This window comes from Zea mays, chromosome 7 (genome assembly GCF_902167145.1).
Source record: "Zea mays cultivar B73 chromosome 7, Zm-B73-REFERENCE-NAM-5.0, whole genome shotgun sequence".
Lineage (NCBI taxonomy): Eukaryota > Viridiplantae > Streptophyta > Magnoliopsida > Poales > Poaceae > Zea > Zea mays.
This window is the reverse complement of record NC_050102.1, coordinates 40934779-41006867: the sequence shown is the minus strand read 5'-3', so window position 1 is coordinate 41006867 and position 72089 is coordinate 40934779.

The following is a 72089-nucleotide window of genomic DNA, read 5'->3' as shown; positions in this document are numbered from 1 at the left end:
CCTTCGGTACTGTTGCCTTTACTAGAGGGCTCAAAACCTCTGGCATCTTTGTTATTTCTTCAGTTTCTGGCTTTTCAGCCTTATCAACCTTTGTTTCAACTACCTTGACTGTAGGCACCTTCGGCATTATAGCCGGCTCTTTAGTCCGCTGCACGGGAGGAACAACTTCTTTTGTTTTGGAGGCTGAGGAGGTCCCTTCGCCAAATTCAGGTATCACGGCCGGTTCGATGTATCGCAGCCAGTGAGTTAGGACTTTCAACTTTTTCCCTTCGGCACAGGTTCATCTGGGGTGGCCAAAGTAGCAGCTTTCCTCTTTTTTCCTTGTCCCCGAAGCGGGTAGCAGTAGTCGGGGTAAACGAAGCCAATAGCATCAAAAACTTTGTTCAATCTCTTTTTTCCCCGACCTCCGAAGGCTGCGGATAGTGCATTATCTTCTGCCTTGGAATATGCTCCAAGCAGTTCATCACTTGCAGCTTCGATGCATTTCAGCCAGTCATCGTTTGGTTCATCGAACTTATCTCCATACCTGAATGTATACTTCAGCCGGACTAGATCACCTTCGCTAGACTTGGTGATGGTTTCCTTCGGCATTTCCCAGCTTTCTACAAGCGGCCATACTCTGAACGCTATATGCTCTTGAATTAAATCTCTTGTACCAATGAAGAAGCAGATAGTACCGAAGGCCTTCTGACATGCTTCGGCGGTGTCATCAATTTTGACCTTCGGCTTTCGGAGGCCGAAGCGGGACATATGGGGCGCATGATAACTTCCTTAATGTCTTCCCTTGCTGTCAAATCGTTCTTCACATAAAACCATTCCTCCATCCAAGCTCCGGGCCATCTCTTCTGAAATGTTGGCACTAGGTGGCTTGCGTTGGGACGGGCGATAAATCCATAACAACCGAAGTTGTTGTGGTACTGTTCTTTACCCATGGCCTTCGTCTCATATAGAAGCTCGTGCATGCTGCAGAAGCACTTCACGCTTGGCTCTAGCCCTTGGCTCCTTACTACCCAGACGAAGACTCCCATCCTCAATATGGCTTCGGGGGTCATCTGGTGAAGGAAGATTTGGTAGGTTTTCAGCACTTCAACTACAAACCTGCTCAGTGGGAACCGAAGTCCAGCTTTGAAGAAGCTTCGGTATATCACAACTTCATTTTCTTCAGGGGCAGGGACGTTGTTGTCTCCGCCAGCCCTTACAATAGACATATCCCGAAAGTATCTTCATCTCATGTTCTCAAGATGACTTTGTTTGATGGTCGATTTACCGAAAATCGAATGACTTGGTCTCCAGGGCTGATCCTCAGAATCTTCGCCCACACTTTCCGCATCATAACTATCACTGTCACCAGTATCTTCAGACAGGCCCTCTAGTATTTCCTTAGTAATCTTCTCTATATTTGTTTTTGCCATTGACTCGATAAATCCAGCAATGTAAGGATTCACAGCCTTCTTCTCCTCAAAAAGCTTCTCCTCTTCAGCCAGCTTCGTCTCAACAACAACCTTCTTGTCTTGAGACATTTCTCCTTCAGAAATGACGAAAATTTGTCTTTTTAACCGAAGCTCAGAGAGTTTGAGAAACTAGCAAACGTTAGTGAGCAAGAGCTATGAAATTGAGAAAATAAAGCAAGTGGCACAAGCAGCGTATCAAATGTGGTTGGTGTGAGTTCTTATTTATACGCTCAGCACGCTCAAAATTGGAGGGCCCCGTCCGTCATTGACTGTTGCTATTCTAGCAAAGGGAAGGTGTTTTTTCGGACCTTCGGCTTAAGGCCTTCGTCCATGTCGCAGTCTGAATTCGTTATTATAACAAATTAATACTGCGAGGGGTTACTGTTGGTGGCCTTCATCTTCCGAAGGTTCTCAAAAACATGACTAACAATGTTTCCCAAAGTATAATATATGTGAAGGAACCTTTGCACATGGGATGAAGTTGTATACAATGTGGAAAGCAAGGTCAGAACGAAGGTTGAACCATTGCCGAAGCCGTGCGCAAGGAAGCTTTGGCTCAATAGAAGAAAAAGGAACCGACTTAAGGAGGAAAAGACTATTTAGTCCTCGATAGATTGTTCTTAAGTCAATAATAAATATTAAGGGCATGAATGTAATTTTACACAGTCTGCGTCCTGTGCCTATAAATAGATGAACAGTACCCCCATACTGTTCACGCTGACTTGTACTCGCTTGCGCGTCACGCTTGTACTTTTTACCTTCTATCAAGCTGAAGGTACATATGTAATTCAATATTGTCTCTATTTCTCCATGTTAACATAATAAGGATGAATTAATAATGTTATATGATCGTTCATGTTGTCTCTTATGTTTCGTATACTTCTTCTTTTATTAACATATGCTACGATGATGAAAGTATGTCCTTCATGACCTTCGTCTGAAGATCATTATATCCTAAGGGAGATAATGCTTCGAAGGACGAAGGGCATTAACATTTAACATTCTGTGTTGCCTTGTTCTTAATTCATAGCATTTGAGAACAAGTCCCCAACAACAAGCAAGAATAGGAAGAACACAATCAAAACTATATTGATCATGAGGTGGGGTTTCACAAACCGATGAACGGCGACATTGTTCGATGATAGATATGATCTAACCAAAACCCAAACCCCAATGTGGCAGTGGTTGTTGTAAAAATAGAGGTTAGGGGCATGCATAACCCCTGGAGGTACCCCTAATGGGCTCCAACACGATATACGACCCAACAACTCAACAGACGGTGTCGCAGCACCAAAATAGAATCTGAACACTAACTTGTTTCGACAATTCCCATTGACTCTGAATGAATTTTAAGGTGGGAACAATTGAGTTGGTTAGATAAACTTCTTATCTTTCTAACCAAATCAAGTCTGTCGCAATCGGAGTTCGTATGCGTCCTGGGCGTCTATTTTAGTGCAGCCAAGTCGGATTTGATCTCCTTTCTATTATGTACGCCCTTGCTACTCCTCCTTGACACCTTGGCCTTTCCCAAGGCCTTGGTGGTCCTCTCCAAAGTTCCTAATCATTAAAACATCCATGGCACCAAGCGTAAGCTCTAAAACACAATTGACTAGGTTAGAATGAACCTAGAGATTCAGCTATCGTCACGTGCTCGTGTTGTCGGCCCATGCATTGTTTGTATGGGAGCGATGTCCTCATCTTCCTTCCCTACTTGAATTGAATTCATCCTCGACTTAGAAGGTGGGCAAGGGGGTGGCCGAGCAACCCAAGGGGGTGGCCCCAAAACTGGCGTCACTGATTTCTAATAGATTTTGGACATCATCTTGTTATGATGATTCTGATTAGTTCCAACTGTATATTGACGTGGGACTAGTTGGGTTGGAAAGATTATCTTCTTATCTTTCTATTGGTATCTAGAACGTCAAAAACGGAGTCCGTATATGGTCTGGGCGTCCGTTTTCATGAGACCCACTCCTGTAGTCTGAACCAGATCTGCGAATAAACTTATCTTCGACTCCCCTTGAGCTTGAGACTCTATCATTGATTGAGCCTTGACCATATAGTAACGTCCATGTACTCATGATTATTCCCTTCTTAGTTTTGAGTCGTCCTCGACTCAAAGTAGTTGGTGCCTGCATAAGGAGTTGTTGTAGGTCTAGACATCATCCAACCTTGCGCCCCTTCTTGAAGTTGACCCTGTTGTTGCAAAACATACAAAGAAGGACAAGTGGAACTGGACATAATATGGTTAGCTTTAACACAACCCGCTAGTTGATCATATTGTTTCATGACAAAAGGAGAATTCATATTTGAACAAATATACTCGATGTACCATTTATTCCCCTTTCCAATTATATCTTCCAATAAAATGATATGTATGTTTAGATGTCCATGGAAAATCAGCGATAAAAAGAAGTTTCTCCTCTAAATTATTTAGATTACATAGAACATCAAATTCAATATGAGCCAAAGAATTTAAAGAAGATAACAATTTCAGCTCATCATGCACACTAGTTATGAGATTGAATGTTCTAATTTCTTGCATAAGTTGTGGCACAGAAACAATAGAAGCATGATCATACAACTCTTCTTTACCACAAGGAATATGTTGATGATTAGGAGAAAAAATTAACACATCAAGAGAAGTCTCACCATGAGCATTACCTTTACTATCACCAGTAAAATAAATACTTGATGAATTATGAAATGATGGGTCTGAACTTCCTCATGTTGCTATGAGCACCTCATTTTCTTTAACATCATCCTCTTGCTTTTGTATATGATCCTACAAAAGGTTAGTCACAGCAAGAGGAATAACAATAGTATGATCCACTAGATGCACCTCATTAGATGAAGTTAATTTAGGATGTGTATTAATAAAAGTTTCTCGCATAAGAATTTTCAGATATTTCCAAGTTTATGGTTTATCAGATGGAGTTAAGGGCTCCCACCAAGATAAAGCATAATGGTTCAAAACATTAGTTGCCTTTTTTTATCTTTTTCCATTCATACAAAGTTTTTTTAAAAGACAATCTATCTTAGTTTCCCACCCAACATATTTTTTAGCATATATACCATCATAAGATGGAAAAGCAAAAATAGAATCACATGCAGAAGAAGTTATAGGCTGTGGTAGACGAGTCTCTATCGTGTCCATCTATTCAACAAGTTCTGAAACTCTCTTTAACCTTTTAGTGTTCATGTTGACTGTATCACACATAGCTCTCATCATGTCACGGAGCTCTAGATAGGATGTTTCTATCATTGTTAGTATAAAACATAAACAAAGGCAACAAGCAAAAGGTGTGAACCCTACAACTACTCTCAAGGGTGGTGATGGAACACAAGTTGTGAAGCGTCTTACTCCGCTCTTACAAGGTTCTTACCATCATTGCAGGTGGAAAATGGTAGCCAGTGTGACAGCCCAAAGAGTGTGGGTGTGATTGCAAAGGAGTACATGTTCTGCTCGAGAGAAAGGTGAAGCTTTGAGAAGGCTCACTAAATATATATATTTGTGGCAAACAAGTCAGTAACAGATAGCAATGATGAATAAGTGTTCCAAGTATTCGTCCTCGTTGCTGGCCTAGAAAATCTATTAGAACAATTATACCAATGCACAAGAAAGGAGGTAACAAGGATTTAGGTACAACAAAGAAACAAGTTGGGAGCAAAACGATCACAAAGGTGCATAGATCAATGGTGTTCATAGACTAGTTTAAGCAAATAAGTCACGCATCTAAAGCACAAGGGACACAATGGATGTGACCACTTCTGTATTTTCTTTTATATTTTTCTTTTGTTTTGTGCGGCTCTTTTCTTGCACTTTCCTTTTATGTTCTTTTTTTCCCACAGAAGTGTCGCAAAAACAAGAAACAACACAAGAGTATCAAAAACAATTCTCGTCTGTCTGCTGCAGATTTTCTACTATAACTTCAATAGGTTGTTTCTCAAATTTAGAGACCTCAAACGCAAAAAATCACAACACAAAAGTTGTAGGTCTTCTTTTTATCTTTCTTTTAGATACATGGATCACCTATTTTGGATAAATAAAGTGGAGATAGTGACCCTGAAATACAGACTGGTCCGAAATTTCAGGATTACAAATAGATTTATTTCCAAAAACAGATAACTATTGGATAATGATCTTTACTAGAAAACTAGTAAATAAAAAAGTTGTAGATAATTTTCTAAGATTTCTAGAAAATACAAGAATACAAAATTTTGAGTTTGTATGTGAGATTTATGCTCTGTTGGGGGCCTTATCTTCCGAAGATCCTCAAAAACATAATTCAACAATGTCTTCCAAGTATGGCTTATGGATAGGTGCATTCGGATTCATGATAATAGCGTACATGATGAGAAGAGCATGATCGTGACAAAGGTTGTCGTTGCTCCGAAGCTACGCGCAAGGGAGCTTCGACTCATTCGCAGGAAAAGGAACCGACTTAAAGGAGAAAAAGGCTATTTAGTCCTCATAGATTTGTATATTTGTCAATAATAAATGTGACTCAGGTTGTCGTTGCTTGCTTTTGCGTCACGCTTGTACTTTTTTGCCTTCCATCAAGCCGAAGGTACTTTTGTAATCCAATATTGTTTCTGCCTTTCCATGATTATATAATTAGAATGAATTAATAATGTTATATAATTGCTTGTGTTGTTTCCTATATGCCATATGCTTCTCCTTTTATTTAACATATACTACGATGATGAAGGTATGTCCTTCATGACCTTCGTCTGAAGATCATTATATCCTAAGGGAAATAATTCTTCGAAGGACGAAGGACATTAACATTTAACATCTTGTGTTGCCTTGTTCTTAATTCATAGTATTTGAGAACAAGTCCCCAACATGCTCAAAATACAGAACTGGACATAAATTAATCTGATAATGACGAGATGATGAGATAAAATATGATGGGAGAATGGGTTCAATTTATGTATAGGGTCGGTTTTGTGGATGAGATCGGTTTATCAAGATTGAGTTTATGGATGGCAGTGGATGGTAATGACCAAACTGACCCAAAACAAATCTAAACTAATAACCAAATTAGGGTTTTTGTCAAGCCAAGTGAAGGATGAATGTTTTTGGTTTATGGACAGGGTTGGTTTTGTGGATGGTATCTATTATCAAGATTGAGTTTGTTGGACGACAACGGATGATAATGACCAAATTGACCCAAAACAAATCTAAACCAACAACAAGACCCTGACCTAGGACACGGACCCAAAATTACGGACTCCAAAACTGAATTGTGCAAAAGGCTAAGGCATTGGTTTTAGGTTGGGATAAATAGATCATAATTGTTTGGCATTTTGTGCGTTCTAGGACGAACAAAATGAATCGAAACCTCACGGGTAACCTGAGCTCTGATACCACTTGATAAAGGGCAATGCCCGATCTTCCATGAAGTACGATAACTTGATTGGGTGGAGATCACCACGTTGATGATGAAGGAAACAGTGATGCCTAAGAGGGGGTGAATTAGGACTTCTAGGGCTAGTTTGGAACTTCAAAACCCGTAGGGGATTGGAGGGGCTAGCCCCTCCATTCCCCTCCGGATTTGAGGCTCCCAAACTAGCCCCTAAAATCTCTCTAAACTAGGCCATAAATAAATCCCTAGAGCAAAACCTATGCAATTGAATAATCTAAAATGTGCAAACTAGGTTTTGTCTAAGTGTTGTTATCTCTACCACAAAGGCTAAGTTTCAATCTAAATAATCTAAACAAAAAGACAAGATTGAAACTTAAATACTTAATGTAAATGCGGAAGGTAAAGAGCAAGGTACAGATGCAAACTCTCGTCGATGACACCGATATTTTTACCGAGGTATTGGGAACCACGCAAGGTCCCGACTAATCCTAGTTGGTGCCCCTACGCAAAGGGAAGCCCACGCGAGGGCCAAGCACCTCGGTCGAGTAACTCCATAGAGAGCCATTGGCCTTCTCCACGCGCAAGTGGTGCTCCGCTTTCGACTCCTCTCGGACGCTCCCCGCCGTCTCCACTGTCGAGCTTCCGGCCGAAACACCGCGGGGCATGTTCCCTTCGGTAAACGGTGGCGACCTGACACAAACACGATTGTCACTGTCTCACAAGACTCTCGCTCCACTCGTTACACTTTCTACGGATCGCAGAAGAGCCGAGGGGTTGTGTGGTTTTTCTAAACTCGCTCAACTAACTGGGATTCTCCTAGAGCAAGTGCTAATGCGGTCTAAGTAACCTAAGCACTTCACAAAGCACCTACGCTAATCACCGAGTGATTCTATTAAGCACTTGGGTGTTTGAGCACTTGGAAATGTCTACAATATGCCTTGGTATGTTGCTTGGGCTCCCATCCCTTCAAATGGCCGGTTGGGGGTATTTATAGCCTTCCACCCCCCCAATTATAGTTGTTGGACAGAAAGTTGTTGTTTCTGTTGACGGGCGCACCGGACAGTCCAATGCACACCGGACATGCACTGTTCACTGTCCGGTGCCCTGGCCATGTCAGCCGACCGTTGGGGTCTGCAGCAGTCGACCGTTGGATCCGACCGTTGCCAGACCATCTCGTGCACACTTGACAGTCCGGTGCTACAGCCCAAGAGTGCCTAGCTGCTGGCCTCTCTGCATAGACTGCCTGATGTCGCACTAGACAGTCTGATGCACACCGGACATGTTACTGTTCAGTCCGGTGTGCCACCAGTGGGCTGGCTGACTACCCACTTCATGGATTTCTTTGTTGTTTCTTTTGGGCTTCTTTTCCTCTTGAGTCTTGGACTTATACACATCTTTTATGTCTTCTTTTGTGGTGTTGCATCCTTAGTGTCTCAGTCCAATCCTCTTCACATCATGTTGGAAAGATAACAATGCCAATCACCTTTGGCTACGTGCACAACACTAGAACCGAGCAAGTTGTGTTTGACATTGTAGACATGGATTATCCTTACAATGCAATCATTGGAAGAGGGACATTGAATGCTTTTGAAGCAATACTGCATCCAGCGTACTTGTGCATGAAGATACCATTAGAACAGGGCCCAATTGTTGTACATGGAAGCCAAGAGGATGCTAGAAAAGCTGAAGGAAATTGGATAGATTCCAGAGCCATTCACAACATAGACAAAGCTGAAGCTCACCAGCAGCACAAATACATAAGAGATAAAGCAGTTTTGGTGGACCAGCCAAAGTCCATGCTTCTGTGTGAAGACATAGCCGAACAAAAAGTGTTGTTTGGATCCCAATTATCTGAGGAACAAGAAAAGGCTTTATCAACGTTCTTATTCAACAACAGAGATGTCTTTGCCTGGCCAGCCAATGATATGTGTAGTGTCAACAGAGATGTCATCAAATATTCTCTCAATGTAGATCCAACCATCAGACTAAGGAAGCAAAAGCTTTGGAAGATGTCAGATGCCAAATCTGAAGGAGCAAGAAATGACGTTAAAAGACTCCTAAGTGCTGGAGTAATCAAAGAGGTGACATATCCAGAATGGTTAGTCAATATTGTAATGGTAAAAAAGGCCAATGGAAAGTGGAGAATGTGTATTGATTTCATAGATCTCAACAAGGCATGCCCGAAGGATGAGTTTCCTTTACCTAGGATAGACTCCCTTATAGACGCGACAGCTGCTTCAGAGCTCATGAGCCTACTAGACTGCTACTCAGGCTACCATCAAATTTGGATGAAAAAGGAAGATGAGCCCAAGACAAGCTTCATAACCCCTAGTGGAAATTATTGCTATCTTCGGATACCTAAGGGGCTCAAGAATGTCAGAGGAAGGAATGTCTTGACATATGTTGGTGATATCATAGTTAGGAGTACGAAGCAAGAAAATCATATTGCTGATCTACAGGAAACATTTGCCAACTTCAGAAAAGCTAGTGTTGGGGGCCTTCGGCTTCCAAAGGTCCTCAAAAACAGGATTTAACAGTGTTTCTGGAGTATAATGTGTGAACAGGTATCTTCGGACTCGAGTCGATATCACAGTAGGAGAAGCCCAAAGTAATACGAAGGTTGATACAACGCCGAAGATGTGAAAAGGCTATTCAGACCTCGGTGGATTACTATAGAATTACTACCAAATGTAAAGGGCATGAATGTAATTTTATATGGGCTGTGTCCCGTGCCTATAAATAGGTGAACAGTACCCCCGTACTGTTCACGCTGACTTGGCATTTGCTTTTGCGTCACGCTTGTACTTTCGCCTTTCTTTCAAGCCGAAGGTACATTTGTAATTTGATGTCATTTCTACTTTTATATGATAATAATATAGAAATGAGTTGATAATAATACATAATAGTTTACGCTATCTTTTGTGTCTCATATGATTCTTTCTTCATTATTATATGTTGGATTTATGAAGGTATGTCCTTCATAACCTTCGTCCGAAAGTCATTATATCCTAAGGGAAATAATGCTTCGAAGGACGAAGGGCTTTAACGTTTAACATTTCATGTGTTGCCTTGTTCTTAATTCATAGCATTTGAGAACAAGTTCCCAACATTGGCGCCCACCTCCGGTGAACTCACTTCCACTCTTTGAGTTTTTGATCACCTTCGGCGATCATAAACCTTCGCTATGGCGCTGAAGAAAGCTTCAGCAACTGGGGGTGCAGCTCTGCAACCGCTGGACCCCAATCAGGAGACTGTCTCCCTTCGGGAGGCCCGAAGCCAGAAAAGTGTAATACCTAATTTGTAATTTGTTAGACATAATATAAATAGAGAAACAATTTCTCCTTATGTGAGTTTTTGACCTTTAGACATCATCACATGTGAGCACCATATTCAAAAAAACAAATAATTAATAAAAAGTTATACCACTAAAATATGCATCATGCTGGGTTTTTATTTTGTGTGCATTTTGTGATAATATAAAACTAAGGTAAAAATAAATATGATAATACCCAAATTAGAATTTAAACCCTAAAGGAAATTCTAGAATTGAAACAAAAAGAGAAAAGATATAAAAATAATATATATAAATATATCTCCAAAGCAGTACTGTTTTTGGCGCAATATCATCTGGGGATAAATTGGTCACAAGTTTAAATTTAAACTAGAATTCAAACTTGAATTGGAAAGGGGAGAAAAGGAAGTGGAAAAAAAATAATAAAAAGAAAAAGGCAAACCCAGCTTGGGCCGCGCTTTCCCTCCTTTCGGCCCATACTCCCGCTATCACACCGAGCGCGCCAGCCCAGCTCCCTCACGTACACACGATCTTTGGCCGTGTGGGCCCGCCCTGTCATTCACGGGCGCGGTCTTGTTCCTCGCGTGGTCTTCTTTCTCTCGCAAATCCCGCTCCGTGAGTATCTCTCTGTGTTGACTGACCCAGCTGGCCGATGGCTGTTTGCGCACCCCGATCTGTCTCCCCTCGCGTAGGAACGGACGCTGTCATGTGGGGCCCAAGCGTCGGGCTTCTCTTCTCCACGGTCAAGGATATGGCCGCTGCTCGTAACAACCCTGCGAGCTTAGCGTAACTGCCTCCTGCTGATCTCCTCGCTGTGGAACCCGCGCCCCCTTGGACTCAATCCTCTCGAAACTACCCTTCCGACTTTGGCGCATCTCTTGGGTATAAGTCCGGGGCCGTTTCCCCGTCAGCCGCCAAGCGCCATGAACCCTCACCGTTGTAGCACCCCTCTCTGCTCGCCGTCGATTTACCACCCGCGGGGCAAGTCCCAGGCGCTGGCACCTTGGAAGCAGGCCTTTATGCCTCGCCAGTGCGCGTGGAAGTCTCGACGTCCTCCAATTCGAGATATATGGCAACATAGCCGCGGTGATTTCTTACCGATGCTCAGCGCGCCGCGGATCCACCCTCTACCATGGACGGGACTCTCTGCGCCACAATAGTCGGTGAGGATTGCTCCTTTCGTTTCGCCCTGTTTTTCCCTCTGTGTTGCACCTATCGTGGATCAGGTGGGAGCATTAGGATTCGATTTGGCTGAACGCCGGCGGGGGCATTGCCATGAACGCGGCGGCGCATCCGTACTCGAGGTTAGGCAAGGGGCGGCGCTGTCGCCTGTACACCTGGTGGGGGAAAACCGGATCTAGACCGCTTGATCCGGAATGAGCGGTGAGGATTAGACCATCTTACCTGTTCGTCGGGGTTTGATCGCGTGCGTCGATCTCTGATCGGACGCTGATCGGACGCGCGGGGTTAGATCCCACCACTTTGTATCTACCGCGTTGATCTCCAATCCAACGGACGAGGTAGTGTACCGGTTCGCAGGGTAGTGGATTTAATCCGTACCGCTAGATCTTGATCGGACGATTGTAGACGCGCAATACCCCTTCACCTTGGAAATTATACTAAAGAGCCCCTACCGAATTGTAAATTAAACCCGCAGTCCTGCGCTGTGGGCACTGAGTCACGGGAATTCTTGCGCAGAGGTCCTTGTCTTAACTGTTATTTGAGGAGCAGTTCAGGGAAATGGGAAATCAGAGAAAATAAGTTATAAAATGAATTTCTTACATAAAAACAATTCCAAAATCTTGTTAAATCCATAGAAAATTCATATTAAGTCCAAATGAGCCCGTTCCAATTTCTATAATTCTATAATATTATTGTTTATGACACAGTACCTCTGATTTTACATGAAAGCCACTTTAAAATCTATTTTCTAATCTAATCTTGTACAAAACACATAAAATCATTAGAAATTCATAACCTCTCCGTTTTAACTCCGATTTGATCCGTTCAAGTTGCGTTAGTCTCGTAGCAGCGCGTAGATTATTTTTACGCAGTATGTTCTTATGTTTGGTGTGATGTTAATTTTGCCTATATCATGTTTGTCTGTATTGCTACGTTTAGCGGTGAGGACACGTGTCATCTGAAAAGCAAAGTTGGTTCCTGGAATCTCAAGTGCCAGGCAAGTTGTGTCCTTGATCACTTACTTTTTCCCAGCCATGTTCTTATTAATTATAATGATCTGCATAGGATAATTTTGATGGGACCCATTAGGTTACCCTAGTTTTGGCTATCTTTATACCTTGTTTACCACTGAAATATTTCTTTGGGTAGTACCTGCTATTGCTTTATGTGGATTTGGGTATGAAGATACTTTATTCATAATTACTCTTTTATCCTCTTTTATTATTAATGTTCATGTTAAGATCATTATGTTAATGGGAACATGGAGCGACCACCCGGGAAAACAGTGCTACCACAAGGGTATAATGGGACGCCCTTGGCTGATTAACTAGGAAAGCTAGTGGAGGTCTTCCTTACCCGAAAGGGGCAAGGGCAGTAGGGGAGTGGTCAGTGTAGGGAGGTCCTTGGTTGATTTTGCTGCGATGGCGGTCAGGCAAGAACCCTGCATTGGAGCTTCCTATAAACTGTAGCGGGATTTCTGAAGCTAGTGGAACTTTATAAAGGCCTCGTAGTGTTACCCTGCCTCGCCTCCTCGGTAGAGGTGTATGGGATTGGCCATCTCTTGGCAGATGGGTAACATGACTTGTGGGTAAAGATGTGCAACCTCTGCAGAGTGTAAAATTGGTATACTAGCCGTGCTCACGGTCATGAGCGGCTCGGACCCTCACATGATTAATTTATGGAACTTAAATTCAATTTGACACTTGCATCGCATTTGGGATTATTTTACTATTACCTTTCTTTATTATTATTAAGGTTTGGTATTTACTTACACTTAGTAACTGCTAATAAAATTTTGACCAACTTATAAAAGCAATGCTCAGCCTTAGCCCTTACTTTGTTGATCAGCCTTACACTTTGCATGAATTCCCACCTTTGGTGAGTTCATGTCACATTATTCCCCACGACTTGTTGAGCTATGAACGTATGTGAGCTCACTCTTGCTGTCTCACACCCCCCCCCACAGGAGAAGAACAGGTGGTCGAAGAGGAGCCGCCTAACACCGAGGCATTCGACTTGATCTAGGTGGCGTCTCCCAGTCAGCTTTCTGGCGCCAAGGATAGATTTTAGATCCTGCGATATTTATCTCTTATTTTGTAAGACTTCCGCTATGTAATAAAGTACTCTGATTATATTATGACATTTATCTCTATACACTCTGTTATTATATATGTTGTCTTCTTTGGCGCATGTATGAGATGCACCCGGCTTTGTTCCTTAAAACCGGGTGTGACAGAAGTGGTATCAGAGGAAATGTTGACTGTAGGACGAAACCTAGATAGAAATGGACAAAACTCTTCCCTACTTACCTTCTTCTGATTCATTTTATACTTACCTTACTCTGATTCTCTCTATACTTATCTTGATCCTGTCTCACCTTCTACTGTTCTACTCTAGTGATTCTTACCTTCTCTACTCTAAGATAAGATGGATTTCACACTTTGGAATCCCTACCCCCATGACATTTTTAAGAGATAGGAGGCCTAAGACCAAACCAAAACTATTTTCTATATTTAAAAATGTTGTTTGATTGTTCTGATGATAAATGTCTGATTTGTTTCTTTGATTGATTGAAATAGTATAGACGGACATCTTAGCATGTTCCACCATAAGGTAATGAATTAGCTATGGTAGGTAAAACATTAATCTGCTTAGCTAATATATCCCCCAAAGTAACATGTCTCGTAATTACATGCCTTGTCTACAATTCTTCCTTTCTTACCCTGTGTTTCTAACCCAGATGGGCTACCCCTATAGTGTTAGAAGAGAACACTATAGATGTGATCCTTGGTATGTCGTGGTTAAGAAAGGTAAAGGCAGTTTATACACCGTGTTAGACGAACCATAGAACTCACCAGTTCCAAAGGAGAAAGATTTGAAGTTGGAATTGCAGTAACTACCACCACCAAACTAGCGGCATTCTTAGTCGATGGGAAGTTTTTTTTGGTGACAACATCCATGTGGTTAAGGATTTTCCGGATGTCTTTCCAGAGGAGTTACTAGGGATGCCACCGGATACAGAAGTTGAGTTTGTCATAGATCTCTTACCTGGAACTGCTCCTATTTCTAAATGGACATATATGATGTATGTAGAAGAGTTAAAAGAACTCAAGAAGCACTTAATGGAGTTGCAAGAGGCTGGGTACATTCGTTCGAGTCTTCACCTTGGAGAGCACCAGTTTTGTTTGTACAGAAGAAAGATGGATTGCAAGGGATGTGCGTGGATTAAGGGTCCCTTAATGATGTCACTGTGAAGAACAAGTTTCTGTTACCCCGCATTAAGGATTTATTTAATCGGATGAGAGGTGCAAGTGTATTCTCGAAGATTGATATCCGATTGGGTTACCATCAAATGAAGATTAGGCCATTAGATATTCCTAAGACGGATTTCTCGACCCGATGGGGTTTATATGAGTTCACCGTTATGTCATTTGGACTAACCAATGCACCAGCCTATTTTATGGATCTAAAGAATAAAGTGTTAATGATCTGGACAGATTCGTCATGGTTCTCATCGACGATATTCTTATTTATTCCAAGAGTGATAGTGATCATGAGGAACATTTGATATTGGTGCTACAGAAGCTACGATATAATCAACTCTACGCCAAGTACAGTAAATGCGAGTCCTGGATTGACGAGGTGTCATTCCTTGAATATATCATTTCTAATGGAGGGATACTAGTGGATCCTGCTAAAGTCAAGGAGATAGTGGTGTGGAGCATACCCACTATAGTACTGAGGTCCGGAGTTTCTTGGAACTTGTAGGATTCTGTCAAAGATTTATTGAAGGACTTTCTAAGATTGCTAAGCCTATGACCTCACTTCTGGAGAAGGGAAGAGAGTTTAAGTTGGACGAGAAGTGCCAAGATAGCTTTGATCAATTAAAGATGAGATTAATGTCATCACCAGTGTTGGTTATGCTAGATCTATATAAGGGATTTGACATTTATTGTGATGCATGTGGCCAAGGATTGGGATGTGTGCTTATGCAAGAAGGTCATGTGATCGCCTATGCATCTCGTCAGTTGCGGAAACATGAATTGAACTACCCCACTCGTGACTTGGAGCTGGCTGCCGTTGTGCATGCACTTAAGATTTGGAGACACTACATTATGGGAACTAAGTGCCAAGTATACACGGATCATAAGAGCTTGAAGTACATATTCACTCAGAAGGATCTCAACCTTAGGCAACGCCGTTGGTTGGAGCTCATTAAGAATTATGATTTGGAGATTCACTATCACCCAGGCAAGGCGAATTTGGTTGCAGATGCCCCTGGCTTTTCCAGAATTAGATGGCCAGTCTGAAGATGTCACCGTTCGAGACTCTGTATGACAGGAAATGCAGGACTCCTCTATTTTTGGACCAGACTAGAGGAAGACAGTTCTTTGGACCTGAACTTATTCAAGAGGCGGAAGAACAAGTCCGTATCATTCGAGATAATTTGAGGGTAGCTCAACTAGGCAAAAGAGCTATGCTGATAATAGAAGGAGACCACTGGAATTTGAGGAAAGAGATTATGTTTACCTCAAGGTGTCACCACTTCGTGGAATGAGGAGACTCAAAGTTAAGGGCAAATTGTCCCCTCGCTATATTGTACCATTCGGAGTTTTTAGGCGAGTTGGAGAGATGGCCTATCAACTCGAGCTACCTGATAATCTATCTGATGTGCATAATGTATTCCATGTGTCTCAACGTAAGAAGTGTCTCCGTGTCCCTGAGGAACAGTTACCAATGGAGGAGCTCAGTGTTCAGGGTGATTTGACTTACACTGAGTATCCGATCAAGATTCTTGACACTTTGAGTCGAGTTACAAGAAATAAGGTTATAAAGATGCGCAAAGTACGATGGAGCCATCATGGAGAAGATGAAGCTACTTGGGAGAGAGAAGAAGAGCTTCGCATAGATTTCCCCATCTTTTCCCTAAACCTTCTTAAATCTCGAGGGCGAGATTCTTTTTAAGGGGGGTAGGATTTGTAATACCTAATTTGTAATTTGTTAGACATAATATAAATAGAGAAACAATTTCTCCTTATGTGAGTTTTTGACCTTTAGACATCATCACTTGTGAGCACCATATTCAAAAAACAAATAATTAATAAAAAGTTATACCACTAAAATATGCATCATGCTGGGTTTTATTTTGTGTGCATTTTGTGATAATATAAAACTAAGGTAAAAATAAATATGATAATACCCAAATTAGAATTTAAACCCTAAAGGAAATTCTAGAATTGAAACAAAAAGAGAAAAGATATAAAAATAATATATATAAATATATCTCCAAAGCAGTACTGTTTTTGGCGCAATATCATCTGGGGATAAATTGGTCACAAGTTTAAATTTAAACTAGAATTCAAACTTGAATTGGAAAGGGGAGAAAAGGAAGTGGAAAAAAATAATAAAAAGAAAAAGGCAAACCCAGCTTGGGTCGCGCTTTCCCTCCTTTCGGCCCATACTCCCGCTATCACACCGAGCGCGCCAGCCCAGCTCCCTCACGTACACACGATCTTTGGCCGTGTGGGCCCGCCCTGTCATTCACGGGCGCGGTCTTGTTCCTCGCGTGGTCTTCTTTCTCTCGCAAATCCCGCTCCGTGAGTATCTCTCTGTGTTGACTGGCCCAGCTGGCCGATGGCTGTTTGCGCACCCCGATCTGTCTCCCCTCGCGTAGGAACGGACGCTGTCATGTGGGGCCCAAGCGTCGGGCTTCTCTTCTCCACGGTCAAGGATATGGCCGCTGCTCGTAACAACCCTGCGAGCTTAGCGTAACTGCCTCCTGCCGATCTCCTCGCTGTGGAACCCGCGCCCCCTTGGACTCAATCCTCTCGGAACTACCCTTCCGACTTTGGCGCATCTCTTGGGTATAAGTCCGGGGCCGTTTCCCCGTCAGCCGCCAAGCGCCATGAACCCTCACCGTTGTAGCACCCCTCTCTGCTCGCCGTCGATTTACCACCCGCGGGGCAAGTCCCAGGCGCTGGCACCTTGGAAGCAGGCCTTTATGCCTCGCCAGTGCGCGTGGAAGTCTCGACGTCCTCCAATTCGAGATATATGGCAACATAGCCGCGGTGATTTCTTACCGATGCTCAGCGCGCCGCGGATCCACCCTCTACCATGGACGGGACTCTCTGCGCCACAATAGTCGGTGAGGATTGCTCCTTTCGTTTCGCCCTGTTTTTCCCTTTGTGTTGCACCTATCGTGGATCGGGTGGGAGCATTAGGATTCGATTTGGCTGAACGCCGGCGGGGGCATTGCCATGAACGCGGCGGCGCATCCGTACTCGAGGTTAGGCAAGGGGCGGCGCTGTCGCCTGTACACCTGGTGGGGGAAAACCGGATCTAGACCGCTTGATCCGGAATGAGCGGTGAGGATTAGACCATCTTACCTGTTCGTCGGGGTTTGATCGCGTGCGTCGATCTCTGATCGGACGCGCGGGGTTAGATCCCACCACTTTGTATCTACCGCGTTGATCTCCAATCCAACGAACGAGGTAGTGTACCGGTTCGCAGGGTAGTGGATTTAATCCGTACCGCTAGATCTTGATCGGACGACTGTAGACGCGCGATACCCCTTCACCTTGGAAATTATACTAAAGAGCCCCTACCGAATTGTAAATTAAACCCGCAGTCCTGCGCTGTGGGCACTGAGTCACGGGAATTCTTGCGCAGAGGTCCTTGTCTTAACTGTTATTTGAGGAGCAGTTCAGGGAAATGGGAAATCAGAGAAAATAAGTTATAAAATGAATTTCTTACATAAAAACAATTCCAAAATCTTGTTAAATCCATAGAAAATTCATATTAAGTCCAAATGAGCCCGTTCCAATTTCTATAATTCTATAATATTATTGTTTATGACACAGTACCTCTGATTTTACATGAAAGCCACTTTAAAATCTATTTTCTAATCTAATCTTGTACAAAACACATAAAATCATTAGAAATTCATAACCTCTCCGTTTTAACTCCGATTTGATCCGTTCAAGTTGCGTTAGTCTCGTAGCAGCGCGTAGATTATTTTTACGCAGTATGTTCTTATGTTTGGTGTGATGTTAATTTTGCCTATATCATGTTTGTCTGTATTGCTACGTTTAGCGGTGAGGACACGTGTCATCTGAAAAGCAAAGTTGGTTCCTGGAATCTCAAGTGCCAGGCAAGTTGTGTCCTTGATCACTTACTTTTTCCCAGCCATGTTCTTATTAATTATAATGATCTGCATAGGATAATTTTGATGGGACCCATTAGGTTACCCTAGTTTTGGCTATCTTTATACCTTGTTTACCACTGAAATATTTCTTTGGGTAGTACCTGCTATTGCTTTATGTGGATTTGGGTATGAAGATACTTTATTCATAATTACTCTTTTATCCTCTTTTATTATTAATGTTCATGTTAAGATCATTATGTTAATGGGAACATGGAGCGACCACCCGGGAAAACAGTGCTACCACAAGGGTATAATGGGACGCCCTTGGCTGATTAACTAGGAAAGCTAGTGGAGGTCTTCCTTACCCGAAAGGGGCAAGGGCAGTAGGGGAGTGGTCAGTGTAGGGAGGTCCTTGGTTGATTTTGCTGCGATGGCGGTCAGGCAAGAACCCTGCATTGGAGCTTCCTATAAACTGTAGCGGGATTTCTGAAGCTAGTGGAACTTTATAAAGGCCTCATAGTGTTACCCTGCCTCGCCTCCTCGGTAGAGGTGTATGGGATTGGCCATCTCTTGGCAGATGGGTAACATGACTTGTGGGTAAAGATGTGCAACCTCTGCAGAGTGTAAAACTGGTATACTAGCCGTGCTCACGGTCATGAGCGGCTCGGACCCTCACATGATTAATTTATGGAACTTAAATTCAATTTGACACTTGCATCGCATTTGGGATTATTTTACTATTACCTTTCTTTATTATTATTAAGGTTTGGTATTTACTTACACTTAGTAACTGCTAATAAAATTTTGACCAACTTATAAAAGCAATGCTCAGCCTCAGCCCTTACTTTGTTGATCAGCCTTACACTTTGCATGAATTCCCACCTTTGGTGAGTTCATGTCACATTATTCCCCACGACTTGTTGAGCTATGAACGTATGTGAGCTCACTCTTGCTGTCTCACACCCCCCCCACAGGAGAAGAACAGGTGGTCAAAGAGGAGCCGCCTAACACCGAGGCATTCGACTTGATCTAGGTGGCGTCTCCCAGTCAGCTTTCTGGCGCCAAGGATAGATTTTAGATCCTGCGATATTTATCTCTTATTTTGTAAGACTTCCGCTATGTAATAAAGTACTCTGATTATATTATGACATTTATCTCTATACACTCTGTTATTATATATGTTGTCTTCTTTGGCGCATGTATGAGATGCACCCGGCTTTGTTCCTTAAAACCGGGTGTGACAAAAAGGAAGGCTGTCAGCCCGACACCGCCAGAGGATGAGATAGACCAAGAAATCAGAGACATGGAGATGCTTCATCAATAGGTGCAGAGGAAGAAGGAAAAGATGGCCAGGCTAGCTGAACTGCAAAGGCAGATAGACGAAGCCTCTGAAGAAGTTCGTCATCTTACTCAGGATGAGCAACACCGAAGGCCTCAGCACCAAGACCTTCATCAGGAGGGTTTCCTCAACGAAGATGACTGGTATGACAATTTCCATCATGGGAATTTTGTTTTTGATGATGCTTCTCCTCTGTCCGCTGAGCTGCAGGCTACACCTTGGCCCCCGTCCTACAAGCTGCCTCAGCTTCCCATATTCGACGGCCACTCAGACCCGAAGCAGTTTTTGATGAGCTACGAAGCAACAGTATCTTCGTATGGTGGCAATGCTGCAGTCATGGCCAAATCTTTTGTTATGGCTGTCAGGAGTGTTGCTCAAACCTGGTATTCCTCCCTTCGACCAGGAACGATCACTTCATGGCAAAAGCTGAAGGACTTGTTGTTAACCAGCTTCCAAGGGTTTCAGACGAAGCCGGTCACTGCTCAAACTCTATTCCAGTGCACCCAGGATCACGAAGAATACCTTCAGGCGTATGTCCGGAGGTTCTTGCGTTTGAGGGCACAGGCACCAACAGTGCCCAACGAAATTGTCATTGAGGCCATGATCAAGGGGCTTCGGCCAGGACCTTCAGCTCAGTACTTCGCTAGGAAGCCTCCTCAAACTTTGGAGAAGCTGCTCCAGAAGATGGACGAGTATATTCGGGCCGATAATGATTTTCGTCAAAGAAGGGAGGAGGCTTTCAGGTTTTCTGAAATGACTAGGGGCTTCGGAGGAAGATTCTATCCGAGGCACGTTAGGTCAATTCATAACTCTACTCAAAATGATGATAGGGGGAGCCAGCAGCAAAGGCCACAGTGCTCCTCACAGGCTTCGGGGCAACAGCAAGGCTCCTTCCGACCACCAGCTCCAAGAGGCAGAGGCACCAGGGGCTTTGGCGGAAGATTTGGAGATCAACCAAGAAGAATTTTTTGCTTGTTCTGTGGTGAGAACAAGGGCCATACCACCAGGATGTGCCATGTTACCATCCAGAAGCAAAAGGAAATAGCCGAAGCTGCAGCACAACAGGCTCAGCCGAAGCAGGTCATGCACACTGCTTCATATCATTCGCCTTACATCCCAGAATATGTAGGCAACCACCCTGCAGTTTCTGTTGCTTCGGCGAGTCAACCTCAAGCTTCCTGGCAACAGCCTCCGCCTCCACCACCGCTGCAACAAGGCCAACAGCCAGAAGGGAGCCAATATGCTCCACACCAAAGGGACTTCAGAGAACAGTCCGAAGCTCGCACAGTCAACAGCACTGTGCCAGAGTCGAAGCACATCTATTGACAAATATCCTACCTTGATAGCAGTCTTTTTCATTCAGTTTTATTTTCTGTGTAATAAAGGACATTTTTTAAATTTCATGTAATAGTTTCGTTGTTTGCCACAAGGAAAATATATTTTTTTCTCCACAGGCTTAAGTTGTTGAAGCTTAAAGATTTGCGATAACAAGGAGGACCTTCGAATTATCAAAAAATGCTTCGAAGCAACAAAAAGTCGTTCTAAGGAACACAGAGTAAGTTTGCTGAAGTCACAAAAAGCCGTTCCAAAGGGAGCGCAGTGTAAGTTTTCTGCTCCAAAGTCGTTCCAAAGGGAATGCAGAGCTTACAGCGAAAAGTCAACGCTGATACCGCCTAAGTAAAAGGCGAAGCGCGAAAAGTCAACGCGAATACCGCTGAAAGTAAAAGGCGAAGAAGCTCCTAAGGGAGGCTTACAGCGAAAAATAAACGCTGATTCCGCTGAAGTAAAAGGCGAAGAAGCTCCTATGGGAGGCTTATAGCAAAAAGTCAACGCTGATTCAAAAAGATTATGTGTTTTATCGCAGGGATGTGCGTGTATCTTCGGAATAAACACCATCTTACATAGCATAACATCATCGCATCATTTCGCATAGCATAAGCATCATACATCATGCTGCATATGGCACAAGAGGGGGACACAATATCGATCTTCAGAAGAATGTTTTGAAAAAGGGGAAAATCATGCTAAGTCGTAAGGAGATACACTATTGATCTTCGGAAGTGTAGCTTCGGAAAATATCTTCACGAAGCTTGGATATTATTCATCAGAACACTACGGATATTGTTGTGATAAATAAAAATTCTTCTTCACGAAGCATGAAAAGAAGGGAAGGTGTTTTTTCGTCAAAGACTCAAAAACGGTACGTATGTAAAATTTCATGCATCGTAAAGAATTGAACAATAAAAACAGGTATATTATATTCAGGGTTACAAGATGTTACACATGTTACATTTCAGAAGTTTTTACAATAGTACTTAATCTTCTCTCAGAACAACTTCCGCAGCCTCGTTCAGGAGCCGATTAACAACTTCATCCATGATAGCTTCAGCCATCTTTTTAATTTCGTCGTCTCCTTTCGGGTGAGGGCCCGGAGACGCTTTAGTAGGATCTGAAGGAGGACAGGATACGACTACATTGCTATTACAAATTGCGAACGAAGTTTAAAACCAAAAATTACAACACAATAAAAACCATTAGTTAATACCTATTTGCCCTTCGGGCTCTGCGCTCTTCTCAGCATCCTCAGCTACTTCTCTAGCATCGTGAATGCCCTTTTCGCTTTTTTGGATAATTTCTCGGGCCATTTCTCGACCACCATTATCCCAGACATCGGTGAAAATTTTTCCACCAACCATGCTAGCTTCGGCTGAAGGATCTCTCACATCTTCGAAGGACAAGGTAGCTTCGGATTGTGCTAAAATCTTTACATGCTCGCAACCCTTTTTCTCCAAAATGGTGGCAATCCCCCTGGCACCCGAGAAAGCACATATGTCTCCGCGGCTATTTAAAATTTCCTCGAAGGCCTCAGCTTCGTGATTAATCCATTCGATGGGACCTTCGGGGTTGCCTCTTGTAAAGTTTTCTTCGCTCGAGAATGCGCCGACGCTGGCGAAGCTAGCTTTCAACTTCTTAACACACTCCATAGATTTGTTATAGCATCTTTTCTTGGATGAATGAAGCTCTTCAACAGTTCCCTCTAAATGATTTGCCCATTGGTCGCTAAGTTCTCGCTTCGTTTCTTCAAGTATGCGTTCCTCTTTGGCTCTGGCCAGTTGTTTTCGAAGATCTTCAATTTCACGCTTCTGAGCCTCAGCTTGACCTTTAAAAGTAGTTTCGTCTTCTTTTATTCTATTTATCAATGAATGTAATATTTTATCTTTTTCGAGACCTTCGTTCCTCAGTTCAATTACTTCGGAACGAAGGTTGCTCAGGGCTATAGCGCACCCTTCGTCTTCGGCATCTTTTTGGGCCCTGAGGGCATTGCTAAGTATAAGGCCCTGCAAAGAAAAACGTGTGTGCGTCAATAGATTTAAGCAAACGAAAAATTTTGGTCTCAAGAAAAAATACAAAGATCTCATTTTTTGCACCTTTAAGCTATTGTATGCCAGGCTGTCGGCCAGTTCGTTTTTCGACAGCACCGAGAGCCCGTCTTCTAGTGTTGGGAATCCGAAGCTCTTGCTCATCTCCCGATAGACAGAAATCTCCTTGCTGTCAGGGAGACAATACAAAAAGTCTTCTTCTCCACTGCCGTTGAATATTAACGCCCCCTTTGGATACTTCAGTTTTTGGGCGTAAAGCTGGGCCTCTTGCTTTTCTTTTTCTGATAATTTTTTCCCCGAAGCATGTCGAACAATATAATCAAGGACTCTGGGGGATGCTTCGGGGGCAACAGCACTGATTTCTTCAACAAGAATTGGCCCCGTCATTTTTTCTTCCTCGGTTTCCAAGGATTTTACCTTCGTGGGCTCTGAGGGCCCAGCTTCAGCTTCAGTTTCTTGCTCTGGAGCCTTGGTATCAAAAATCTCAGTTTTCGCTTCGGAAGTTTCAACAGTCTTCTTCGGAGTTGTGCTTGAGGACTTAATTGTTTCTAGAACATCTAGCACGTTGACCATTCTTTTTCTTTTCGGAGTCACCGCTGGCCCCTTTTGGATTTTTGTTGTATCAACATTTGCTGAAGGACTTAAAACTTCTGATATTTTTGATCCCTCAGCTGATCCTTTTGCTTCTTCCATTTTTTCTGTCGATGGCGCTTCGGCCATCTCTTTGGTTTCTGATAACAAAATCTTTGGTTCTTCCAATTCTGTTCTTGTTGGCGCTTCGGCCATTTCTGCGATTTCTGGCAGCAAGGTTGACTGTTCAGCCTCGGTGGCCGAAGAGGTCTCTCCGGTGAACTCAGGCACCGAGGCTGGTTCAATATAGCGTGGCCGATGTGTGAGGACCTTTATCCTTTTTCTTTTTGGTGCTGGCTCACTAGGAGCAGCTGCAGCTTCTTCTTTCGCAGAGGTCGTGCCTTTTCTTTTCTGCCCTCGAATGGGATAACGATAGTCAGGTTAGACGAACCCGATTGCGTCAAACACTCGGTTCAGTCTTTTCTTTTTCCGGCCTCCGAAGGCTGCTGACAATGCAGTATCTTCGGCCTTCGAGTAAGCCCCAAGTAGTTCATCACTTAAATTTTCAATGCTTTTTAGCCAGTCATCATCTGGCTCAATGAATTTATCTCCGAACTTGAAAGTATACTTCAGCCTGATAAGTCCACCTTCGTCAGCCTCCTTTATGGTCTCTTGCGGCATTTCCCATTTTTCCGCGAGCGGCCATACTCTGAAGGCAATATGCTCTTGGACCAAATCTCTCGTTCCAATAAAAGAACAGATAACTCCGAAGGCTCTCTGGCATTCTTCGGCAGCTTCATTCATCTCAACCTTCGGCCTTCGCAGGCCAAAACTTTGCCAAATAGGGCGCATAATTATACCTTTAATATCTTCTCGTGCTTTCAGGTCATTCTTCACATAAAACCATTCTGTCATCCAGTTGTCGGGCCATCTCTTCCGAAAGGTTGGCACGGGACAGCTTGACCCAGACCGAGAAACGAAACTGTAGCAGCCAAAATTATTGTGATACCGTTCCTTACCCCAGGGTTTTGTATCGTATGATAATTCGTGTATTGTTGGGGACTTGTTCTCAAATGCTAAGCATTTAGAACAAGGCAACACAAAAAATGTTAAGTGTTAAGGCCCTTCGTCCTCCATAACGATATATCCCTTCGGGATATAAAGCATCTCGGACGAAGGTTACGAAGGACATACCTTCGTAAGCATAACAATGAAGAATGAAGCATTCACATAAATCATAGAATATGAAATAAACATTTAAATATTGTCATAGAATTATCTCTACTTGTACCATTGAATATAAATGACTTTGAATTACAAATGTACCTTCGGTCCTGCGGAAGGCAAAAGTACAAGCGTGATGCGAAAGCAAATGACCAGTTAGCATGAACAGTACGGGGGTACTGTTCACCTATTTATAGGCACGGGGTACAACCCATACAAAATTACATACATGCCCTTTACATTTGGTGATAATTCTATAGCATTCTATCGAGGTCTAAATGGCCTTTTCATCTTTAAGTCGGTTCCCCTTTCTGCGAACATGCCGAAGCTTTCCTGCTTCACAGCTTCGGCACTGTGTCAACCTTCGTATCTTTTGAGCTTCTCCCTTTCTGATTCAAGTCCGAAGATACCTGTTCACACATTATACTCCAGAAACATTGTTAAATCATGTTTTTGAGGACCTTCGGAAGCCGAAGGCCCCCAACAGTAGCCCCTCGCAATATTAATTTGTTTGAAATAATAAATTCAGATTGCGATATGAACGAAGGCTTTATGCCGAAGGTCCGAAAAAACACCTTCCCTTTGCTAGAATAGCAACATTCAATGACAAGTGGGGTCTTTCAACTTTCAACGCATCAATCGTATAAATACGGCCATACCGCAAACTTATTTTGCACGCTTTCTGGCCAACCACTCCTGCTCACTCATTTTTTAGCTCTTGTGCACTGTGATCTGCTAAGTTTCTAGCTTTGAAGCTTCGGCTTTTAGAAACAGTTTTTTAGTGCTTCCGAAGATGTCTGAAGCTGCTAAGAAGGCTGCTGCTGAGATGAAGCTGAATCTTGATGAAGAGAAGAACCTAGGGTTTCTTATAGCGATGTCGAAGTCTAACACAGAAAAGATTACCAAGGAAATTCTGGAGGGGCTGTCTGAAGATACTGGTGACAGTGAAAGTTATGATATGGACAGCGGTGGCGAAGACTCCGAAGATCGCCCCTGGCGACCAAGCCATTCAGTTTATGGTAAGTCAACTATCAAAGAGAATCATCTTGTTAATATGAGAGGAAGGTATTTCCGGGATCTGTCTATTGTGAGGGCGGACGAAGGGGAAAAAACTTGTCCACACCCTGAAGAAAATGAAGTTGTGGTGTACCGAAGCTTTTTGAAAGCTGGATTGCGATTCCCCTTGAGCAGCTTCGTCGTGGAGGTGTTGAAAATCTTCGAAGTCTATCTTCATCAACTTACTCCCGAGGCAATTATAAGGCTAAATATCTTCGTGTGGGCCGCGAGGAGTCAAGGTCTGAAGCCTGACGCAAGAAGCTTTTGTAATGTTCATGAATTATTATATGAAACAAAGCCTTGGGGCAAAGAACAGTACCATAACAACTTTGGCTGCTACAGCTTCGTTTCTCGGTCCGGGGCAAGCTGTCCCGTACCAACCTTTCGGAAGAGATGGCCCGGGGATTGGATGACAGAGTGGTTTTATGTGAAGAATGACTTATCAGCACGAGAAGACATCAAAGGTGTAATTATGCGTCCTATTTGGCAAAGCTTCGGCCTTCGGAGGCCGAAGGTTGAAATGAACGAAGCCGCCGAAGAGTGCCAAAGAGCCTTCGGCGTTGTCTGCTCTTTTATAGGAACAAGGGACTTAGTACAAGAACATATCGCCTTCAGGGTGTGGCCGCTTGCTGAGGAATGGGAAATGCCACAAGAAACCATAAAAGAGGCCGACGAAGGTGAGCTTGTGAGACTGAAGTACACGTTCAAATTTGGAGATAAATTTATTGAGCCAGATGATGAGTGGTTGAAAAGCATTGACAATTTAAGTGATGAGCTACTCGGGACCTACTCGAAGGCTGAAGATAATGCAATGTCAGCAGCCTTCGGAGGCCGAAAAAAGAAGAGACTGAATCGGGTATTTGATGCCATTGGGTTTGTCTACCCTGATTACTGCTATCCCATTCGAAGGCAGAAAAGAAAGAACACAATCTCTGCAAAAGAAGAAGCTGCAGCTGCTCCTAGCGAGCCAGAACCCAAAAGGAAAAAGATAAAGGTTCTTACGCATCGGCCTCGTTATATTGAACCAGCTTCGGTGCCGGAGTTTACCGGGAAGACTTCTTCAGCTATCGAAGCTGAAAAACTAATCGAGCCGGCCTTGTTGCCAGAGATCGCAGAAACGGCCGAAGTGCCACCAAAGATAGAATCAGAACAATCAAACATTTTGTTGTCAGAAACAAAAGAGGAAACCGAAGCGCCGCTCACAGAAAAAATTGAGGAGGTAAGAGAAGCAACTGAGGGCTCCAAAACATCAGAAGTTTTGAGTCCTGCAGCAATCATTGGGACAGCAAAAAACCAGAAGGGGCCATCAGTGACCCCAAAAAGGAAAAGAATGGTAAATGTACTAGACGTCTTGGAGACAATTAAGTCTTCAAGCACAATTCCAAAAAAGAGTGTTGAAGTTGCTGAAGCTTCTACTGAAGCTTCGGCTCAACAAGCTGAAGCTGAAGCTGGGCCTTCAGAGCCCTTCAAAGAACATCCTTTTGAAACCGAAGCAGTAAAAATTCCGGAACCAATATTAGTTGAAGAAACGGACACCGTCATCCCCGAAGCACCTGCCGGCATGCATGATTACATCATACGACATGCTTCGGGGAAAAAGCTATCTGAGGAAGAAACTCATGAGGCCAACCATTATGCAAAGGAGCTGAAATATCCGAAGGGGGCAGTAATATTCAATGGGACAAATGAAGATGACTTCTTATACTGCCTGCCTGATAACAAAGAGCTATCTGTCTGCCGAGAGATGGCGAGAAGCGTAGGCTTTCCGAAGCTTGAAGCTGGGTTAAGTGCCATGACAAAAGAGGATCTCGCGGACAGCCTCGCGTACAACAGCCTGAAGGTACGGGAATTAAATACTTGAGAAAAAACCCCCTATCTTTTTTTTTTTTTTACGCAACTCATTCCTTTTTTCTTATATGAATTCTTTTTCATATAGGGCCTGATCCTAAGCAACGCGTTAAGAGCGCAAAAGAGCGCCGAAGATGAAAGTTATGAAATTGCGTTTAATAATTTACGCTCCGAAGTTATCAAACTGAGAAACGAAGCTTTGGAAAAAGATAAAATTTTACTTACACTGGTAGATAAAGTGAAAAAAGACGAAGCTGCTTCAAAGGCCCAGGCCGAAGCTCAAAAACGCGAGATTAAAGATCTTCAGAAACAGCTGGCTAGAGCTAAAGAGGAGCGCGCGCTTGAGGAAACGAAACGAGAACTTAGTGATTTTATGGTCAACAAATTGGAATCAAAAGTTAAGGAGCTTCGCACATCTCAGGGGAAATGCTATGTCAAATCTGTAGAATGTGTGAACAAAATTAAATCCAGCTTCGCCAGCGTAGGCGCCTTTTCCAGCGAAGAGAGTTTCTCTCGAGGCAATCCCGAAGGTCCGCTGGAATGGATTAGCCACGAAGCAGAGGCTTTCGAAGAGATTCTGAACAGTCGTGGCGACATATGTGCTTTTTCGGGCGCCAGAGGAATTGCTTCCGTCTTAGAGAAGAAAGGTTGCGAGCATGTAAAATTTTTAGCTCAATCCGAAGCTACCTTATCTACCGAAGACATCAAGGACCCCTCGGCCGAAGCGAGCGTGGTTGGTGGCAAATTTTTTACTGATATCTGGAACGACGGCGGCCGAGGAATGGCGCGAGAGATCATTGAAAGAAGCGAAAAAGGCATTCACGATGCTAAAAGAGTAGCAGACGCTGCTGAAAGGAGTAGGGAGCCCGAAGGGCAGTTAGGTACCAACTAGTCGTTCTTGTTGCGTTGTAATTTTCATTTTAAACTTTGCTCACGATTTGTAAAAGTACTGAAGAAGTGTTCTCTTCGCTCAGAAACTGTTGGACGATCTGCCGACCCCCACACAAAAGGGGATGAAGAAATTAATCAGATGGCCGAAACTATCATGGACAAGGTTGTTGACCAACTTCTGAATGAAGCCGCCGAAGCAGTATTGAGGGAAGATTAGATGCTATTTGAAAAAACATTTAAAGTGTAATCTATGCATCACTTTGTACATTTGAATGTAATATACAAGTCTTCTTTTCATTATTGAATTCTTTACGATGCATGAAACTTTAAATACATACCACTTTTGAGCCTTCGGCGAAAAAACACCTTCCCTTCTTTTCATGCGTCGTGAAGAAGATAGCCTTCGTCAAAATTATTCTGATGAATGACATCGATGCCTCGTGAAAACATTTTCCGAAGCTATTTTCCGAAGCTATGCAACTTTGATATTGATCTGATAAAGTTCGCCCATGTTTCGTGAAAATATCCCCCGAAACTGTATTCCGAAGCTATACAATTTCAATGTCACTTTTTCAAAGCATCCCTTCGAAGGTTGAGAGTGTCCCCTTCTCTTGCCAAATGCGATATGATGTATGATGCTTATGCTATGCAAAATGATGTGATGATGCTATGTTATGCATGTGACATTTGTTCCGAAGATACACATAAAATATATTCGTAAGCTCTGCATTCCCTTAGGAACGTCTTTGGAGCTTCTTCGTCTTTTACTTAGACGGCATCAGCGTTGACTTTTCGCTGTAAGCCTCCCTTAGGAGCTTCTTCGTCTTTTACTTAGACGGTATCAGCGTTGACTTTTCGCTGTAGGCTCTGCATTCCTTTAGGAACGACTTCTGAGCAGAAAACTTACGCTGCGCTCCCTTTGGAACGACTTTTTGTGACTTTATAAACTTACTCTGCGTTCCTTAGAACGACTTTTTGTTACTCCGAAGGATTTTTAGTCCGAAGATCCTTCTTGGTAACAGAAGAAATTTTAGGCTTCAGCAACTTAGGCCTGTGAATCAAATAAATTTTTCTCGTGGAAACACCGAAATTATTACATGGAAACTATCAATGTTTTTTGCTTCACAGAAAACAAAACTGAATAGAAAAGACTGCTATCAAAGGTAGGATATGTCAATAAATGTGCTTGGACTCTGGCACAGTGCTGTTGACTGTGCGAGCTTCGGACTGTTCTCTGAAGTCCCTCTGCTGTGGAGCGTATTGACTCCCTTCTGGCTGTTGACCTTGCTGCAATGGAGGTGGAGGCGGAAGCTGCTGCCAGGAAGCTTGAGGTTGACTTGCCGAAGCTACAGAAGCCGCAGGGTGGTTGTCTATGTATTGTGGGACATAAGGCGGATGAAATGAAGCAGTATGCATAACCTGCTTCGACTGAGCTTGTTGAGATGCAGCTTCGGCTAGTTCCTTTTGCTTCTGGATTGTAACATGGCACGTCCTAGTGGTGTGGCCCTTGCCCTCTCCACAGAATAGGCAAAACAGTCTCCTTGGCTGATCTCCGAATCTTCCGCCGAAGCCCCTGGCGCCTCTGCCTCTTGGAGCTGGTGGCCGAAAGGAAGTTTGTTGTTGCCCCGAAGCCTGTGAAGAGCACTGCGGCCTGTTTTGCTGACTCCCCTTATCATCATTCTGAGTGCTGTGAATGGAACGGACATGCCTCGGGTAGTATCTCCCTCCGAAGCCCCTGGTCATCTCAGAAAATCTGAAGGCCTCCTCCCTTCTCTGGCGAAAGTCATTGTCGGCACGAATGTACTCATCCATCTTTTGGAGCAATTTCTCCAAGGTCTGAGGAGGCTTCCGAGCAAAGTATTGAGCTGCAGGTCCAGGACGAAGCCCCTTGATCATGGCTTCGATAACGATTTCATTGGGCACCGTTGGTGCCTGCGCCCTCAATCGTAAGAACCTTCGGACATACGCCTGAAGGTATTCTTCGTGATCCTGAATACACTGGAAGAGGGCTTGAGCTGTAACCGGCTTCGTTTGAAATCCTTGAAAGCTGGTCAGTAACATATCCTTCAGCTTCTGCCATGAAGTGATTGTTCCTGGCCGAAGGGAGGAATACCAGGTCTGAGCAACATTCCTGACGGCCATGACGAAAGACTTCGCCATGACTGCAGCGTTGCCCCCGTACGAAGACACTGTTGCTTCGTAGCTCATCAAGAATTGCTTCGGGTCGGAGTGGCCGTCAAACATGGGGAGCTGGGGTGGCTTATAGGATGGAGGCCAAGGAGTAGCCTGCAGCTCAGCAGACAGAGGAGAAGCATCATCAAAAACAAAATTTCCCTGATGGAAATTATCATACCAGTCGTCTTCGTTGACGAAGCCCTCCTGATGAAGGTCTTTCTGATGAGGCCTTCTGTTCTGCTCATCGTGAGTGAGATGGCGAACTTCCTCAGAAGCTTCGTCAATTTGCCTTTGCAACTCAGCTAGGCGGGCCATCTTCTCCTTCTTCCTCTGCACTTGTTGATGTAGCATCTCCATTTCTCTGATTTCTTGGTCTAGCTCTTCTTCCTCAAGCGTCGGGCTAGCAGCTTTTCTCTTCTGGCTTCTGGCCTCCCGAAGGGAGACGGTCTCCTGGTTGTGGTCCAGCGGTTGTAGTGCTGCAGCCCCAGCCGCTGAAGCTTTCTTCGGCGCCATAGCGAAGGTCTATAGCTTCCGAAGGTGTTCACGAAGACTCGAAGTGGAAGTGAGTTCACCGGAGGTGGGCGCCAATGTTGGGGACTTGTTCTCAAATGCTAAGCATTTAGAACAAGGCAACACAAAAAATGTTAAGTGTTAAGGCCCTTCGTCCTCCATAACGATATATCCCTTCGGGATATAAAGCATCTCGGACGAAGGTTACGAAGGACATACCTTCGTAAGCATAACAATGAAGAATGAAGCATTCACATAAATCATAGAATATGAAATAAACATTTAAATATTGTCATAGAATTATCTCTACTTGTACCATTGAATATAAATGACTTTGAATTACAAATGTACCTTCGGTCCTGCGGAAGGCAAAAGTACAAGCGTGATGCGAAAGCAAATGACCAGTTAGCATGAACAGTACGGGGGTACTGTTCACCTATTTATAGGCACGGGGTACAACCCATACAAAATTACATACATGCCCTTTACATTTGGTGATAATTCTATAGCATTCTATCGAGGTCTAAATGGCCTTTTCATCTTTAAGTCGGTTCCCCTTTCTGCGAACATGCCGAAGCTTTCCTGCTTCACAGCTTCGGCACTGTGTCAACCTTCGTATCTTTTGAGCTTCTCCCTTTCTGATTCAAGTCCGAAGATACCTGTTCACACATTATACTCCAGAAACATTGTTAAATCATGTTTTTGAGGACCTTCGGAAGCCGAAGGCCCCCAACATGTATGTTGCAGAAACTTTTCGCATCAGGTTCTAGACCTTGGCTTCTCACGGCCCACACGAAGATATTCAGCCTTATAATTGCTTCGGGGGTAAGTTGATGAAGATAGACTTCAAACATTTTCAGCACTTCTACGACAAAGCTGCTCAGGGGAAATCGTAGTCCAGCTTTCAAAAAGCTTCGGAACACTACGACTTCATTTTCCTCAGGGGTCGGGCAAGTTTTCTCTCCTTCGTCGACCCTCACAATGGATAAATCCTGGAAGTATCTTCCCCTCATGTTGACAAGATGATTTTCTTTGATACCTGATTTGCCAAAAACTGAATGGCTTGGTCGCCAGGGGCGATCTTCGGAGTCTTCACCACCACTATCCACATCATAACTGTCGCTGTCATCAGTATCTTCAGACAAACCTTCTAAAATCTCTTTGGTGATTTTTTCTGTGTTGGTCTTCGACAATGCTATAAGAAACCCCAGGTTCTTCTCTTCAGAGAGACTCAGCTTCATCTCGGGAGCAGCCTTCTTATCTTCGGACATCTTCGGAAACACTAAAAAACTGTTTTCAACGCCGAAGCTTAAAAACTTAAAAAGCTAAGCAAATCTTGGTGCGCAAGAGCTAAAAATTGAGTGAGCGAGAGCAGATGGCAAGAGAGCGTGCCAAATGAGCTCGCGGTATGCTCTTATTTATACGCCCAGTGCGTTAAAAATTGAAAGACCCCGCCTGTCAGTGAATGTTGCTATTCTAGCAAAGGGAAGGTGTTTTTTCGGACCTTCGGCTTAAAGCCTTCGTCCATGTCGCAATCTAAATTTATTATTTTAACAAATTAATATTGCGAGGGGCTACTGTTGGGGGCCTTCGGCTTCCAAAGGTCCTCAAAAACAGGATTTAACAGTGTTTCTGGAGTATAATGTGTGAACAGGTATCTTCGGACTCGAGTCGATATCACAGTAGGAGAAGCCCAAAGTAATACGAAGGTTGATACAACGCCGAAGATGTGAGCGGGAAAGCTTCGGCGTGGTAGCAGAAAAAGAAACCGACTTAAAGATGAAAAGGCTATTCAGACCTCGGTGGATTACTATAGAATTACTACCAAATGTAAAGGGCATGAATGTAATTTTATATGGGCTGTGTCCCGTGCCTATAAATAGGTGAACAGTACCCCCATACTGTTCACGCTGACTTGGCATTTGCTTTTGCGTCACGCTTGTACTTTCGCCTTTCTTTCAAGCCGAAGGTACATTTGTAATTTGATGTCATTTCTACTTTTATATGATAATAATATAGAAATGAGTTGATAATAATACATAATAGTTTACGCTATCTTTTGTGTCTCATATGATTCTTTCTTCATTATTATATGTTGGATTTATGAAGGTATGTCCTTCATAACCTTCATCCGAAAGTCATTATATCCTAAGGGAAATAATGCTTCGAAGGACGAAGGGCTTTAACGTTTAACATTTCTTGTGTTGCCTTGTTCTTAATTCATAGCATTTGAGAACAAGTTCCCAACAGCTGGCCTTAAGCTAAAAAGGGAAAATTCCTTGGTTGCCTAGTATCAACAAAGGGGATCGAAGCTAACCCAAGCAATATAGAAGCCATACTTCAGATGGAGCCACCTAAGTCAAGAAAAGGTGCCCAGAGATTGACGAGCAGGCTGGCATCATTGAATAGATTTATCTCAAGATCAGCAGAGAGGAATCTATCGTTCTTTGAAGTACTAAAGTCAGCCGAATTCTTTGAATGGGTACCAATTCAGCAAAAGGCCTTTGAATATTTGAAGCAATATCTTATACAGTTAATAACCTTAACTCCACCTTCATCAGGAGCTACACTGTTATTGTATGTAGCTGCCTCTCATGCTGCAGTCAGTGCAACACTGGTACAAGAAAAGAAGGACAAGTAGACAAAGAGACAAGTCCCAGTCTACTTCGGCTCCAAAGTATTGAGTCCGTCAAAAAGAAATTACACAGAGTTGGAGAAGGTACTATATACCGTATTGATAGCCTCTAGGAATCTTCAGCATTATTTTCAGTCTTACCATATAATAGTACATTCGTCCCAACCCTTAAAGGATATTGTCGGCGTTTCGTCCTCGGGGGGTCCCTGGACCGACGAGTAAATTGTCGCTGCGTGTCCCAGCCCAGATGGGTCGGCGCGAGACGAAACACAAAGGGGGGAAGAACAGCAAAGGGGAAGCCGCGGCCTTCGTGTTGTCCTGCGCCCAGGGCAGATGCGCTTGCAGTTGGGGGTTACAAGCGTTCGTGTGGGAGAGAGAGAGAGAGACTGTCCGCCAGCCCGTTCTCCCACGCGACCACCTTCTCGTACAAGAGCCCTGGACCTTCCTTTTATAGACGTAAGGAGAGGGCCCAGGTGTACAATGGGGGGTGTAGCAATGTGCTAACGTGTCTAGCTGAGAGGAGCCAGAGCCCTAAGTACATGCCGACGTGGCTGTTGGAGAGGTGTTGGCGCCCTGTTCATGTGATGTCGTGGCCGTCGGAGGAGCGCTTCAGCCCTGTGGAAGGACAGCTGTCGGCGATGTCGGATCCTTGCTGACGTCTCCTTGCTTCCGTCAGGGGCTGAGAGCCGCCGTCGTCAAGGAGCACGCGGGGTGCCATCATTACTTGTTTACCGGGGCGAGCCAGATGGGACGCCGGTCTTGTTCCCCGTAGCCTGAGCTAGCTAGGGGTAGGGTAATGATGCCCCCCCTGTGACGTGGTCGGTCCGAGCCCGGGGTCGGGCGAGGCGGTGACTCCTCCGAGGTCGAGGCTGAGTCCGAACCCTGGGGTCGGGCGAGGCGAAGTCCATCGTCCGAGGTCGAGGTAGAGTCCGAGCCCTGGGGTCGGGCGAGGCGAAGTCCGTCGTCCGAGGTCGAGGTAGAGTCCGAGCCCTGGGGTCGGTCGAGGCGGAGTCCGTCATTCGAGGTCGAGTTAGAGTTCGAGCCCTGGGGTCGGGCAAGGCGGAGTCTGTTGTCCGGCGTCGAGGTTGAGTCCGAGCCCTAGGGTCGGGCGAGGCAGAGTCCGTCGTCCGGCGTCGAGGTTGAGTCCGAGCCCTGGGGCCAGGCGAGGCGGAGCTTCCTATGTCGCCCGAGGCTGGACTTAGCTGCTGTCAGCCTCACTCTATCGAGTGGCACAGCAGTCGGAGCAAGGCAGGCGGCGCTGTTTTCCTGTCAGGTAGGTCAGTGGAGCGGCGAAGTGACTGCGGTCACTTCGGCCCTGTCGACTGAGGAGCGCGCATCAGGATAAGGTGTCAGTCGATCCTTGCATTAAATGCTCCTGCGATACGGTCGGTTAGCGTGGCGATCTGGCCAAGGTTGCTTCTCCGTGAAGCCTGGGCCTCGGGCGAGCCGAAGGTGCGTCCGTTGCTTGAGGGGACCCTCGGGCGAGACGTGAATCCTCCTGGGTCGGCTGCCTTTTCCCGAGGCTGGGCTCGGGCGAGGCGAGATCGTGTCCCTTGAGTGGACTGAGCCTTGACCTTAATCGTGCCCATCAGGCCTTTGCAGCTTTGTGCTGATGGGGGTTACCAGCTGAGATTAGAAGTCTTGGGGGTATCCCTAATTATGGTCCCCGACAGTAGCCCCCAAGCCTCAAAGGGAGTGTTGGTACTCGCTTAGAGGCTTTGTCGCACTTTTTTGCTAGGGGACCGGCCTTTCTCGGTTGTGTTTCGTTCCGGTGGGTGCGCGCGAGCGCACCCGCCGGGTGTAGCCCCTGAGGCCTCAGAGGAGTGGTTTGACTCCTTCGAGGTCTTAGCGCGTTTCGTGATGCTTCGACCTGTCTGGTTGTTCCCTCATGCGAACTGGCCGTAGCCCGGGTGCATAGTCAGGTTCCAAGTTCTCGGGATGGTATGTTGACGCTGTCAGCGGTTTGGCCGGAGCCGGTTTTGCGAGAGCAACCCCTGAGCCTCCGCACAGAGCGAGAGGACAGTCAAGGACTGACTCGGCTTTTTTCATACGCCTCTGCGTCGCCTTTCCGCAAGGAGGAGCTCGAGGGGGGGAAAGCGCCATGTTGCCCTCGGAGGGCGCCAAACATGGTGTCTCCAATGAGTTGCTAACGGGTGATCCGAGTGGACGCCCGTGCCCCGTTCGATAAGGGTCGGCTAGTGGCCCAGAGGCGCGCTCCAAAAGTACCTGCAGGTGATTTGCCGGACCCGGTCCCGTTTGGTAAGGTCCGAGGGCTCGATGCCTCCATATGATGGGATTCTGTTACAGAATCGCTCCTGCTGGTCTCGGAAATGTCCTAGGGTACCTCGGGAGCGTAGCCCGAGCCTCGGCCATGTATCAGACGTACCCAGAGTCATCCCTCGCTCTGCGTGCTCTGAGGCGGCTGTCGAACCCTTTGGGGGCCATCCTACGAACCCCTGATCAGTAGTGGGCGCGGAGCCCGAGTGGCTTGAGGCGGCTGTCGAACCCATCCGAGGGGCCAGCCTTCGAACCTCTGAGCAGTGGTAGGCGCGGAGCCCGAGTGCTCTGAGGCGGCTGTCGAACCCTTCCGAGGGGCCAGCCTTCGAACCTCTGATCAGTAGGAGGGCTCGGAGCCCGAGTGCTCTAAGGCGGCTGTCGAACCCTTCCGAGGGGCCAGCTTTCGAACCTCTGATCAGTAGGAGGGCTCGGGGCCCGCTTCCTTCACGGAGAAGGATCCCTTTTGGAGTATCCCCTTTCCCGGTCCCTGTAGCAAGAGAGAGAAAGAGGAAGAGGAAAAGGATACGAAATCGAACGACGTGGCGCACCTTTTTTGACGCGGTCATTATGGCGGAGGTGAAGCATCGCCTGCTTCGCCTGCCAAAGGTGCCGCCTGTCCTGCCGTAGAGTTAATGCGACGGGACGAGTGGTTGGCGGGGCGGCCGTTGTTCGTGCGCGAGCCGTTCGAGGAACGGAACACGGGCGCGTCTTCTCCATGCCGTGGGAGAGGGCTCTCTCGCTGTCCCAGGAGGGGACGTGAGCCTGCAGACGACTTGACTGTTGCTTCCGCCCGCCTGCCGCCGCCATTACTACCGGCCCGCTTTTGGCCATATCGACCGCCGCGTCTTCTCCCACGGCTGACTGACCGGTGACCGATGTGCTCGGTTGGTACTGTTGGGCCACGCGCAGGGTCGCCTCGAGTCGCGGCACTAGTTCCGCAGTCGAGAAGGCGCGGTACTGGCACAAGTGGCCGTGTAGTTTCTCACACGTAGTAACCGGCGCGCCGGTTACATGACGTGTGGGCCTGGGCCCCCACGCTGGACGCGTCGAAGTCGAAAGGGTGCGCCCCCTTGGTGCAGTTGCATGCCGCCTGCATGGCGGTCCGTCCTTTCACCCGCTGGTCTGGGTGAAAGTGGAGGACTGCTTGTAACCGCTGGGCCGTTGTGCGCTCTGCGCGGCGTTTTGGCTCCTTCTGTCCTGGGCCAGCTTGCATGACGCGTGGGACCCAGCCCCCGTATTGTAGGGGGAGGACCTTGGAGCGTGTTGGTGAAGACTCAGTCTGCGACGGCTGAGGACGCAAGTGGGGAGAGTTGCCTTTAAAAGGAGGGCGACCCCCTTGGATGTCAACCATGTCTTCGCACTCTCCTCATGCATCGCGCCCTTCCACCTTCCGAGCCCCCGGATGGGGAGCGCCCGCATCGCTTTCGTCTTATCGTCGTTGGAGGAACGCAACTTCGCGGAAGTTGGTACCTTTCAGCCATCGCTCGGCTTCAAGGATTTTCATCAGGCTACCCGGCTGCATCCCCTCGCCGGTGGTCACCCAAGACGGTGACCACCAGTTTGATGGTGGGGAGAAGCGAGCCGGGCTGCGACCTCTGCCCCACCCTAAGCTTCAAGGATCTTCATCATCCTTGCTGGGGCGGAGAGCGAGGCGAGCCACCTGGGGTTTTGTCGCCCCGCAGGCCCTCCAATGTGGGGGTTGTTCGTACCTGCGGGGGTGGAACCGGAGTTCCGTTTGTAATGGCACCTTGAGTGCCGGTGTCTTGTTCATTGCGGCTGTCGGGGCCTGAACATGTGTATTTTGGCGTAAAGCCGTGTTTTTTCTCATTTCGAGCACTAGGACTCGCCTGTCAGCTAGCTGAACCGCTTAACCAAGCGTGAATTGCCTCGTGCGGAAGGTGACGAGTGAGGTATCCGTATCCCAGAGGCGTAGGAGTCCCTCGGCTCGGTCGGCCTTGCCGCCCGAGGCTTCTCTTGCTTAGTTAAAGAAACCCTCGGCCGCTCTGCGATGAGCCGGAGCCGGAGGCAGCGGTGTTAGCATGGACAGAGGCAGAGTTGGCTCGAAAAGAAGACTTCGTCGGCCGGAGCCTGGCCGGGCTGTCCACTGGCGGGACCAGCGCCGGAGTTGGGTTGCCGAGGCCATCAGCCGGGCTGACATCCTCGAGGGACAGCTGGCTGAGGCTATGGAGCGGCCGGTCGAGCCGTCTGCTCGGGCCGGGTTCCTGGAGGAGGCCCTGGCGGTGATGGCTCAGGCATGGTGCCGACAGGTTCCTTCGAGGCGGAGGTCTTCTGACCGTGTCGTCGTCCGAGGCCGGGTCGGATTCCGCCGAAGGTGGAGTCGACGCCGAGGGTGCTGCTGCTCCCCCACTGATGTCTGATCCTACAGGAACAGTTTATCTGTAGCGTGCGTATGTTTTTTGCGGCCAACGAGGCCCAAACATACCGTCATCGTGTTGTAAAGCTGCGTTTCTTTTCCCCTTGTTTCGAGTATCAGGACTTGTTTGTCGGTAACAGAATTGTTTGTCCGAGCGAGAGTTACTTTTCACGGAAGTTGATGAGTGAGGTATCCGTATCCCGGAGGCGTAGGAGTCCCTCGGCTCGGTCAGCCTTGCCGCTTACGTGTGCTCTTACTCGTCCGTTGGATTCTGTTATCGATATAGTCGAGAAGGCACGAAAAATCGTTTCGGCAAAACAGCTTTCGAGTGTTAAGACTTGTTCGGTCAGCGGAATCGCTTATCCGAGCGTGAGTTACTCATCGCAGAAGGTGACGAGTGAGGTATCCGTATCCCGGAGGCGTAGGAGTCCCTCGGCTCGGTCGGCCTTGCCTGCTTACGTGTACTCCATCGTTTTCAGGATCCCACTTTCAATGTAGTCGAGAAGCACGAAAGATGTTCTGGCAGAAAGACTTTTTCTGAGGAAAATTTTGACGCAGAGGGGGGCCCCCCTTCTAGCCCCCGAGGGAGGGTCGGGCTTTGCCGAGGCAAGGCTGACCCTTCCTTGACGGTTAGACTTTACTCGCGTATGTACACGAGGTATGTGAACGACTTGAAAACATCTTAAGGGTAGAAGTGACGTAGCTGTCGGATGTTCCAAGCGTTGTTGTAGACCTCGCCTTGACTATTGGCCAGCTTGTATGTTCCGAGCTTCAAAATATTGGCGATGATGAACGGCCCTTCCCAGGGAGGCGTGAGCTTGTGACGCCCTCGGGCCTCTTGTCGTAGTCGAAGCACCAAGTCGCCCATCTGGAGGTCTCGGGACCGAACCCCTCGGGCGTGGTAGCGTCGCAGGGACTGCTGATACCACGTCGAGTGTAGTAAGGCCATGTCCCGAGCCTCTTCCAGCTGGTCCAGTGAGTCTTCTCGGTTGGTCTGATTGCTTCGGTCGTCGTACGCCTTCGTCCTCGGGGATTCGTATTCTAAGTCTGTGGGCAAGATAGCCTCGGCCCCATAGACTAGAAAGAACGGCGTGAAGCCTGTGGCTCGGCTTGGCGTCGTTCTCAGACTCCAGACCACCGAGGGGAGTTCTTTCATCCATCGCCTGCCGAATTTGTTGAGGTCGTTGTAGATCAGTGGCTTGAGTCCTTGCAGAATCATGCCGTTGGCACGCTCTACCTGCCCATTCGTCATGGGGTGAGCTACGGCGGCCCAGTCCACCCGGATGTGGTGATCCTCGCAGAAGTCCAGGAACTTTCTGCCGGTGAACTGGGTGCCGTTGTCGGTGATGATGGAGTTCGGGACCCCAAAGTGATGGATGATGTTGGTGAAGAACGCCACCGCCTGTTCGGACCTGATGCAGTTTAGGGGTTGGACCTCGTTCCACTTGGAGAATTTGTCGATGGCGACCAGCAGGTGCGTGTAGCCCCCAAGAGCCTTCTGCAAGGGACCGACGAGGTCCAGACCCCACACAGCAAACGACCAGGCGATGTGTATCGTTTGCAGGGCTTGAGCGGGCAGGTGCGTCTGCCTTGCGTAGAATTGACACCCTTGGCAGGTGCGTACAATCCTAGTGGCATCGGCCACCGCGGTTGGCCAGTAGAAACCCTGTCGGAAGAAGTTTCCAACGAGGGCTCGAGGTGCTGCGTGGTGACCACAAGCCCCCGAGTGTATTTCTTGTAATAACTCCTGACCTTCGGCGATGGATATGCATCGCTAGAGGATGCCTGAGGGGCTGCGGTGGTAGAGCTCCCTTCCGTCACCCATCAAGACAAACGACTTGGCGCGCCGCGCAAGTCGCCGAGCTTCGGCTCTATCGAGGGGTAGCTCTCCTCGGTGGAGATATTGCAGGTACGGGGTCTGCCAGTTTCGATTAGGCATGACCCCATTCCGCTCTTCCTCGACGCGCAGTGCCTCACCCTCGGGGGCCGAGGGTGCCTCGGGCTGAGCTGAGGGCGCCTCGGGCTCGGGCGTGTCGTCGGTCTTGACTAAGGGTTGATGTAGGTCTCGGGAGAAGACGTCCGGAGGGAACGTTGTCCGCCCCGAGGCTATCGTAGCCAGCTCGTCCGCAGTCTCGTTGTATCGTCGGGCGATGTGGTTGAGCTCGAGCCCGTAGAACTTGTTCTCTAGGCGCCGAACCTCATCGCAGTAGGCTTCCATCTTCGGGTCGCGGCAGTGGGAGTTCTTCATGACTTGGTCGATGACAAGCCGCGAGTCGCCACGAGCGTCGAGGCGTCGGACCCCTAGCTCGATGGCGATGCGCAACCCGTTAACCAGAGCCTCGTACTCGGCCACATTGTTGGACGCCGGGAAATGGAGGCGCAGCACGTAGCGGAGGTGCTTCCTGTGGCGGAACTGCCCGAATTATTCCAACTTAAGTGCCTAAGCCCCGCCTTAGAGGCTAGACCACACTTAAATGGGAATAACCCGTCAATCCCTCGGATCTAGTCCGACACGGCCACTGACAGGATCAAGTACCACAATCTCACTCGAAGGTGAGTCATAGAGCAAATACAATAAAGCATAAAACCATACATGCCAGAGTATTTAATTATTACATCACCATCATCATCATCGGAGTTTTTTTTTGCAAAAGTAACCATCATTGTTCGAAGTGCAGCGGAAATGAACTAACGGTAAATAAATGGAGAAATGGGGAAGCCTGTCCCATCACTCCTCACGCTCCTCCTCAGCCGAGGCAGGGTCCCACTCGACAGTCCAACCCGGTGGCAAGATGGACGGCCAAGTCACTCCAGCAACCATTTCCTCCAGAGAACCTGTAAAAATTATGCCACAAGCAAGGCTGAGTATACTAATACTCAGCTAGACTTACCCGGTGTGAGGAGTCTACTCCTTTACCTCTAGACATGCAGCTGTTTGGCTGTGGGGTTTGGTTGCCAAAAGCACTAGCTGAGTTTCTAAATCAAGATTTTAACTTGGTCAAAATTAAGTGTGACTCTCTTAAGGCTAAAAGTGGACTATCTACTCATACATGGTAGCAAGCATTATTAACAATCAACTTCTTATCTGAACTCATCATACTTCCACTTATTACTCAATGCAGTACAATGGATCAAGCAGTCTCATTAGCTGCGAGAAGCAGACGATTCGAATCGAGTTTTTATCCTTGCAAGGTAAACCTAAACACACGACATGCAGGGGCACTCCGTCCCCACACACATCAACCGTCCCCATCGATTCCCCGTCAGCAGTTCAGGGCTCACCGCCTTGGCGTACAATGCCTCACTGACCCTGACTGGCCGTCGTGCAGTGACCGCACTTGTACCCACCATAACCGGAATGGGAGACCTCGTCTCAGGTCGCGTGAGGGGTAAAGTCCACTGCCAGGTTCAATCAGGTACTAGGTTTACCGATTTACCATATTTCTCGGCATGTGCTTAGTACGCTCAAACGCTTGACACAGGTATCCGCACGTTAATCCTTATTCCATTTTCCATCTCGTGAACAACCAATCCCCATGGATTGTTGTCCACCAACTAATATCATGACAGTGTGAAAGTGGGTACAATCAATTTCCTGATCTCGCGCGAGTGCTAGAAAAATCACTCGTCTTCTACCGAGATCCTAATTAAATAAAGCAACTACTCGACCGGTCATACTAGTATTCATTTCAAAAGGATTCCTGAGATCATGCAACTAGGGTTTCAAACAATTCCTACACCTAAGTGCACAATCAATCCTACAATCATTAAGTGAAGTAAAATAGTATAAATAACAGGTTATGCATAAAACCGGGGCTTGCCTTCCAAAGCAGTGGCAGACAGGTCCTCGGGTGCAGGCTCGGGCGCTGGATCTGGGGCTACCTCCTGAGCAGCTCCTTGCTCCGGCACGAGGATGTACTCTCCATCAGCAAGATTACAGTCTATCGAAATGCAATGAACATGATTATGCAAGATTTAAGAACATTAAGCTAAAAGAAACTAAGTCAAGAATTAATTTAGGGTTTCCTGGTTATGCGGGGCTTCTAGTGGTATATATATACATAGACTTATTACCTTTTAAGCTTAGGTTTTCTTTTAGGATAACATAGTGGACTTGTTTTGTCTTTATAGATTTCAGTGGGCAAGTTATAAAGGTTTTAGGACGACATTAATTTCCATTATTCATTTTCCTTTCTTTAATTTCCATTCAGGGTTTCTAGTGTAGGTTTGAACTACGACAGTGTTTTAATAATTTCCAAAAATTCTGTAAAAATTACAGTGGGTTGTCACTTGCTATTCTAGCTTGTTTTAAGAATTTGAGGCTTAAGGTACAAAATCTAGGCTTTAAACAAAAATGACAAGAGTTATGCAAAATGGGCCACTTTACACTACATCTCTAAGTTAGGGGTAGGTTCTGTCCTAAAGATTATTTTTGCTGGCATCCCATAATAATAATAGGCCTCTGTGCTAAAAATCACAGAAAACTAAGGGGTGGTTATTTAGTTAGGATTTTCTTAAGTTAAATGTCAAAAAGGCACTTTCTACTACATTATTATTTGAAAAATGCCAAACAGCAGATCTCCTATTTTTCCTAAGTTCTTAATAACAAAACATTAGTTATCCCAAGGGTGGGGGTGTTTTTACCTTGGGGTTATTTTTGTAGAGTTTTTCTAAGTTTCACTTGTTTTATTAAAACAAAAGGGATCCTACTTATTTTACACTAAAACAGGGTATGACATATTTTTCCAGTGAACTATATTGAATAAGTAACCTAACAAAAATAGAGGTACTCTCTGGTTCATTAATTAAATTACATTTTCTATTTTCCTTATCCTTAAGCATATTATAGAATAAGGGGTAAAACTAACTTAAATGGAGTGGACAGAGAGGTTTAGCATTTTTATTTAATTTAGTGGGTAGATACAAACTTCTCAAAAATTTTCTAACCCCAGTCAAATAGTGCAACTAATTTTGGCCCTATTATTAAGCTTTTGGTCAAAACTATAATTAAATCAGAGCTTTAAAGTTTTCTATAGTACATAGGGGGTTTTATATTTTTCTTAAGTAAGTTACATTATTTAGAGTCTGACAAAATTGGTTTGACCAAATTTGGATGAATTAAACAGAAGTTATGCTTTTTCAAAGTTTCTGTCCAATTTAAAAACAAATTTAATAAAGGTTTTCTGGAAAAACAGTTTACACCGAGGTCCCTGGGTTTAAACTAAATTAACTTGCGCAAATCTACCCTCGCGCCACTATTCCCCTGTGTCTCTGACATTTCACAAAACCCCTAACCTTCTCTCCCTCTCACCCGCAGTCCTTCCCCTTATGCAAACAGTAACCGCGGGAAAGAAAAGGGTGGCGCGGCTTACCGGCGGCGAGGGAGGTCCGGCGAAGGGTGGGGTTGGCTCGGGGAGACTCTGGCGGTCACGTCGAGGTACGGCTTGACGTCGGGGATGGCCGGAATCGCCCGGTCCACGCGTGCAGGCGGGTGTCCTCGTCGGCGGCGAGTATACCGGCCAAACCACGGCGAACTGGTTCAATCCGAGGGCATGGTGAGCTTCACGGGGTAACGTAGCGACCGTGTGCACAAGGAATCGAAGGATGGTGGAGTGGTTTACCCGGTCCACGTACTCCGGCGGGGTTGAGAGCTCCGGCGAGCGTGGACTGGCCTCTCCGGCGAAGCAAACTCCGATTCCTCGCTCGGGGAGCCTCACGGAGGTGTGCACAGCCTTCTCCGAGGGCTGGACTGAGTTGGGAATAGCTCCACTGGCCGGTCTACGGTGGCAGAGGGATTGGGCGGCCGCGGACTCGCTGCGCACGGGCAAACAGCGACGAGCTAGACTCCGGTGAGGTTTGAGGGTGCGCGGAAGGGTACAATCTAAGTCTGGGAGGGTTTTATAAGCGCGGGCGCGGGCCATGGCGCTGGCTTGGCTCGGGCGCGGCGCTGGGCATGCGGGGGCGCGCGCGAGCGTGCTCTGGCGCGGGCAGAAGGCGTCGAACACGTGGAGGTGTGTTTCTTCCATTGTTCAAACGTCTCCAGAGATCGCAAACGTGCGAATCTTGCCATGAATCCGGCGCAGACCTCTTCCTGGCACCTAGGGCTATCTCACATGTGTGAGTTCCAATGGAGGGTACGCCCTAGATCAGGAGATAGATGGGCGCCAAATCTGGCTTGTCTCACTGCCCACATTGCGACAAAACTGATGTCAAGAGCTGTCAAACGTCCGAGTCTCGGCTCCCACTTTTTCCAGGGGGTGTCTTAAGTGGTATACCACATTTTTGGTATAGAACCCAAGTGGTTTTGGCGCCATCTTCAAAGTGAACACGGTTGAACTTTAACTTAGGGTTAGAATTTGACTTAGAGGGAAATAGAGAGCTCTAGCTCTCTCTCCACTTGGAGATTTGAATTGGGGTTTCTCCAGGGGCCTTTTTGCAATATTTCCCTCCCCTAATTGATGGTTACTAGGTTAGTTAAGGTTTGGGTAAAATTTACTCATGCTTTGCACACTTGCTCACTCTCTTTCCCTTCTTACCTAGGGTTTTGGGAGATAGGGTTTAGGAGAGGTCTAGGGTTCTTCTCCCCTCTTATCCAAGGTAGTAAGTGTGCAAGGATTAGAGTAATGCTTCTTATGTCATTGGCAACCTTATTAGCACTTGATCTCCAAGTTCTTATGTGTTGCCCTAAGCCTTTACCCCCTTGTGATCACAGCTTCTAGTGCCAAGGTGGGCTCTAGCCAAGGTAACACCTGGGGTGTTACAGCCCTCCCCCCTTAAAGGAATCTTGTCCCGAGATTTCAGGCAGAGTCCCTTGGAGGGTGCTTGAAGGTGTGCTGGTGTTGTTTTTTCTTTACACTTAAGTTTCTCTTATTAACTGCTCTTACACTTAAGTTTTTTCTTTACACTTAAGTTTCATCCTCTTTGCAACTTCAGAAGGAAGCCCTTCTTAAATTAAATCCACAACTTAGACTATCCTTGTTATCTAAGTTTTTCTTATAATTGAATTCAAAGGGCAGGTGGGGGTGGGGTTTTGGGGTTACATACCGACTCCTTTGGGCAGAAAGTCGGGGAAGCGAGAGCGTAGAAAATCCTCAGTCTCCCATGTAGCCTCTTCTGCTGAATGGTGACTCCACTGAACCTTGTACATTCTGACCGACCTTGTCCGAGTGGATCTCTCCTTTTGATCTAATACCTTGACGGGGTACTCTTGGTAGGACAAGTCTGATTCTATCTCAATGTCTGGTTCTGGTAGCACTTCAGTGGGTAGACGAACACATTTCCGCAGCTAAGATACATGGAACACATTATGAACTGCTGACATGTGAGGTGGCAATTCCAATTGGTAGGCTACGGGTCCACAACTTGCCTTGATCTCATAGGGTCCAATGTAGCGAGGAGCTAACTTGCCCTTGATCTCGAATCTCTGGACACCCTTGGTGGGTGATACCTTAAGATAGACATGATCTCCCACCTCAAACTGTAGAGGCTTCCGCCTCTTATCATGATAGCTCCTTTGCCTGGCCTGAGCAGCTTCCAAGTTCTTGGTAATAACTCTGACTTTTTCCTCTGCCTCGAGTACTAAATCTGGCCCAAAAATTTCCCTTTCTCCTGCCTGAGACCAATTTAGTGGGGTCCTACACCTTCTCCCATATAAGGCTTCAAAAGGTGCCATCCTCAGACTAGATTGATAGCTGTTATTGTAAGAAAACTCTGCCAAAGACAGACACTTGTCCCAATCCTTTCCATAATGTAGTGCACATGCCCGCAACATGTCTTCCAAAATTTGATTTACCCTTTCTGTCTGGCCATCTGTTTGTGGGTGATATGCTGAGCTTCGGATTACTTGGGTCCCAAGTGATTCTTGCAGTTGCTCCCAAAAGCGTGCCACAAACAGTGCTCCTCTGTCAGATATGATGGTCTTTGGAATACCATGCAATCTTACTATCTGATCAACATAAATTTCTGCGTACTTCTCTGTCTTGTGGGTGGTGTGCACTGGTAAGAAATGAGCAGTCTTGGTCAATCTGTCCACGATAACCCAAATAGAATCATGGTGTCTGGAGGTATTGGGTAATCCCACTATGAAGTCCATGCAAATGTCCTCCCATTTCCAAGATGGTATGGGAAGGGGTTGCAAAGGGCCTGCTGCCTTCAAGTGGCTAGCTTTAATTCTCTGGCAGGTGTCACATTCGGATATGTACTTGGCAATTTCCCTTTTCATTCTAGTCCACCAATATAAAGATCTGAGATCATGGTACATCTTGTTGCTACCAGGGTGCATGGAGAATTTGGAAAGGTGAGCTTCATCCAGTATCTTCTTTCTGAGCTTAGGGTCCTTGGGAACAACCAATCGATCTCCAAACCATAGAATTCCCTTGCTGTCCTGTCGGAAACACTTGTATTTCTCTGCCTTTTGCTTGATCATATCCTTGATAACCTGAACACCCTTATCCTCAACCTGTGCCCTGATTATCTGCTCTTGCAATGTGGGCTCCACCGAGATATAGCTTAGGTCACCCGAAGAAACATCTTCCAGGTTCAGCTTGCACAACTCGTCACACAGGGTGGTAACTCCCACATCCATGCTCATACAATTGCACTGGGCCTTTCTGCTCAAGGCATCTGCCACAACATTGGCCTTCCCTGGGTGGTAATGCACCTCCAAATCATAGTCCTTGATTAACTCCAACCATCTCCTTTGCCTCATGTTCAGATCTGCTTGAGTGAAGATGTATTTGAGACTCTTATGATCGGTGTAGATGTTACAGTGAGCTCCCATCAAGTAGTGTCTCCATATCTTTAGAGCATGAACTACAGCTGCCAATTCTAGATCATGTGTAGGGTAGTTCTGCTCATGGGGCCTGAGTGCTCGGGAAGCATAAGCAATCACTCTGTTCTCTTGCATCAAGACACATCCCAATCCGGTACCAGAAGCATCACAATAAACTTCAAATGGCTTGGTGTTGTCAGGTTGGGCCAGCACTGGGGCTGTTGTCAAATGCTGCCTCAAGGTATGAAAGGCATCTTCACACTTTTGGCTCCACTCAAATTTGACTCCCTTCTTCAACAGTTCAGTCATTGGCTTGGCAATTCTGGAGAAATCCGGAATAAATCGTCGATAATACCCTGCCAATCCCAGAAAACTCCGAATCTGCCTCACTGTAGTTGGGGGCTTCCAATCCATCACCTCCTGCACCTTCTCAGGATCAACTGATATCCCATCCTGAGAAATTGTATGACCCAAGAATTTGATCTCCTTCAGCCAAAACTCACATTTAGACAACTTAGCATAAAGATGATGATCACGTAGTCGTTGAAGCACGATGTGCAGGTGCTCAGCATGTTCATCTTCATTCTTGGAATAAACTAGTATATCATCAATGAAAACGACCACGAACTTGTCTAATTCTGGCATAAATACTGAGTTCATCAAGTACATGAAATAAGCCGGGGCATTGGTCAGCCCAAAAGACATCACCAGAAACTCATACAGTCCATATCTAGTAGAGAAAGCCGTCTTGGGAATATCGCTGGCACAGATCTTGATCTGATGGTATCCTGAGCGAAGGTCTATCTTGGAGAATACCTTGGCTCCCACCAACTGATCGAACAGAACATCGATGCGGGGCAGTGGGTATTTGTTCTTGATAGTCACCGCATTGAGAGGGCGGTAGTCAACACACATCCTCAAACTCTCGTCCTTTTTCTTCACAAATAATGCTGGACATCCCCATGGTGAAGTGCTTGGACGAATAAACCCCTTGTCCAATAATTCTTGTAATTGCTTCTTCAATTCTGCCAATTCCGCGGGAGGCATCCTATAGGGTCTCTTGGAGATAGGAGCAGTCCCGGGTTGCAATTCGATGGCGAACTCAATATCTCGGTCAGGTGGCATCCATGGCAATTCCTCCGGAAAAACATCCGGGTAGTCACGGACCACTGGGATCTTTTCCACCAGGGACTCTATCATAACGAAGGCACAAGAACGGGTGCATCCCTGATCAGGCAAATAGAGTGTGGTTTCACCACAAGTTGGTGAGTGCACCTCAATGGCCCTGGCTGCAATATCAATAACTGCTTGGTGCCTGGTCAACCAGTCAGTTCCCAATATAATATCCACACTATCCAACCCCAAAATGAGGAGGGTGGTTTTAATTATTAGACTACCAAACTTTATGGGCACGTGTCTGTTGATTTGATAAGTGGCAACTCTGCCTCCTGGTGTTGAAATTGTGATACCTCCATTGGTGTGGTGAAAAGGCAATTGGCACTTGGCACTAAATTTTGCACTGATAAAACTATGCGATGCACCAGAATCAAATAGAATAATAGCAGGATAATTCAAAACTGTAAAGATACCAGTCATGACGGGTGCTCCCTCTGGAATATCAGCCATGGTGGTGAAGTTCAGCCTGCCCTGCCTCACTTGCACCTTCTGTCTCTTGCCTTGGTTCTGATTGACATTCTGCCCCTGCCTCTGCTGGTTCCTGGGGCAATTCTTGGCATAATGCCCAGTGTTGCCACATGTGAAGCATCTGTTGTCATTTGCCTGGCGGTACTGCTGCTGCTGCTGATTGCCCCTCTGAGCTGGAAATTGGGTGCGGTTGGGTGCCGGCTGCTGCTGCTGCTGCTGCTGGGGTCGGATCACCCATCGCCCTTGCTGCTGCTGGGGTCCCCTGCCCTGGGTGTCGGACACAATCCTGAAGCGCTGTGGCTGAGCTGAGGGTCCTGCCACAGGGGTCTTCCTCTTCTTCTCTGCCTGTCTAGCTGTAATGCAGTCCTCTTGGGAGATAGCCATGTTGACCAACTCATTGTAACTGTTGGCCCTGACGATGTTGAGACGGTCACGGAGCTTAGTGCTGAGCCCCCTCCTGAACCTATCCCTCTTCTTCTCATCTGTATCTGCATGATATCCCGCATACTGGCACAAATCATTAAAAGCCTGGGCATACTGCAACACTGTCCTGTTGCCCTGAGTGAGTGCCAAAAACTCATTGAGCTTTCTGTCCATAATCCCGGCTGGTATATGGTGTCCTCTAAAAGCTGCCTTGAACTCCCTCCACTCCACCTCTCGGTTCTCTGGCTGCATAGCAAGAAAATGATCCCACCAAGTCCTTGCGGGTCCACGAAGCTGCTGGGTGGCGAACCTGACTTTGGTGACCTCTGAGCAAGCTCCATGGAGCAGTGGGAATTTGGATTCCACCACTCGCAGCCACACATCTGTGTCAAGTGGGTCCTCCGCCCTTGTGAACAATGGAGGCTGGGTGCTAAGGAATTCCTGGTATGTAGCCGCCGCGGGGTGACGCTGATGGTCTCCACCACCATAATGCTGAGGTGGTGGCTGACGTTGAGCCAGCTGCCTCAGGATCTCATTCTGCTGAGCCATGAGCTCCTGCAGAGTGGGAGGTGGTGGCGGCGGTGGAGGAACGCGCTCGTTCTGGCCACGATGCTGCCTCCCGGCCATCTGAAAAACCACATACATACTTAACACCACTGTTCCAAGTTCAAGATTTTATCACGGAAACAAAGTTAAAACAACATGATAGACTCCGACTTCAACAAAAGGGTTTTTAAAAGACACTAATTCTTTCTTCCAAATTTAGACTGATGACAACATCCATCAAACAAGCTTCCAAGAGAGTCTAGCATGATTACATCAAATTGTTCCAAAATGACTCAACTCTATCTAGCCTAGTACCCCAAGGGTGCAAAAGCTAAGCTAGCTGCGAGGAGTCCGACTATCCAACTTCTAAGCCTATCCTGAACACCTAGTGAGCGAACGAAGCAACACTCGACTCGGGGGAAGGTGGTCTTCCCGAGCCAGAAGTGTCCACACTGGAGGCAGGCTCATCTCCTCCCTCAATGTCGACGTCCTCGTTGGCCTCTTGGTCCTGGATCTCCTGGTGATGCATGTCCAGGTGCTCGTTAGCCTCAGCGAGCTGCTGCTGAGTGTTAATGAGCTGATCCTCTAGAACCTCGATGGTGTTCTCTCTGGTGCCTACCAGCTCCTCCAACTCCTGAATATCAGTGGATAGCTGCTCCACCTGCAAGTCCTTCTCCACCATTTCTTGAGACAAGTCGACCACGAGTTCCTCTCTGTTGTCCAATGTAATCTTTGTTGCCTCCAGCAGTGCCATCAGGTGGGACATTGCCTCACCGCGCATTACCTGCAGACGGTACAGGGCATTCATGCACCGTACGATCAAGTGCGCAGTCTGTCCTGTGTAGATGGCCCAGATGTCCTTGGCATGCTCCACCCGATCTTTCCACATTGGGTCGTCCTCCCTCTCAGCGGGGAACAAGCCAATGGGGTGGGTAGCCAGCTCCAAAGGATGGAATCCGCAGAAGGTAGTCAATCCATGCAGAGCGATCGCCTCGATCGTGTCCTCTGCTCGGTATCCGAAAGACTCGGAATCCAAAGAGCGCCAGCCTGGCTGCAGGGGATGAGGCTCCAAAGTCATCCTCACCCTACAGCGAGGCACTCGGTGCTTCTCGAACTGCTGCACCGCGTACTGAGGGGGTGTCGTGTACCCGGCCCCCTGAAGTACCTCCCACAGAATGCGGGGAAAGCCCTCTCGTGCAAGTCTGTCAGTGTGGGTCAGTGCATTTCCGTCCTCGGAGGATCCGTGGGAAGTCATCTGTGTACGGTTAAGCGTAAGTAAAAGAAAAAGAATTATAAAAAGAACAAGGGAAAATAAAACCCAGCCCTTCTCTAGTTAAATGAAAAGGCACTGGGGACCTAATTGGTTGTTATCTTATTTTTAAGTCCTTTACTCAGTTATCCATTTGCTTAATTATGAATGCATGCATGCTCGTCCTGAACGGCCTCACAACAAGATAAAAGGAATAGGGAAGAACTCCCATCCTGTAAATGTTGCCTGTAGGGCCTAGTTACGTAGCCACCTAGCTACCCTTCTATTATCCTAAGGCTTCACGTCCTAGGTCTATCCTGCTCGTCCTACTATCTATCCAACATTGTTTCTATCAAGTTTTACTTTGGAAAAAGGATGGTATTCATGTTTTATTGATTCCTCTGTGGTGGTACAAGCTCCGATACCAGCTGTGGCGGAACTGCCCGAATTATTCCAACTTAAGTGCCTAAGCCCCGCCTTAGAGGCTAGACCACACTTAAATGGGAATAACCCGTCAATCCCTCGGATCTAGTCCGACACGGCCACTGACAGGATCAAGTACCACAATCTCACTCGAAGGTGAGTCACAGAGCAAATACAATAAAGCATAAAACCATACATGCCAGAGTATTTAATTATTACATCACCATCATCATCATCGGAGTTTTTTTTTGCAAAAGTAACCATCATTGTTCGAAGTGCAGCGGAAATGAACTAACGGTAAATAAATGGAGAGATGGGGAAGCCTGTCCCATCACTCCTCACGCTCCTCCTCAGCCGAGGCAGGGTCCCACTCGACAGTCCAACCCGGTGGCAAGATGGACGGCCAAGTCACTCCAGCAACCATTTCCTCCAGAGAACCTGTAAAAATTATGCCACAAGCAAGGCTGAGTATACTAATACTCAGCTAGACTTACCCGGTGTGAGGAGTCTACTCCTCTACCTCTAGACATGCAGCTGTTTGGCTGTGGGGTTTGGTTGCCAAAAGCACTAGCTGAGTTTCTAAATCAAGATTTTAACTTGGTCAAAATTAAGTGTGACTCTCTTAAGGCTAAAAGTGGACTATCTACTCATACATGGTAGCAAGCATTATTAACAATCAACTCCTTATCTCAACTCATCATACTTCCACTTATTACTCAATGCAGTACAATGGATCAAGCAGTCTCATTAGCTGCGAGAAGCAGACGATTCGAATCGAGTTTTTATCCTTGCAAGGTAAACCTAAACACATGACATGCAGGGGCACTCCGTCCCCACACACATCAACCGTCCCCATCGATTCCCCGTCAGCAGATCAGGGCTCACCGCCTTGGCGTACAATGCCTCACTGACCCCGACTGGCCGTCGTGCAGTGCCGCACTTGTACCCACCATAACCGGAATGGGAGACCTCGTCTCAGGTCGCGTGAGGGGTAAAGTCCACTGCCAGGTTCAATCAGGTACTAGGTTTACCGATTTACCATATTTCTCGGCATGTGCTTAGTACGTTCAAACGCTTGACACAAGTATCCGCACGTTAATCCTTATTCCATTTTCCATCTCGTGAACAACCAACCCCCATGGATTATTGTCCACCAACTAGTATCATGACAGTGTGAAAGTGGGTACAATCAATTTCCTGATCTCGCGCGAGTGCTAGAAAAATCACTCGTCTTCTACCGAGATCCTAATTAAATAAAGCAACTACTCGACCGGTCATACTAGTATTCATTTCAAAAGGATTCCTGAGATCATGCAACTAGGGTTTCAAACAATTCCTACACCTAAGTGCACAATCAATCCTACAATCATTAAGTGAAGTAAAATAGCATAAATAACAGGTTATGCATAAAACCGGGGCTTGCCTTCCAAAGCAGTGGCAGATAGGTCCTCGGGTGCAGGCTCGGGCGCTGGATCTGGGGCTACCTCCTGAGCAGCTCCTTGCTCCGGCACGAGGATGTACTCTCCGTCAGCAAGATTACAGTCTATCGAAATGCAATGAACATGTATGTCATGATTATGCAAGATTTAAGAACATTAAGCTAAAAGAAACTAAGTCAAGAATTAATTTAGGGTTTCCTGGTTATGCGGGGCTTCTAGTGGTATATATATACATAGACTTATTACCTTTTAAGCTTAGGTTTTCTTTTAGGATAACATAATGGACTTGTTTTGTCTTTATAGATTTCAGTGGGCAAGTTATAAAGGTTTTAGGACGACATTAATTTCCATTATTCATTTTCCTTTCTTTAATTTCCATTCAGGGTTTCTAGTGTAGGTTTGAACTACGACAGTGTTTTAATAATTTCCAAAAATTCTGTAAAAATTACAGTGGGTTGTCACTTGCTATTCTAGCTTGTTTTAAGAATTTGAGGCTTAAGGTACAAAAGCTAGGCTTTAAACAAAAATGACAAGTGTTATGCAAAATGGGCCACTTTACACTACATCTCTAAGTTAGGGGTAGGTTCTGTCCTAAAGATTATTTTTGCTGGCATCCCATAGTAATAATAGGTCTCTGTGCTAAAAATCACAGAAAACTAAGGGGTGGTTATTTAGTTAGGATTTTCTTAAGTTAAATGTCAAAAAGGCACTTTCTACTACATTATTATTTGAAAAATGCCAAACAGCAGATCTCCTATTTTTCCTAAGTTCTTAATAACAAAACATTAGTTATCCCAAGGGTGGGGGTGTTTTTACCTTGGGGTTATTTTTGTAGAGTTTTTCTAAGTTTCACTTGTTTTATTAAAACAAAAGGGATCCTACTTATTTTACACTAAAACAGGGTATGAAATATTTTTCCAGTGAACTATATTGAATAAGTAACCTAACAAAAATAGAGGTACTCTCTGGTTCATTAATTAAATTACATTTTCTATTTTCCTTATCCTTAAGCATATTATAGAATAAGGGGTAAAACTAACTTAAATGGAGTGGACAGAGAGGTTTAGCATTTTTATTTGGTTTAGTGGGTAGATACAAACTTCTCAAAATTTTTCTAACCCCAGTCAAATAGTGCAACTAATTTTGGCCCTATTATTAAGCTTTTGGTCAAAACTATAATTAAATCAGAGCTTTAAAGTTTTCTATAGTACATAGGGGGTTTTATATTTTTCTTAACTAAGTTACATTATTTAGAGTCTGACAAAATTGGTTTGACCAAATTTGGATGAATTAAACAGAAGTTATGCTTTTTCAAAGTTTCTGTCCAATTTAAAAACAGATTTAATAAAGGTTTTCTGGAAAAACAGTTTACACCGAGGTCCCTGGGTTTAAACTAAATTAACTTGCGCAAATCTACCCTCGCGCCACTATTCCCCTGTGTCTCTGACATTTCACAAAACCCCCTAACCTTCTCTCCCTCTCACCCGCAGTCCTTCCCCTTATGCAAACAGTAACCGCGGGAAAGAAAAGGGTGGCGCGGCTTACCGGCGGCGAGGGAGGTCCGGCGAAGGGTGGGGTTGGCTCGGGGAGACTCTGGCGGTCACGTCGAGGTACGGCTTGACGTCGGGGATGGCCGGAATCGCCCGGTCCACGCGTGCAGGCGGGTGTCCTCGTCGGCGGCGAGTATACCGGCCAAACCACGGCGAACTGGTTCAATCCGAGGGCATGGTGAGCTTCACGGGGTAACGTAGCGACCGTGTGCACAAGGAATCGAAGGATGGTGGAGTGGTTTACCCGGTCCACGTACTCCGGCGGGGTTGAGAGCTCCGGCGAGCGTGGACTGGCCTCTCCGGCGAAGCAAACTCCGATTCCTCGCTCGGGGAGCCTCACGGAGGTGTGCACAGCCTTCTCCGAGGGCTGGACTGAGTTGGGAATGGCTCCACTGGCCGGTCTACGGTGGCAGAGGGATTGGGCGGCCGCGGACTCGCTGCGCACGGGCAAACGGCGATGAGCTAGACTCCGGTGAGGTTTGAGGGTGCGCGGAAGGGTACAATCTATGTCTGGGAGGGTTTTATAAGCGCGGGCGCGGGCCATGGCGCTGGCTTGGCTCGGGCGCGGCGCTGGGCATGCGAGGGCGCGCGCGAGCGTGCTCTGGCGCGGGCAGAAGGCGTCGAACACGTGGAGGTGTGTTTCTTCCATTGTTCAAACGTCTCCAGAGATCGCAAACGTGCGAATCTTGCCATGAATCCGGCGCAGACCTCTTCTTGGCACCTAGGGCTATCTCACATGTGTGAGTTCCAATGGAGGATACGCCCTAGATCAGGAGATAGACGGGCGCCAAATCTGGCTTGTCTCACTGCCCACATTGCGACAAAACTGATGTCAAGAGCTGTCAAACGTCCGAGTCTCGGCTCCCACTTTTTCCAGGGGGTGCCTTAAGTGGTATACCACATTTTTGGTATAGAACCCAAGTGGTTTTGGCGCCATCTTCAAAGTGAACACGGTTGAACTTTAACTTAGGGTTAGAATTTGACTTAGAGGGAAATAGAGAGCTCTAGCTCTCTCTCCACTTGGAGATTTGAATTGGGGTTTCTCCGGGGGCCTTTTTGCAATATTTCCCTCCCCTAATTGATGGTTACTAGGTTAGTTAAGGTTTGGGTAAAATTTACTCATGCTTTGCACACTTGCTCACTCTCTTTCCCTTCTTACCTAGGGTTTTGGGAGATAGGGTTTAGGAGAGGTCTAGGGTTCTTCTCCCCTCTTATCCAAGGTAGTAAGTGTGCAAGGATTAGAGTAATGCTTCTTATGTCATTGGCAACCTTATTAGCACTTGATCTCCAAGTTCTTATGTGTTGCCCTAAGCCTTTACCCCCTTGTGATCACAGCTTCTAGTGCCAAGGTGGGCTCTAGCCAAGGTAACACCTAGGGTGTTACAGCCCTCCCCCCTTAAAGGAATCTCGTCCCGAGATTTCAGGCAGAGTCCCTTGGAGGGTGCTTGAAGGTGTGCTGGTGTTGTTTTTCCTTTACACTTAAGTTTCTCTTATTAACTGCTCTTCGAATGTCATCCTCTTTGCAACTTCAGAAGGAAGCCCTTCTTAAATTAAATCCACAACTTAGACTATCCTTGTTATCTAAGTTTTTCTTATAATTGAATTCAAAGGGCAGGTGGGGGTGGGGTTTTGGTGTTACATACCGACTCCTTTGGGCAGAAAGTCGGGGAAGCGAGAGCGTAGAAAATCCTCAGTCTCCCATGTAGCCTCTTCTGCTGAATGGTGACTCCACTGAACCTTGTACATTCTGACCGACCTTGTCCGAGTGGATCTCTCCTTTTGATCTAATACCTTGACGGGGTACTCTTGGTAGGACAAGTCTGATTCTATCTCAATGTCTGGTTCTGGTAGCACTTCAGTGGGTAGACGAACACATTTCCGCAGCTGAGATACATGGAACACATTATGAACTGCTGACATGTGAGGTGGCAATTCCAATTGGTAGGCTACGGGTCCACAACTTGCCTTGATCTCATAGGGTCCAATGTAGCGAGGAGCTAACTTGCCCTTGATCTTGAATCTCTGGACACCCTTGGTGGGTGATACCTTAAGATAGACATGATCTCCCACCTCAAACTGTAGAGGCTTCCGCCTCTTATCATGATAGCTCCTTTGCCTGGCCTGAGCAGCTTCCAAGTTCTTGGTAATAACTCTGACTTTTGCCTCTGCCTCGAGTACTAAATCTGGCCCAAAAATTTCCCTTTCTCCTGCCTGAGACCAATTTAGTGGGGTCCTACACCTTCTCCCATATAAGGCTTCAAAAGGTGCCATCCTCAGACTAGATTGATAGCTGTTATTGTAAGAAAACTCTGCCAAAGACAGACACTTGTCCCAATCCTTTCCATAATGTAGTGCACATGCCCGCAACATGTCTTCCAAAATTTGATTTACCCTTTCTGTCTGGCCATCTGTTTGTGGGTGATATGCTGAGCTTCGGATTACTTGGGTCCCAAGTGATTCTTGCAGTTGCTCCCAAAAGCGTGCCACAAACAGTGCTCCTCTGTCAGATATGATGGTCTTTGGAATACCATGCAATCTTACTATCTGATCAACATAAATTTCTGCGTACTTCTCTGTCTTGTGGGTGGTGTGCACTGGTAAGAAATGAGCAGTCTTGGTCAATCTGTCCACGATAACCCAAATAGAATCATGGTGTCTGGAGGTATTGGGTAATCCCACTATGAAGTCCATGCAAATGTCCTCCCATTTCCAAGATGGTATGGGAAGGGGTTGCAAAGGGCCTGCTGCCTTCAAGTGGCTAGCTTTAATTCTCTGGCAGGTGTCACATTCGGATATGTACTTGGCAATTTCCCTTTTCATTCTAGTCCACCAATATAAAGATCTGAGATCATGGTACATCTTGTTGCTACCAGGGTGCATGGAGAATTTGGAAAGGTGAGCTTCATCCAGTATCTTCTTTCTGAGCTTAGGGTCCTTGGGAACAACCAATCGATCTCCAAACCATAGAATTCCCTTGCTGTCCTGTCGGAAACACTTGTATTTCTCTGCCTTTTGCTTGATCATATCCTTGATAACCTGAACACCCTTATCCTCAACCTGTGCCCTGATTATCTGCTCTTGCAATGTGGGCTCCACCGAGATATAGCTTAGGTCACCCGAAGAAACAACTTCTAGGTTCAGCTTGCACAACTCGTCACACAGGGTGGTAACTCCCACATCCATGCTCATACAATTGCACTGGGCCTTTCTGCTCAAGGCATCTGCCACAACATTGGCCTTCCCTGGGTGGTAATGCACCTCCAAATCATAGTCCTTGATTAACTCCAACCATCTCCTTTGCCTCATGTTCAGATCTGCTTGAGTGAAGATGTATTTGAGACTCTTATGATCGGTGTAGATGTTACAGTGAGCTCCCATCAAGTAGTGTCTCCATATCTTTAGAGCATGAACTACAGCTGCCAATTCTAGATCATGTGTAGGGTAGTTCTGCTCATGGGGCCTGAGTGCTCGGGAAGCATAAGCAATCACTCTGTTCTCTTGCATCAAGACACATCCCAATCCGGTACCAGAAGCATCACAATAAACTTCAAATGGCTTGGTGTTGTCAGGTTGGGCCAGCACTGGGGCTGTTGTCAAATGCTGCCTCAAGGTATGAAAGGCATCTTCACACTTTTGGCTCCACTCAAATTTGACTCCCTTCTTCAACAGTTCAGTCATTGGCTTGGCAATTCTGGAGAAATCTAGAATAAATCGTCGATAATACCCTGCCAATCCCAGAAAACTCCGAATCTGCCTCACTGTAGTTGGGGGCTTCCAATCCATCACCTCCTGCACCTTCTCAGGATCAACTGATATCCCATCCTGAGAAATTGTATGACCCAAGAATTTGATCTCCTTCAGCCAAAACTCACATTTAGACAACTTAGCATAAAGATGATGATCGCGTAGTCGTTGAAGCACGATGTGCAGGTGCTCAGCATGTTCATCTTCATTCTTGGAATAAACTAGTATATCATCAATGAAAACGACCACGAACTTGTCTAATTCTGGCATAAATACTGAGTTCATCAAGTACATGAAATAAGCCGGGGCATTGGTCAGCCCAAAAGACATCACCAGAAACTCATACAGTCCATATCTAGTAGAGAAAGTCGTCTTGGGAATATCGCTGGCACAGATCTTGATCTGATGGTATCCTGAGCGAAGGTCTATCTTGGAGAATACCTTGGCTCCCACCAACTGATCGAACAGAACATCGATGCGGGGCAGTGGGTATTTGTTCTTGATAGTCACCGCATTGAGAGGGCGGTAGTCAACACACATCCTCAAACTCTCGTCCTTTTTCTTCACAAATAATGCTGGACATCCCCATGGTGAAGTGCTTGGACGAATAAACCCCTTGTCCAATAATTCTTGTAATTGCTTCTTCAATTCTGCCAATTCCGCGGGAGGCATCCTATAGGGTCTCTTGGAGATAGGAGCAGTCCCGGGTTGCAATTCGATGGCGAACTCAATATCTCGGTCAGGTGGCATCCCTGGCAATTCCTCCAGAAAAACATCCGGGTAGTCACGGACCACTGGGATCTTTTCCACCGGGGACTCTATCATAACGAAGGCACAAGAACGGGTGCATCCCTGATCAGGCAAATAGAGTGTGGTTTCACCACAAGTTGGTGAGTGCACCTCAATGGCCCTGGCTGCAATATCAATAACTGCTTGGTGCCTGGTCAACCAGTCAGTTCCCAATATAATATCCACACTATCCAACCCCAAAATGAGGAGGGTGGTTTTAATTATTAGACTACCAAACTTTATGGGCACGTGTCTGTTGATTTGATAAGTGGCAACTCTGCCTCCTGGTGTTGAAATTGTGATACCTCCATTGGTGTGGTGAAAAGGCAATTGGCACTTGGCACTAAATTTTGCACTGATAAAACTATGCGATGCACCAGAATCAAATAGAATAATAGCAGGATAATTCAAAACTGTAAAGATACCAGTCATGACGGGTGCTCCCTCTGGAATATCAGCCATGGTGGTGAAGTTCAGCCTGCCCTGCCTCACTTGCACCTTCTGTCTCTTGCCTTGGTTCTGATTGACATTCTGCCCCTGCCTCTGCTGGTTCCTGGGGCAATTCTTGGCATAATGCCCAGTGTTGCCACATGTGAAGCATCTGTTGTCATTTGCCTGGCGGTACTGCTGCTGCTGCTGATTGCCCCTCTGAGCTGGAAATTGGGTGCGGTTGGGTGCCGGCTGCTGCTGCTGCTGCTGGGGTCGGATCACCCGTCGCCCTTGCTGCTGCTGGGGTCCCCTGCCCTGGGTGTCGGACACAATCCTGAAGCGCTGTGGCTGAGCTGAGGGTCCTGCCACAGGGGTCTTCCTCTTCTTCTCTGCCTGTCTAGCTGTAATGCAGTCCTCTTGGGAGATAGCCATGTTGACCAACTCATTGTAACTGTTGGCCCTGACGATGTTGAGACGGTCACGGAGCTTAGTGCTGAGCCCCCTCCTGAACCTATCTCTCTTCTTCTCATCTGTATCTGCATGATATCCCGCATACTGGCACAAATCATTAAAAGCCTGGGCATACTGCAACACTGTCCTGTTGCCCTGAGTGAGTGCCAAAAACTCATTGAGCTTTCTGTCCATAATCCCGGCTGGTATATGGTGTCCTCTAAAAGCTGCCTTGAACTCCCTCCACTCCACCTCTCGGTTCTCTGGCTGCATAGCAAGAAAATGATCCCACCAAGTCCTTGCGGGTCCACGAAGCTGCTGGGTGGCGAACCTGACTTTGGTGACCTCTGAGCAAGCTCCATGGAGCAGTGGGAATTTGGATTCCACCACTCGCAGCCACACATCTGCGTCAAGTGGGTCCTCCGCCCTTGTGAACAATGGAGGCTGGGTGCTAAGGAATTCCTGGTATGTAGCCGCCGCGGGGTGACGCTGATGGTCTCCACCACCATAATGCTGAGGTGGTGGCTGACGTTGAGCCAGCTGCCTTAGGATCTCATTCTGCTGAGCCATGAGCTCCTGTAGAGTGGGAGGTGGTGGCGGCGGTGGAGGAACGCGCTCGTTCTGGCCACGATGCTGCCTCCCGGCCATCTGAAAAACCACATACATACTTAACACCACTGTTCCAAGTTCAAGATTTTATCACGGAAACAAAGTTAAAACAACATGATAGACTCCGACTTCAACAAAAGGGTTTTTAAAAGACACTAATTCTTTCTTCCAAATTTAGACTGATGACAACATCCATCAAACAAGCTTCCAAGAGAGTCTAGCATGATTACATCAAATTGTTCCAAAATGACTCAACTCTATCTAGCCTAGTACCCCAAGGGTGCAAAAGCTAAGCTAGCTGCGAGGAGTCCGACTATCCAACTTCTAAGCCTATCCTGAACACCTAGTGAGCGAACGAAGCAACACTCGACTCGGGGGAAGGTGGTCTTCCCGAGCCAGCAGTGTCCACACTGGAGGCAGGCTCATCTCCTCCCTCAATGTCGACGTCCTCGTTGGCCTCTTGGTCCTGGATCTCCTGGTGATGCATGTCCAGGTGCTCGTTAGCCTCAGCGAGCTGCTGCTGAGTGTTAATGAGCTGATCCTCTAGAACCTCGATGGTGTTCTCTCTGGTGCCTACCAGCTCCTCCAACTCCTGAATATCAGTGGATAGCTGCTCCACCTGCAAGTCCTTCTCCACCATTTCTTGAGACAAGTCGACCACGAGTTCCTCTCTGTTGTCCAATGTAATCTTTGTTGCCTCCAGCAGTGCCATCAGGTGGGACATTGCCTCACCGCGCATTACCTGCAGACGGTACAGGGCATTCATGCACCGTACGGTCAAGTGCGCAGTCTGTCCTGTGTAGATGGCCCAGATGTCCTTGGCATGCTCCACCCGATCTTTCCACATTGGGTCGTCCTCCCTCTCAGCGGGGAACAAGCCAATGGGGTGGGTAGCCAGCTCCAAAGGATGGAATCCGCAGAAGGTAGTCAATCCATGCAGAGCGATCGCCTCGATCGTGTCCTCTGCTCGGTATCCGAAAGACTCGGAATCCAAAGAGCGCCAGCCTGGCTGCAGGGGATGAGGCTCCAAAGTCATCCTCACCCTACAGCGAGGCACTCGGTGCTTCTCGAACTGCTGCACCACGTACTGAGGGGGTGTCGTGTACCCGGCCCCCTGAAGTACCTCCCACAGAATGTGGGGAAAGCCCTCTCGTGCAAGTCCGTCAGTGTGGGTCAGTGCATTTCCGTCCTCGGAGGATCCGTGGGAAGTCATCTGTGTACGGTTAAGCGTAAGTAAAAGAAAAAGAATTATAAAAAGAACAAGGGAAAATAAAACTCAGCCCTTCTCTAGTTAAATGAAAAGGCACTGGGGACCTAATTGGTTGTTATCTTATTTTTAAGTCCTTTACTCAGTTATCCATTTGCTTAATTATGAATGCATGCATGCTCGTCCTGAACGGCCTCACAACAAGATAAAAGGAATAGGGAAGAACTCCCATCCTGTAAATGTGGCCTGTAGGGCCTAGTTACGTAGCCACCTAGCTACCCTTCTATTATCCTAAGGCTTCACGTCCTAGGTCTATCCTGCTCGTCCTACTATCTATCCAACATTGTTTCTATCAAGTTTTACTTTGGAAAAAGGATGGTATTCATGTTTTATTGATTCCTCTGTGGTGGTACAAGCTCCGATACCAGCTGTGGCGGAACTGCCCGAATTATTCCAACTTAAGTGCCTAAGCCCCGCCTTAGAGGCTAGACCACACTTAAATGGGAATAACCCGTCAATCCCTCGGATCTAGTCCGACACGGCCACTGACAGGATCAAGTACCACAATCTCACTCGAAGGTGAGTCACAGAGCAAATACAATAAAGCATAAAACCATACATGCCAGAGTATTTAATTATTACATCACCATCATCATCATCGGAGTTTTTTTTGCTAAAGTAACCATCATTGTTCGAAGTGCAGCGGAAATGAACTAACGGTAAATAAATGGAGAGATGGGGAAGCCTGTCCCATCACTCCTCACGCTCCTCCTCAGCCGAGGCAGGGTCCCACTCGACAGTCCAACCCGGTGGCAAGATGGACGGCCAAGTCACTCCAGCAACCATTTCCTCCAGAGAACCTGTAAAAATTATGCCACAAGCAAGGCTGAGTATACTAGTACTCAGCTAGACTTACCCGGTGTGAGGAGTCTACTCCTCTACCTCTAGACATGCAGCTGTTTGGCTGTGGGGTTTGGTTGCCAAAAGCACTAGCTGAGTTTCTAAATCAAGATTTTAACTTGGTCAAAATTAAGTGTGACTCTCTTAAGGCTAAAAGTGGACTATCTACTCATACATGGTAGCAAGCATTATTAACAATCAACTTCTTATCTCAACTCATCATACTTCCACTTATTACTCAATGCAGTACAATGGATCAAGCAGTCTCATTAGCTGCGAGAAGCAGACGATTCGAATCAAGTTTTTATCCTTGCAAGGTAAACCTAAACACACGACATGCAGGGGCACTCCGTCCCCACACACATCAACCGTCCCCATCGATTCCCCGTCAGCAGATCAGGGCTCACCGCCTTGGCGTACAATGCCTCACTGACCCCGACTGGCCGTCGTGCAGTGACCGCACTTGTACCCACCATAACCGGAATGGGAGACCTCGTCTCAGGTCGCGTGAGGGGTAAAGTCCACTGCCAGGTTCAATCAGGTACTAGGTTTACCGATTTACCATATTTCTCGGCATGTGCTTAGTACGTTCAAACGCTTGACACAGGTATCCGCACGTTAATCCTTATTCCATTTTCCATCTCGTGAACAACCAACCCCCATGGATTGTTGTCCACCAACTAGTATCATGACAGTGTGAAAGTGGGTACAATCAATTTCCTGATCTCGCGCGAGTGCTAGAAAAATCACTCGTCTTCTACCGAGATCCTAATTAAATAAAGCAACTACTCGACCGGTCATACTAGTATTCATTTCAAAAGGATTCCTGAGATCATGCAACTAGGGTTTCAAACAATTCCTACACCTAAGTGCACAATCAATCCTACAATCATTAAGTGAAGTAAAATAGCATAAATAACAGGTTATGCATAAAACCGGGGCTTGCCTTCCAAAGCAGTGGCAGACAGGTCCTCGGGTGCAGGCTCGGGCGCTGGATCTGGGGCTACCTCCTGAGCAGCTCCTTGCTCCGGCACGAGGATGTACTCTCCGTCAACAAGATTACAGTCTATCGAAATGCAATGAACATGTATGTCATGATTATGCAAGATTTAAGAACATTAAGCTAAAAGAAACTAAGTCAAGAATTAATTTAGGGTTTCCTGGTTATGCGGGGCTTCTAGTGGTATATATATACATAGACTTATTACCTTTTAAGCTTAGGTTTTCTTTTAGGATAACATAGTGGACTTGTTTTGTCTTTATAGATTTCAGTGGGCAAGTTATAAAGGTTTTAGGACGACATTAATTTCCATTATTCATTTTCCTTTCTTTAATTTCCATTCAGGGTTTCTAGTGTAGGTTTGAACTACGACAGTGTTTTAATAATTTCCAAAAATTCTGTAAAAATTACAGTGGGTTGTCACTTGCTATTCTAGCTTGTTTTAAGAATTTGAGGCTTAAGGTACAAAAGCTAGGCTTTAAACAAAAATGACAAGAGTTATGCAAAATGGGCCACTTTACACTACATCTCTAAGTTAGGGGTAGGTTCTGTCCTAAAGATTATTTTTGCTGGCATCCCATAGTAATAATAGGTCTCTGTGCTAAAAATCACAGAAAACTAAGGGGTGGTTATTTAGTTAGGATTTTCTTAAGTTAAATGTCAAAAAGGCACTTTCTACTACATTATTATTTGAAAAATGCCAAACAACAGATCTCCTATTTTTTCTAAGTTCTTAATAACAAAACATTAGTTATCCCAAGGGTGGGGGTGTTTTTACCTTGGGGTTATTTTTGTAGAGTTTTTCTAAGTTTCACTTGTTTTATTAAAACAAAAGGGATCCTACTTATTTTACACTAAAACAGGGTATGACATATTTTTCCAGTGAACTATATTGAATAAGTAACCTAACAAAAATAGAGGTACTCTCTGGTTCATTAATTAAATTACATTTTCTATTTTCCTTATCCTTAAGCATATTATAGAATAAGGGGTAAAACTAACTTAAATGGAGTGGACAGAGAGGTTTAGCATTTTTATTTGGTTTAGTGGGTAGATACAAACTTCTCAAAATTTTTCTAACCCCAGTCAAATAGTGCAACTAATTTTGGCCCTATTATTAAGCTTTTGGTCAAAACTATAATTAAATCAGAGCTTTAAAGTTTTCTATAGTACATAGGGGGTTTTATATTTTTCTTAAGTAAGTTACATTATTTAGAGTCTGACAAAATTGGTTTGACCAAATTTGGATGAATTAAACAGAAGTTATGCTTTTTCAAAGTTTCTGTCCAATTTAAAAACAGATTTAATAAAGGTTTTCTGGAAAAACAGTTTACACCGAGGTCCCTGGGTTTAAACTAAATTAACTTGCGCAAATCTACCCTCGCGCCACTATTCCCCTGTGTCTCTGACATTTCACAAAACCCCCTAACCTTCTCTCCCTCTCACCCGCAGTCCTTCCCCTTATGCAAACAGTAACCGCGGGAAAGAAAAGGGTGGCGCGGCTTACCGGCGGCGAGGGAGGTCCGGCGAAGGGTGGGGTTGGCTCGGGGAGACTCTGGCGGTCACGTCGAGGTACGGCTTGACGTCGGGGATGGCCGGAATCGCCCGGTCCACGCGTGCAGCCGGGTGTCCTCGTCGGCGGCGAGTATACCGGCCAAACCACGGCGAACTGGTTCAATCCGAGGGCATGGTGAGCTTCACGGGGTAACGTAGCGACCGTGTGCACAAGGAATCGAAGGATGGTGGAGTGGTTTACCCGGTCCACGTACTCCGGCGGGGTTGAGAGCTCCGGCGAGCGTGGACTGGCCTCTCCGGCGAAGCAAACTCCGATTCCTCGCTCGGGGAGCCTCACGAAGGTGTGCACAGCCTTCTCCGAGGGCTGGACTGAGTTGGGAATGGCTCCACTGGCCGGTCTACGGTGGCAGAGGGATTGGGCGGCCGCGGACTCGCTGCGCACGGGCAAACGGCGACGAGCTAGACTCCGGTGAGGTTTGAGGGTGCGCGGAAGGGTACAATCTATGTCTGGGAGGGTTTTATAAGCGCGGGCGCGGGCCATGGCGCTGGCTTGGCTCGGGCGCGGCGCTGGGCATGCGGGGGTGCGCGCGAGCGTGCTCTGGCGCGGGCAGAAGGCGTCGAACACGTGGAGGTGTGTTTCTTCCATTGTTCAAACGTCTCCAGAGATCGCAAACGTGCGAATCTTGCCATGAATCCGGCGCAGACCTCTTCCTGGCACCTAGGGCTATCTCACATGTGTGAGTTCCAATGGAGGATACGCCCTAGATCAGGAGATAGACGGGCGCCAAATCTGGCTTGTCTCACTGCCCACATTGCGACAAAACTGATGTCAAGAGCTGTCAAACGTCCGAGTCTTGGCTCCCACTTTTTCCAGGGGGTGCCTTAAGTGGTATACCACATTTTTGGTATAGAACCCAAGTGGTTTTGGCGCCATCTTCAAAGTGAACACGGTTGAACTTTAACTTAGGGTTAGAATTTGACTTAGAGGGAAATAGAGAGCTCTAGCTCTCTCTCCACTTGGAGATTTGAATTGGGGCTTCTCCAGGGGCCTTTTTGCAATATTTCCCTCCCCTAATTGATGGTTACTAGGTTAGTTAAGGTTTGGGTAAAATTTACTCATGCTTTGCACACTTGCTCACTCTCTTTCCCTTCTTACCTAGGGTTTTGGGAGATAGGGTTTAGGAGAGGTCTAGGGTTCTTCTCCCCTCTTATCCAAGGTAGTAAGTGTGCAAGGATTAGAGTAATGCTTCTTATGTCATTGGCAACCTTATTAGCACTTGATCTCCAAGTTCTTATGTGTTGCCCTAAGCCTTTACCCCCTTGTGATCACAGCTTCTAGTGCCAAGGTGGGCTCTAGCCAAGGTAACACCTGGGGTGTTACACTTCCCAAGGGGTGAGATGAAGAGCAGGCCCACGCCCGCTCCTGTTTTCATCAACAACCCGTCGAAAAACATGGTCCAGAGTTCCGGTTGGATCGGAGCTGCTGGAAGCTGGGTGTCGACCCATTCAGCCACAAAGTCCGCCAAGACTTGGGACTTGATGGCCTTCCGAGGGGCAAACGAGATTGTCTCACCCATGATCTCCACTGCCCACTTTGCAATCCTACCCGAGGCCTCTCGGCACTGGATGATCTCTCCCAGGGGGGAGGATGACACCACAGTCACCGGATGAGACTCGAAGTAGTGTCGCAATTTTCGCCGCGTCAGAATTACCGCGTACAGTAGCTTCTGAATTTGCGGGTAGCGGATTTTGGTTTCGGACAGTACCTCACTGATGAAGTAGACCGGCCTCTGGACGGGCAATGCGTGCCCCTCTTCTCATCTCTCGACCACGATCGCGGCGCTGACCACCTGAGTGGTAGCAGCGACGTAGATCAAGAGGGCTTCTCCGGCAGCGGGGGGTACCAAGATGGGCACACTTGTAAGGAGCGCCTTTAGGTTCCCGAGGGCTTCCTCGGCCTCGGGGGTCCAAGTGAAGCGCTCGGTCTTCCTCAAGAGGCGGTACAGAGGCAGGCCTCTTTCGCCGAGGCGCGAGATGAAATGGCTCAGAGCCGCAAGGCATCCCATGACCCTTTGTACTCCTTTCAAGTCCTTGATGGGCGCCATGTTGTGATGGCCGTGATTTTCTCTGGGTAGGCCTCGATGCCCCGCTCGGAGACTATGAACCCCAGGAGCATGCCTCGGGGGACTCCGAAGACACACTTCTCGGGATTGAGTTTTACGCCTTTCGCCTTGAGACACCGGAATGTCGTTTCAAGGTCGGAGAGGAGGTCGGAGGCTTTCCTCGTCTTGACTACGATGTCATCGACGTAAGCCTCGACCGTTCGACCAATGTGCTCTCCGAACACGTGGTTCATGCACCTTTGGTATGTCGCACCCGCATTCCTCAAACCGAATGGCATAGTAACGTAGCAGTACATGCCAAAGGGTGTGATGAAAGAAGTCGCGAGCTGGTCAGACTCTTTCATCTTGATTTGGTGATACCCTGAGTAGGCATTGAGGAAAGACAGGGTTTCACACCCAGCAGTGGAGTCCATGCTTTGATTGATGCGAGGCAGAGGGTAGGGAACCTTCGGACATGCTTTGTTCAGACCAGTGTAGTCTACACACATCCGCCATTTCCCTCCTTTCTTTCTCACAAGCACAGGGTTGGCAAGCCATTCGGGATGGAATACCTCTTTGATGAACCATGTAGCCATCAGCTTGTGGATCTCCTCGCATATGGCTCTGCTTTTTTCTTCATCGAATCGGCGCAGAGGCTGCTTCACGGGTCGGGCTCCAGCTCGGACATCCAGCGAGTGCTCGGCGACATCCCTCGGTATGCCAGGCATGTCTGAGGGACTCCACGCAAAAACTTCGACGTTCACGCGGAGAAAGTCGACGAGCACTGCTTCCTATTTGAGGTCGAGCTCGGAGCCGATCCGGATCTGCTTGGAGGCATCGTTGCTGGGGTCGAGAGGGACGGACTTAATCATCTCAGCTGGCTCGAAGTTGCCGGCGTGGCACTTCGCATCTAGCGCCTCCTTGGAGAGGCTCTCCAGGTCGGAGATGAGGGCCTCGGCGTACTCCACGCACTCCACGTTGCATTCGTACGCGTGTCGGTACGTGGAGCCGATTGTGATGACCCCGTTGGGGCTCGACATCTTGAGCTTGAGGTAGGTGTAGTTGGGGACGGCCATGAACTTGGCGTAGCATGGCCTCCCCAGCACTGCGTGGTAGGTTCCTCGGAACCCGACCACCTCGAACGTGAGGGTTTCCTTTCGAAAGTTGGAGGGAGTCCCGAAGCAGACGGGCAGATCGAGTTGCCCAAGGGGTTGGACACGTTTCCCGGGGATGATCCCGTGAAAAGGCGCCGCGCCGGCCCGGATCGAGGACAGATCGATCCTGCAGGAGCCCGAGGGTCTCGGCGTAGATAATGTTGAGGCTGCTGCCTCCATCCATGAGGACCTTGGTAAGCCTGATGTTGCCGATGACGGGATCGACAACGAGCGGGTACTTCTCTGGGCTCGGCACGCGGTCGGGGTGGTCGCCCTGGTCGAAGGTGATGGGCTTGTCGGACTAGTCTAGGTAGACTGGCGCCGCCACCTCTACCGAGCAGACCTCCCGGCGCTCTTGCTTGCGGTACCGAGCCGAGGCGTTTGCCACTTGCCCACCGTAGATCATGAAGCAGTCGTGGACCTTGGGGAACTCCTCTGCCTTGTGATCCTCCTTCTTGTCGTTGTTGTGGGCTCAGCCACCTTCCGCCGGTGGCCCGGCCCTATAGAAGTAGCGCCGAAGCATGACGCACTCCTCAAGGGTGTGCTTGACGGGACCCTGATGATAGGGTCATGACTCCTTGAGCATCTTGTCGAATAGGTTGGCGCCTCCGGGAGGCTTCCGAGGATCCTGTGCTCGGCGGCGGCGACAAGGTCTGCGTCGGCGGCGTCACGTTTCGCTTGCGACTTCTTCTTGCCCTTCTTCCTCGCGCCGCGCTGAGCGGACGCCTCGGGGACGTCTTTTGGCTGGTGCCCCTAAGGCTGCTTGTCCTTCCAGAAGATGGCCTCGACCGCCTCCTGACCAGAGGAGAACTTGGTGGCGATGTCCATTAGCTTGCTCGCCCTGGTGGGAGTCTTGCGACCTAGCTTGCTCACCAGGTCACGGCAAGTGGTGCCGGCGAGGAACGCGCCGATGACATCCGAGTTGGTGATGTTGGGTAGCTCGGTGCGCTGCTTCGAAAATCGCCGGACGTAGTCCCGCAGAGACTCTCCCGGCTGCTGGCGGCAGCTTCGGAGATCCCAGGAGTTCCCAGGGCGCACGTATGTGCCCTGGAAGTTGCCGGCGAAGGCTTTGACCAGGTCGTCCAAGTTGGAGATCTGCGCAGGAGGTAGATGCTCCAGCCAGGCTCGGGCGGCGTCGGAGAGGAACAGGGGAAGGTTGCGGATGATGAGGTTGTCATCGTCCGTTCCACCCAGCTGGCAGGCTAGCCGGTAGTCCGCGAGCCACAGTTCCAGCTTCGACTCCCCCGAGTACTTGGTGATAGTAGTCGAGGTTCGGAACCGGGTCAGGAACGACGCCCGTCGTATGGCCCGGCTGAAAGCTCGCGGACCGGGTGGTTCGGGCGAGGGACTCCGATCCTCCCCACTGTCGTAGCGTCCCCCACGCCTGGGGTGGTAGCCTCGACGCACCTTCTCGTCGAGGTGAGCTCGACGATCGCGGCGGCGGTGCTCATTGCCGAGGCAACCCGGGGCCGCAGGCGCTGTGTTTCTCTTGCGCCCGGTGTGGACCGAGGCTTCCCGTATGAACCGGGAAGTCGCGGCACGATGCTCCGGGGGTACCCCTTCCTTCGGGAGGCAGAGCTTTCGGCCCGTCGGACCGCGGCATCTTCCAGGAGATTCTTGAGCTCTCCCTGGATACGCCGCCCCTCGGTGGTGGATGGTTCCGGCATCCCTCGGAGTAGTATTGCTGCTGCGGCCAGGTTCTGGCCGACCCCACTGGAAGCCAGGGGTAGCCTTGCCTTGGCATCGTCGGCGATGCGGTGCTGGACGTCCTGGGCCAGATGACGCGCTTCTCCGGCCGGTGCCCGGCCTGCCCACTCCTGTCCGATATTTTGCCGAAGCTGCACAAGTTGTCCTGCTTCCTCGTCGAGCTTGGCCTGCATCTCGTGGATTTGCTCGAGCTGTGCGTCCTGACCCCCCGCAGGGACTGGGACCACAGCTAGCTCCCGAAGGATGTCAACGCGAGGCGCAGGCCTAGGGGGATCACCGTCCTCTGGCATACCAAGATGGTTGCCTTCGTCGATACCCCCTAGATCGACGTGGAAACATTCGCGACTTGGGCCACAGTCCTCATCGCCGAGGCTGTGGCTACTATCGGAGCAATCGGAGAGGCAGTAGTCACATGCGGTCATGAAGTCCCGCATGGCACTGGGGTTATCGAGCCCGGAGAAATCCCAACCAGAGTCGGGCTCGTCATCTTCCTCGGAACCCGGGTGCCCGTAGGTCGAGACGGTCGTCAGTCGGTCCCAGGGTGACCGCATATGATACCCCGGAGGGTTTGGACATGCCTTTATGAAAGCGTCCACTGAAGCGGGGTCGCTTGGTGGGTCGCAACTGAATTTAAAAGGCATGGGATGGGAAACGGACGGTACCTCTTGATCGACGGGTGGTGAAGAAGTCGTGTCAGGGACGGACTGCACCGTTGTCTCAGGTACGAGGCTAACGCCCAGCAAGTCCTTCGCGAGCGTGCTAGCATTGTCCGTCTGCTTGGGGTTGGCGTGTCGCGGGGAGACGACGCTCGTCTTCGTCTCAGACGTGAGGTCAACGCCCGACGTATCCCCCACTGGGGCGCCGACGCCGTCGACTCGCTCGACAGCCGACGAGGTGCCGCCTCCTGCTTTGCCATGCCTGCCCCGCTTCCTCCTCCGTCGGTGGGGAAGGTGACGGGACAGACCCGGATGTTGCTCTTCCGCCACGTGGGGAAGACGTCGTCGATTCCGCCGCCGGCGGGCGGGCTGACGGCCGCCATTGTCGTTGTCGCGCGGCGGAGGAAGGAGTATCATGTTGTAGCTGCCGTCGAGGGACATGAACTCAAGACTCCCGAAACGGAGCATCGTTCCGGGTTGGAGAGGTTGCTGGAGACTACCCATCTGGAATTGACGGGAAGCTGTTCATCAACACGCAGCAGGCCCCTACCTGGCGCGCCAACTGTCGGCGTTTCGACCCCGGGGGTCCCTGGACCGACGAGTAAATTGTCGCTGCGTGTCCCAGCCCAGATGGGTCAGCGCGAGACGGAACACAAAGAGGGGAACAACAGCAAAGGTGAAGCCGTGGCCTTCGTGTTGTCCTGCGCCCAGGGCGGATGCGCTTGCAGTAGGGGGTTACAAGCGTTCGCGTGGGAGAGAGAGAGAGAGACTATCCGCCAGCCCGTTCTCCCGCGCGGCCACCTTCTCATATGAGAGCCCTAGACCTTCCTTTTATAGACGTAAGGAGAGGGCCCAGGTGTACAATGGGGGTGTAGCAATGTGCTAACGTGTCTAGCTGAGAGGAGCCAGAGCCCTAAGTACATGCCGACGTGGCTATTGGAGAGGTGTTGGCGCCCTGTTCATGTGATGTCATGGCCGTCGGAGGAGCGCTTGAGCCCCGTCGAAGGACAGCTGTCGGGGCTATCGGATCCTTGCTGACGTCTCCTTGCTTCCGTCAGGGGCT